The following is a 59215-nucleotide window of genomic DNA, read 5'->3' as shown; positions in this document are numbered from 1 at the left end:
TGTATTCAGGATATAAACAGTGACGTAGGGAATTATTGGGAACAAAAAATTCCCATCAATTCCTTAATATTTACACTACTTGTGAAGAATAATTGTTACATATAGTTCCTTACCATTCTTTTTATTTAAAGGAACTATAGAACAAAACATACTTTATGAAAGTCGGTAAAGAACAAAAGTATATTCTTTTCATTTTTTATTTTGTTTCTACTTATTATTTTCCTCTTCATTCATGTTATTGTTTTCATGGTTACCAGTTAGAGCATCAATATTTAATAAACTTTATGGAAATATAACATTTCTTGAAATTATAATCCAAAAATGATAAAAATATATATGTATTTTTCTTTGAAAATTTAATAATACTAGAAAATAATTGTAAAGCCGGCAAATCAATAAGATCTATTCAATAAAAAAAATTTAAGTAATTATATTAAAATAACAAGTTTTTTTATCCACACAAATTTAAAATATATTTTCAAATTGAGTGCTATAGGAAATATTTTAAACAATAATTTTTATTATGTTTAATTATTTTTAAAACGTTAATGATATCTTAGTTAAATACATAAAATATAATTTCGATACTTTTATAATTAATTATGTTTTTCACTAAAATAATTTTAGTTTATATAATCTACCCATAATCATCTAAAACTTCATTGAAAATTAAATCATTCAAATTATGCCAAATAGAATACACTCCAGAATAGAATATTGACTCTATAAATTAATTGAAAAAGGGCCTCAAGTTGGACCAATTAAAATATGATGTAATTCGATTAAAATAATAATATAAAATTATTATAAACATATATATTTAAAATTTTATAACTTTATAACTATTTAAATAATGAAATAACTTCATAATTACTATTAAATAAATATAATACATTTAAATTTAATTTAATTTTGACTTATATACACAATATAAAATTCATAGTATTATATATAGTAATATTAAATATTAAATTGAATTATAAATATATTTAAATAACTTCATCTCTAAAATAATTTGTAAATCATAAAAGTAAATTAAAATTTATATACATACAAATAACAAAAAAATCCAAAATATTACAATATACTTTCATTATAAAGATAAATATCAAATCATGGATAATGAATATAATTGATAAAATAAAATTTTATAATTTGATATGAAAAATTATATATATATATATATATATTTACTTGATAAAATAAAATATTTTAAATTAGCTAATATATGTAATCTATCTATCTATAATAATAAAGTTGGCTTTACTCTCTCCATAGTCCTCCAAATCAGCAGGAAGATAGGGGCTTTTGACGCCACGTGGCATCTTTAAAAACGAAGAAATCAGTTGCTTCGGTTTGCGCTGTTATTTACGTGTTGGGCTTTTACATTGTATTTCAATTTTGTTGCATTTTAGTTTCGTTTGAGCTTTATACATAAATCTTAAGCCCATACAAATCAGGTTTCCTCCTCTTCTAGCCTTCTACCTTCTTAGTTTAGCAGCCGTAAATTCTTTAAAAATTTATCACCTTTCAGATCACTGTAACGTCTCTATCTTCCATTAATATGTACTTTACTCCAATCTTTAACGTAATTAACCCACTCTTCCCACTCTGAAGCTTTCAGTCCAACTCTTTGCATTCCAAAGTAACAGTTAAGCAACAACTATAAATATCTTATTCACTCTGCGATGAACAGCACAACTTCATTGACATCGAGAAAGAAAGTTTGTTCAGCTTATCGATTACGACAATGGCGAATTCTTTCACCCTCCTTGCCGATCTGAAAGCTCTGCTCCAACAATGAAGAGGTTCGTTTGCTGAGGTATTGGGAGATATGCAACATTTATAGAGTTTAATCCTGGATCATTTTCTTGACCGGCTATTCAACACGTGAGCTGGACCATCACTGAGTTTTCCTTCTCGGTGTGCGAAATATGCAAGAAAAGTATCAGGTTAGAGTTTAAGCTTGGATCCTTTTGATTAGTTCTCTCTGAATGATTGTTGCATGATCTGCAATGCTCGTGCAAGTATATGTATTCCTCTACACGCTTATCTTTGACCGGTTTTTGTTTTGGCTTTGTCTTTATGCAGGTAATGGAGTTTCAGCAAAGGAAATGTTGCGTTATATTAGAGCTTTCAAGCAATCTCCCAAGGGTCTTACAGTTTTGCACTTCTGCAATACCACAAGCATTTCTTGATGGGACGGACACAATTCCTTCCAGGCTCACTGAGGTGATTCTTTTCATCTTGAAGCACATGACCTCAGCAGTAGATGAACAAACTATCCTTTGTTGAAACTGTTTGTCCTTTTTCTTAATATGAATTTGCTGAATTTTCTGCTACTTACAATATATAATCTGTGTGTTCGTTACCTTATTAATAGGAAGGTACAAATGTCCCTGAAGTAGCGCTGCCTGAAGTTGTAGTACCAGGAAGAGATAAAAAAGATGGTAACACTTGCAATGTTGGATAGAAGCCATCTACTTTTAATGCTTCCAGTGCCGGACGTTCTGCAATGACCAGAGAACAACTTGCTATTGCTTTATTATCTTTTCCGTTTTCGTTTAAATCTATTTCCTTTTTGTTTCAAAAATTAATGTTGTAGTTGTTGTTTCAATTATTAACAATGGCAAAAACTGCCTTATTCCTCTGAGATAGAACTTGACTTATCATTTCGGTTTTCTGTTTGTGTTTGACGACCTTAATGTACCTAATGGAATTGATTATTTGACCGCTCATGTTGAACCAGGTACTAAGTTGGAATTTTTCATGAGTTTTGCTTCCACTTTGTCTCACGAGACGGATAACTCTCTCATGTGACTTTCTCTTTTTGGGAAAACCTTTGAAAGCTTGATGTTCACATTGTTTGCTTTCTCTTTTTTTTTTTCTTTGTTTGCTTTCTTTAGGATTCTAGATTATAGTACAACTCTATTATAACAACAATTTTTGTTTCACTTAGACTCATATAAATCATTTCCTGTTAGTTTTCCTTCTCTGTAGTTTGACAACATAAAAGTGTGCACTTGCAAGAACAATTACGGACTTATGACTCTAATTACTCACACTTCTTAAAAACACTAATGGTTGTGACTTTTATTACATACAGTCTATTTGTTTGTAGATAGCCTGCACTTTACGTATCAGCGAGTGTTGCTATAAACCGCAGACCTTTGTAGATTGAGACTCTAAGCTTCTCAAGGATTAGTCTGTTCAGTAAGATATATGAATCTTACATTTATTCAAGTTAACTTGCATTAGTACTTTTTACATTTTTACCTAAACGCCATCAATTTGCGTTATTAAAACCATAAAGAAAATCAGCAAGATTACCTGGCCGACATTTAAAGAGAAAAATATTATAACAAAATCGTCGTAAATACTTGGTCTAAACTATGGTTTTCTGAGTATTAATCAATTTTATTTGACATTGTCAAAGTCCAAAGAAATATTAAAATGTGTTCTACTTATTATCAAAATTAAAACAGAACAAATATTAACAATAAGATGAAATACTTATATTTTCACACATTTTAGTGGTTAAACAAGTATATGATTTAAAAAACAATTAAAGAAATAATAAAATGAAAATCATCAGTGAAAATAAAATATTTTTAAAGAAAAAATAAATTGAATATATATAATTATATATATTATTTTGATTATTTGTAAAGTTTTTTTATTTTCTATTTCAAAATACCAAATAAATGCAATCCCTAAATAAACACTTTCTATTTACTATTTTTGTTTTTAGAAAATAAAATAGAATCAGACCACGCAAAAATCACAACAAGTACAATTGTCTTACAAACAAATAGGAGTTAGCAAAGTTTCAAAAAAAAAAAACAAATAGGAGTTCAAATAATTATAATTCACCCCAAATGAACTCACGTAAGTAAAAACTAACCAATAAATACTTTTTTTTGGTAAATGTTAAATAAATACTTCTAAAGTAAATACCAAAACTAACCAGTAAATACTTCTAAAGTAAACATCAAAACTAACCACCATTTCATCCCCATAAAATCTGAATACTTACTTCTAATTAGGATATCAACAAATATCAACAGTATCAACATATATCAAACATTTGGTTACAAAATTAACATACACCCCGCCATAATGGATTAAGAATTCACTTGCTGGATTTGGGATCCACAAAGTATTTAACCAATACAGCCACAATGAAGCTCCTAACAAATTGCCACATCTTTGAAATGGACAAAATATGCAAGAATTGTTACTATTTTAAGAGGATTAAACAATTTATTATCTTTTTCAAATAAGATAATCACAAAAACAAAAACATGCATTTACATTATTCTTTTTCAAACATCAACTTCACATTAAGTTTAAATTTCAACTAAATTTATTTTGTCACGACTATCATCTATTTATTCAACTTTAACTGAATCAATCAGTTACAACCACTTACGCTCTTCCTATTTGACCTAACCAACTTCAAAAGATAATAACACTATGGTAGCTAATCACTATCAAATGGATGGAAAAGTATATCATTATCTTTCAAAATATTTTCATTTTCATATTTTTTTGAAAATATTTTCATTACTAAAACCATAAAATAAATTGTAAATTTATTACAGAATAAAATATATGAACCCGGCGCGTAGCGCCGGAATACCACTAGTTTGTAATATTTCATAGCATAGTGGAACGGCTAACAGTTGGTATTTTACAATTAAGGATTTAAAAACCAATATTACATCATTCATATTAAAAAAATTATAAAAAGTTGGCAAGACATACCGGAAGATGTATTAATATGTTTCAGTTTTAATGTGTTTAAAATAATTTTAAACACACCTAATACATAAATTATTATATTTTAAATTTTTGCTTGTTATATAATAATATTTATATAAGATATTAATTTTACAATATAATATTAAAACACACAAGTTATTACTATGTCAAATTAACATTTTTACTTTATTCGACAATTTAAGATGAAATAAAAATTATACACATATAATAAATTTATCATAAATTGTTTTATTTAATTTTTAAATATGAAACGAAAAAATCTAGAGAAATTTCCTAGGATAGTTTTTTTTAAGTTTTCGTCACAAAAATAACATTCAATTAAGAAAATGACCAAAATAAGTTTTATGAAACGGTAAAAATGTATTTTTACTTCAGGGTTAACTAATATAGACTTATGGTTTAAAGTTAAGAGGTGAGGTTTTGGGGTTAGGATTTCAAATTTTAAAACTAAAAAAATAAAAAAATTTCAAATTTCAAAATAAAAAGAGACTATTTTGTTAAGTACCATTTTTGTGCCGAAAATCTATATATAATAGTGATTATATTTTTCTTAAAATCCAGAACTTAACTTTAAAATATTAGTTAAATAAATATATATGGAACTATGTAAAACCTAAAACACATAAATTATAAATGTAATTGTGTTTTGTATAAAGTAAAAAATTTGAACAAAAATAATTATATGAATTTAAATCGCGGCTGAAAATCTATTATTTTCTTATGGACAAAAAAAAAATCTACAATTTTCTTATAACGCAACAAAATTTTATATGGCCCAAATAATTAAACTATCGTAAAGGAGAGTTTGAGTCAGCCACAAATCAAAGAATTATTTTCTCTCTCCTGTGACGGGTTGCTTTCTTCATCTCTCCCATCACGCGCTCTGAAGAAATTTCACAGATTCCGTCATGTCTTCCGGCGGAAACTCTACTCTCTCCACCGCCGCGGCGGTTGACAAGCTGTTCTTCTGTTACCAGTGCAATCGCACAGTCACCATCTCAATCTCCTCCGCCGACGATCCTTTCTGCCCCCGTTGCTCGGGTGGGTTTCTAGAAGAATACGAAGAACCAAACCCTAATCCATCCCCAAATCTCAACCCTATCGGTTTCCTCCCGATGGCTGATCCTTTCTCCTCCTTGCTCCCGCTCTTATTCGGCTCCTCCTCCGCTCCTCCTTCCTCGAACCCGAGCCTCTTCGGTCCACGCTCTACCGAGAATCAGCATCAGCCTCAAGGTGGAGGAGCGTTTGATCCGGTGTCGTTTCTCCAGAACCATCTCCAGCATCTGCAATCCAGCGGCACTCACGTCCAGTTCGTGATCGAGGATCATCCCTCGGATCCGTTTAACCGGATACCTGGAAACATGGGGGACTACTTCTTTGGCCCTGGCCTTGAGCAGCTGATTCAGCAGCTCGCGGAGAATGACCCTAACCGACACGGAACTCCTCCTGCTTCGAAATCCGCGATCGACGCGCTTCTGACTGTTAAGGTGACGTTGGATATGTTGAACTCTGAGATGAACCAGTGCGCCGTTTGTATGGATGAGTTCGAGGATGGCCGCGATGTGAAGCAGATGCCTTGCAAGCATGTGTTTCATCAGGATTGCTTGATGCCGTGGCTTGAGTTGCATAACTCTTGTCCGGTTTGTCGGTATGAGTTGCCTACTGATGATCCTGATTATGAGAGCAGGGGGCAAACGCAAGGTCAAGGAGGTCAGATGATGAGTGGGGGTGGGCAGGGATCGGTTGAGGGTCAGCAGACCGCAAGGAGGTTTAGTATACAGCTGCCTTTGCGGTTCAGGAGTCAGGATGGCTCTGGTTCTGGAAGTGGTGCTGGTGGTGGAAGTGGGTCTAATCTTGAGACCAGACAGGAAGATTTGGATTGAGGTTTGTACCGTCTTCTCTGTCTTGCTCCTTACTAAGGACCCTTTTGTTTGATTTTTGTGCGACTAGTCTACTTACTGTTTATTATTTGAGAACCTCAGAGGTAATAATAGGTTGTGTGGCATTGTGGCTGCAAGAACATTGTCAATGTGTGGCTTTCTACGGTGAAGTCATACTAGGCCCATTGCGTCAATGCCATAATTTTTTTACTTGAAATTGAATTGTGGGTTAGGCATCTGCTTTGCAGTAGTGATAGATAAGGAGCTCAAATGTGGCTGCTTGATTAAAAAGCACCATAGGCTTAAACTAGTTCCTCGCGGGTCCTCTCTGTTAGCAGTATATTATCCTTGCTTATTAGATATCTTCGGCTCCGAGTAATGCGCTAACCTTGGATATTTATGTAATAATAATATAAATAAACGTTTCTGAGTCCTTCCTGATTTTGTGAGTCTGGCATGTGATATTTAAGCAAGTTGGTGATTAGCACGCTCTGTGCGTATGGAAAAATGGTGCTTTATAATTGTAAAGTTAAATTTTCCATGTGGATAGAGGAGAGTTTTTAGGGGTATCTTCCGATATTCCTCAGACTCTCACTGTGACTTCTTTAACATGATGATGGGAAACTAGTTCTCTGGTTAATGTAGTAAGTTGTCTTTCTTTCGATGGTTAGATGTTGGAGAGTAAGCAATTGTAGCTCGTGGTGGTTACAAGGAATGCAAATGAGTATCATGAACTGCATATCTAGTTAGACAAGAGTCCAAGGTTAGCATAAATAATAGACTCAAGAGTCATTCAGACATTAGTTGGAAAAATTTGTCTCAAGGCTTGTGCGGATGATTCTTTGGAAAAATAACAAATTGGTGTAGCCGATTATGCGAGAGGTTATAATCGATAGAGTTGTTATTTGAGTTTGGGATTCCGACTGATCCATCAGTGTAATTGCTAATACTTATCGTATTTCAAGATTGGACCCTTATGGTCGAAGGTCGAGTTTTGAAACCACTTTTTCGGTGGCATGTTGGATAATGAAACCATTTGTCCTAAAACTTACTGCTTTCATGTTTGGTTGCAGTAAGGACAAGAGTCATTGCTTGGAAACTGAATTGGAAGAAGGATGTGCACAAGTTCTCACACAAAAAAGGCAGTTTCATTAGGGAAAAGAAAGTGACATTGAGGGTTTACCATATCTTGTACATTTAACCACGAAAAAATATTTTATTGTCTTATTATTTTGGGATTATACAACGGATGTGAGTCCTTCAAAAAAATCGCAGTATTTCATCAAAAGTGGTATTTGTTTATTTTCTGGTAGAAATAGTTCCATGGATATTGGGTCTCTGAACTGAAACTTGACCTCTATACACAACTTTGGTTCAGATACGCATTCTAAAGAAAAGACATAAAATTGCACAAAAAAAGGCATGTAAAATAGGGATACAAAGACTTTAAAATATAAAGTGGCAGACAAAGCTGAATGATAAAGTATCTAAATGGTATCAAATCAAATTGTTAAACAAGCAGCCGTTGTTATGGAGTTATGGAGTTATTGTCCAGTTTCTGTCTGAGGCCATGTACTCTTGTTTTTAGAAGTAGAATTTAGGTGGTGTAAAGGGCGGTTGACCTTGTGTCAATTCATCTCATGTGGTTGCAAGAGTACAATGGAGTTTGATTAGGTAACGTAGGATCCATAGACATGTTTTTAGGTGATACTAGATCATTCCATTGTCTTGCGGTTGAATCTCGAGTGAGGTTTAATCTTATTGTAAAACTCTTTGGTTAATGATAATATGATGTTGAGCAAAAAGAAAAACAGCCGTTGTGGTGTATATATATGTTCAAGGAATGTTGTTGAGATGCAGTTAAAAGTTAAAAGACAGTTTTTATATTCCGATAAGAATCCCCGTTAAGAACCCTTCATTCAACGGTTGCTCTTGCTTTATTCGTAATTTTAAGAATTATAAGAGGGACCTGTTGACGAAAATAAATTATAAAAGGGATCACAATCGCATTTTTTACCAAGCGACGCGTTTTAACTTTTTAATCAAATAAAACCAAAACGCGAAAGTGCGATTTGCGTTTGAAGCGGTGGGAGATCGATCTTTCCCTATTTCATCTCCTCCTCTTAACCAACCCTAACGAAGTCGGAGAGTCACCGGTAGATCTATCCTGAAATCGCCACTAAAATCGACGGAGAAAGAGGAATACATAGATAGAGAGAGAGAGAGAGAGAGAGAGAAGAAGGGAGTAATGGATTTGGATCAATGGATTTCGAAGGTTAAAGACGGTCAGCATCTCTCCGAGGAAGAGCTTCAGCTTCTCTGCGAATACGTACGCCATCTTCTTCTTCCTTACTTACCTAATTCGATTAATCTGTATATTGGTTGGAGGTGGCTTCGAACTCTGGTCTCCTCCCTCTGTATTGCGTCTTTTTGGTTCCTTTGATTTAGGGTTTTTCTCTCAATAAGTTGTTATTAGTATACAAAGATTTAATACTTTGGATTCAGAATATAATTTATGTTATCATTCCTCAGCCGTTTGGTTATAGAGTAGCCTTGTTTGCTGATATGGTTTATGTTTGTTACAGGTGAAAGAAATTTTGATCGAGGAGTCAAACGTGCAGCCTGTCAACAGTCCGGTCACCGTATGTGGTGATATCCATGGCCAGTTTCATGATCTCATGAAGCTTTTTCAGACCGGGGGTCATGTTCCCGACACCAATTACATATTTATGGTACGGACTTTTATTTTGTTTCCGGGTGTCTCTGGTAAACGGTAATTGACACATTTGATATGAATGCAATCATGATCTGCTCTGGGGAATATTCGCAGGGGGACTTTGTGGATAGAGGTTACAACAGCCTTGAAGTCTTCACTATTCTTTTGCTTCTTAAAGCTAGGTAAAAGTGTTTCTTAAATGTTCACCAGATATCCCTTTATCTTGCCTTTAAAATGCTCTTGTTCGTGCTTTTCATTGTGCTTAAGACTAAGTCCTTGTTTATAATAAGCCATTGATCTTGTAAATTATTAGTCTTTCTTTGGAAGAGTCTGGCCCAATAAAACTGCAATTAGAATTGGTTCAAATGAGAAGTGATTGTTTCTCAAGCATCTCATGTTCTTCTGTTGTTGGATTATACATAGAGACCAAGTGATTAGTTTACGTGAGACATCCATTGTTACATTTTGAAGTATTTATTTTCCATTTGGGGGCATTAAATTGTTATTTTTTCTTTTGTATTGTAATGTGTAGACATCCAGCCAATATTACACTTCTGCGTGGAAATCATGAAAGTAGACAGCTAACGCAGGTATGCATTATTCTCTTCTACAATATCTATTATTGTTTTCTTCACGCACTTTTTTAGAATGTGTGGTCTCCTTCGCGCTCTTAATGTATCTTCTTTCTTACATTGTTGTATCTCTTAGTTGATGCATGCGCGCTGTTTAGGAATTAAGTTTTAGTGATATTTTTTTTTTGTTTCAGTGCACTCCTTGCAAACCTTTATTAAGTTGTCTTTTGTGCCGCTGGGAGGCACGTTTAGTATAGTATTAAGATTATCATCACAATGTATGTTTTTCAGGTATATGGTTTCTATGATGAGTGCCAAAGGAAGTATGGCAACGCTAATGCTTGGCGATATTGCACAGATGTTTTTGACTATCTTACCCTATCAGCTATTATAGATGGCACAGTAAGTAATTTCTTGAGCAACCTGGGATTGTCGATGACAACGCATATATACTTGCTGTATGGCCTGTATCCCATACGAAAATTTCATTTCCTTTGTCTAGGTTCTATGTGTTCATGGTGGCCTTTCCCCGGATGTCCGGACAATTGATCAGGTTAAACTCTGCTTCTTTTTTTTTTGCTTTTGGGTTTCACCCGTCAAGTATGTCTGTGGTTCAGCATGTTATTAAAGTCATCCACTCACTTTAGATCTTATGTGGTCGTTAGATAAGACTGGTAGATCGAAATTGTGAAATTCCCCATGAAGGGCCCTTTTGTGATCTTATGTGGAGCGATCCTGAAGATATTGAAACATGGGCTGTTAGTCCACGCGGAGCTGGCTGGCTTTTCGGATCGAGGGTTACTACTGAGGTATGATTTCTTTCTTCAATAGTCGCATCAATACTGTGACTGATGCACCGATTTCACGAGTCTGATATTTGGGTTTCGGCTTCGTGTGCAGTTCAATCACATCAACAAACTTAATCTAGTGTGCCGTGCTCACCAGTTGGTACAAGAAGGTCTTAAGTACATGTTCCAAGATAAAGGCCTTGTAACTGTGAGTGTCCTGCTTCTTATGATGTGACCCTTTTTAATGCTGGATAATGGGGAATTTTACTATTCTTAAATAATGTGTTTTTTCTTCTTCTTCTTTGGTGTGAAGGTATGGTCTGCACCTAATTACTGCTACCGCTGTGGCAATGTCGCTTCTATATTGAGTTTCGATGAAAACATGGTGAGCCATCTCTTCAAGTCTTTCTTACTGAATATAGTCTCTAGCCTTCTCTCGCATGCATAGTTTCAATGCCACCTTTTCTCTCAACAAGAGTGATATAATCACTCACGTTCTTTTTGATATTCTGCTCTCTATCAGATTAAGTACACACTTCTTGATTTGTATCTGCTTTTTGAAGTGAAAGCTTTAAGGAGAATGTAGATTATGTAGGCCGTGTGTGTTAGAATTTCTGACTAACAGCATATCCGTCATAGTTGTCCATATGGTTTAGTGATGAAATCCTTGGGGATGCTTGTTATTACCAGGAAAGGGATGTGAAGTACTTCAACGAGACAGAAGAGAACAATCAAATGAGAGGGCCAAGGACTGGAGTTCCGTATTTCCTGTGATGAAAACGACGATTTTAGCTGGACGTGATGATGATGATGAAGCCATTGCTACCATTGGCAATAGGGTCAGGTCTCAAAAGGGTATTATGTAGATATAATATTTATCTACTGTTGGGTTTCACATACTGTATTTCCATTATTTTGTCCCTCTAGGTAACATTTTCCTTGTGAAATTCAACAAGTCAAGACTTGATAGTTTTAAGTCTACTCGTGATTCTCTTGTTTTTGTTTTCCCCGATTGTTTCTTCTGTATTGTTTACTTACACAGTTACACTGTTTCCTCCTTTGCTTATTTGCTGTTGTTATTGTTGTGAGGATGACATCAATTCTAAAAATAATTAAGAATCGTTACAAACTCGCAATATCTGAAATTCAAATATCTATTTTAGTCATTCGGATTTGTGTAAACTTAGTGTTTCATGATTTCATCTAAATTTGGTAGCTAGGGGTAGGTCCGGAACTTTTATCCAAGATCCGGATTCAATCAGGAATCCGATCCGAAAATCTGGAGGGACTGAATCCAGATCCGAATAGTAAAATGTTGGATCCGTCAAATCTGGATTCGGATATCTTGATTTTTTTAGTCTGGATATCCAGATCCGTAAGTTTTATTAATAACTATTTCAAAAATAGTAATATCTATATATAAAAATTAATTTTATTTAATATATTTTTATTTTTATAATAGTATATATATATTTCATGTAAATTTTGTAATATTATACATAGAAATAATTAAAAACATTATATATTTTTTTATTTTTAAATTATTGTTAATATTATTTTATATTTATTTTAAGGATCCAAATTCGTATCCGGATATCCGCCGGATATATATTACAATTTTTAGAAGGATATCCGACACCCGTATATCCGAGAACCCCGGATCCGAATAAGGATAGTAAAATTATGGATCCTCCGGATAAGGATCTGGATCCAGATACCTTAAAATTGCTCGGATATCTGATCCGTCTCAGGCCTAGCTAGGGATGGGTACACCGGAAATTCAGGATTTTTAAAATACTTGTTCCACAAACTGATTTATATTCGAAAAATGTTTCCAGTTAAATCCTCTTCCCAAAAACAAAAAATTTCAATTTAAACTCGTTGGCTTTGTGTATGTTCTTGTGTAGCCTAATGTGAAATATAATATTTTGTGCCAAGAAAAGTTAACAAATCCAATCAAATTCCACAGTAACTAGTACTAGGAGTTTTGCCCGCACACGGGCATAGTTATTTAATAAATATTTATTAATAAATATATTATTAGTTTAAAGAACAAAAAAAATAAATAAAACATTAAATTTATACTATTTTATGAATCTTTCAATTTCTTAATTTCTTAATTTTTATTGATTTAAAAAAAATTATTTTTGGATAACAATACTAATATCTTGTAAATATGTTGTTATCTTGAACAAATTTTTATTATATTAATTTATAAACAATGATATAATTAAATAAACAAATATATAATTGTTAATTTAAAATGATGTTATTAAACCAAATTCAAGGAATTAGCATAACCTACAAAATCTCAAAATAAATCAAAAGCACAAGAATTTTAAACCAAACTCAACTTTACATATTATATTAATCAAAGTAAATAAAAATATTGATATATGTATAATTATATTGTCAAATACTTCCTATATTAATTGAATAAACACTCAAGCAGACCAAATATGTTGACAAACAAAACATTAATATGTAATGTATATTTGAGGAAATTTTAATTTAAACAAAGTTATAATTCTTTAAAAATCTTGAAAAATTAAAAGTAAATAAAGTAAATTTTAAATTTTCATAAATATAAGGTACTTGTTGTAAAAAATATATTTTGAAATATTCTTTTTTTGAAAGTTATTCTTACAACTGGATGATAACAATAAATATTTAGTAAAAATAAAAACAAAGAAATATTAAATTTTTAACTTAAATAACAAATACAAGTTATTCTTGCAACTGAATGATAAGAATGAAAATGAATATCACGAAAATCACGTTAACAAAAAAATATAAATCAAATTTATTATTATTGTTTATATACTTGTTTTTAGTATTTTAATACTAAAAGAAATTTAATAATTTTTAAAAATATGCCATGACATATTATGTTTACAAAAAATATAAATCAATTTTTGTTATTTTGTATAAAACTATTTATAACATTTTAGTATAATGATAAATCTAATTATGATATGTGTATATATAATACTAATTATAAAAATAAATAAATAAATAAGAAATACAGATGTAGATAAACACAAAATAAATACATGGAATTAGCTTCTTTTTTGCAAAAACGTTTTCCATTTATTTTTGGAGATATTTTATAATATTAGTTTGTAATCAGTTAAATAATGAATTATATAATTTATTTATTAGATATTAAAACTTTAATTAGTCAAATTAAAATTAAAATTGTTTAATGACTAAATCTAAAATCATGAAGAACATGACAAATATGTAAATTCACTTCTCAAATAATAGTATAGATAACAGCTTCCGCATTTGTAATGAAAATATGATAATAAATATCAAACTGTGTTGTGAAACTTAGGGGAATAGTTTATGTATTCTTATTAATCATAAACTTAAGGTGCCCTTTATATATAGGGAATTACAAGATAGATAAACCGTCATAGAATAATGGAAAGACTACAAATAGGAAAGTGTACAAATCATAAGTATAAAGGGAAAATGAAACTCGGCCAAGAGAAAAAGAAACCAGCCGGCCGACTCTCTCTCTCTCTCTACGCCGAATCTCTCTCTCTCTAATGGATGTGCCGGTTATGGACGGGCCGGTTATGGACATCCACAATATGGTTTATAACACTCCCCCTTGGATGACATAACCATAGAGAGATTGTAATACGCTTTGGATGTTGCCTCATTAAAGCCTTACCAGGAAAACCCAATGAGACAAAACCATGGTGAAGGAAAAAGAGTACAACACGTATTACTCCCCCTGTTCTGTACCTCACTGAAGGTCTTTCAGTCTACGCATCCCAATCTCATGCGTGTGCTTCCTGAACGTTGAAGTTGGAAGCGACTTGGTGAATAGATCAGTTGAGTTGTCACTTGAACGCACTTATACCACTTGGACCTCACCGGCTTTCTGCAACTCGTGCGTGAAAAAGAACTTAGGCAGGATGTGTTTCGTCCTGTCTCCTTTGATGTAATCGTCCTTAAGCTGAGCTATGCATGCGGCATTGTCCTCGTACATGATGGTCGGTGCGTCTTTCCCTTCGGACATCCCACAATCAACTCGAATGTGTTGGGTCATGGACCGCAACCAGACACACTCGCGGCTGGCCTCATGAAGGCCAATATCTCCGAATGGTTGGATGATGTGGCCGCGATAGTTTGCTTCATGGAACGCCATGATATGGTTGTACCACCGTGTGTAAAGACATAGTCTGTCTGTGATCGAGCATTGTGTGGATCCGAGAGATAATCTGCATCAGCAAAGCCAACTAATCCTTCTTTGTGTTGGTTAGTATAAAATAAACCCAAGTCTTTCGTTCCTTGTAGGTAACGAAGAATATGTTTAATCCCGTTCCAGTGCCTTTGGGTCGGACATGAGCTAAACCTAGACAGTAGGTTCACGGAAAAACATATGTCTGGCCTAGTGTGGCTGGCCAGATGCATTAAAGCTCCTATGGCACTGAGATATGGCACTTCGGGACCAAGGACTTCTTCATCGTCCTTCTTAGGGCCGAATGGATCTGTGTCCAGACCAAGAGACCTCACGACCATGGGGCTAGACAATGGGTGAGACTCGGCCATATTAAAACTTTTGAGTACTTTTTCTGTATATGCCATTTGATGCACAAGGATTCCATATCTAATGTACTCAATCTGTAATCCCAAACAAAACTTTGTTTTTCCTAAATCTTTCATCTCGAATTCTCTCTTAAGATATTCAACTGTTTGGGAGATTTCTCCAGAGGTTCCTAGGATATTCAGGTCATCAACATACACTGCTATGATCACAAAGCCCTGACCGAATTTCTTTATGAATATACATGGGCTGATCGGATCATTCTTATAGTCCTCTTCCACAAGGTACTCTCTCAGTCTATTGTACCACATTCGACCTGATTGTTTCAATCCATAAAGTGATTTGTTCAACTTTATACAATGTTGTTCTCGAGAATTCAATTTGTTTTTCAATTCAATACCCTCTCATACTTTCATATATATCTCATTATCCAGTGGACCATATAAGTATGCAGTTACTACATCCATTAACCAAAAATCTAATTTCTCTCTTATAGCCAGACTTATTAGGAATCTAATAGTAGTAGCATCCACCACAGGGGAGTATGTCTCCTCATAGTCTATTCCTGGTCTCTGTGAGAATCCTTGTGCAACAAGCCGTGCTTTATATCTCACGATTTCACCATGTTCGTTTCTTTTCCTCACAAAGACCCATTTGTATCCAACTGGTTTGATATCATAGGGTGTCCGGATTATTGGACCAAAGACATCACTTTTCTTACAAGAATTTAACTCCACGTTTATAGCTTCTTTCCATTTAATTCAGTCTGATCGTTGAGTGCACTCTTCATGATCCTCGTTTATATCCATAATTTCAAGTGCTACATTGCATGCAAATATATCATCAATGTTGACATTCTTTCTGTTCCACTGTATTCCAGACAAGACATAATTGATTGAGATCTTATTATTATCATGACTTTCAGTACCTTGAAGCTCGGCATCCCAAGCATCATTATTAGGCACCTTAGGTTCGGCCATGTCTGGGGCCTTAGGTTCGGCCGCGGCCATGTCTAGGGTTTCTTTAGCCTCAGATTCATTCTCAGCACCTTTCTTTGTTTTCCGAGGGTTCTTATCTTTGGAACCTATTTGTCTGCCACGTTTCAAACGTGTTCTAGGCTCTGTAGCAACTTGATTGTGTCCTTCTTGGACATCAATACGAATTGGTGCATTCGCAACTGGTATATATGACTTTGTTACTCTCTTCGGGTCAGCAAAAGAGTCTGGCAATTGATTAGCTAGCTTTTGTAAATGTATTATCTTTTGGACTTCTAAATCACATTCTTGAGTCCGAGGATCTTGCCAGGATAAAGATGTTTGATTCCATGTAATTTCTTTTACCAGCTTATTGTTATCTCCCCCTAATGTTGGATGGTCGGATTCATCAAAATGACAATCCGCGTACCTGGCCTTAAACAAGTCACTGATAGTTGGCTCAAGGTACTTAATTATTGTGGGGGAGTCATATCCAACATATATCCCCATCCTTCTTTGAGGATCCATCTTAGTTCTCTGTGGTGGTGCAATTGGTACATAAACGGCACATCCAAATGTCTTAAGATGGGATACGTGTGGCTCGTGACCCGTAAGAAATTGTGATGGAGAATATCTATGTTCACTAAATGGCCTGATGCGAATCAGTTCGGCCGCATGTAGAACGGCATGTCCTCAAGCCGAGACCGTGAGTTTTGATCTCATAAGTAATGGTCTAGCAATTAGTTGTATGCGTTTGATAAAGGATTCAACCAAACTGTTTTGTGTATGTACATGTGCCACAGAATGTTCTACACTTACCCCCATGGACATACAATAATCATTAAACGCTTGAGACGTGAATTCAACAGCATTATCAAGACGTATTGTCTTTAAAGGAAAATCTGGAAAGTGAGCTCTTAAACGAATTATCTGAGCAAGTAACCTCGCAAACGCCAAGTTGCGGGTTGATAATAGACATACATGCGACCATCTCGTGGACGCATCAATGAGAACCATAAAATATCTAAACGTCCCACAAGGTGGGTGTATTGGTCCACATATGTCTCCTTGTATTCTTTCCTGAAAGTTTATTGTTTCCTTAGTCACTTTAACTGGCCTAACAATCAGTTTCCCTTGTGAACATGCTACACACGTGGGATTCTTAGGGATAACTTTTCTTTCTTTCAATGTGTGCCCATTTGTATTCAATATCAATTTTCGCATCATGTTCGAACCGGGATGGCCAAGCCGGTCGTGCCAAAGAGTGAAATTTTTGGTGAACACTTTGTTTACCGTGGCATTAGCCTCTATCATACTGACCTTGACATAGTAAAGACCAGTAGAGAGTGCAGGTATAGTCTCTAAGACTTTCTTATGGCCTTGGGCGATTTCAATGATCTGAAGGAACTCTTTGTTTCCTTCCCCCTTAGTCTCAATATGAAAACCATTCATTCGGATATCTTTAAAACTCAATAGGCTTCTCTTTGAGCTGGGTGAATATAATGCATCAGATATCTCTAGATGCGTACCCTTAGGCAACAATATATTAGTCTGGCCGTAGCCTTCTATTAGACTGGCCATACCTGCTATGGTACTTATGTTGGCGTTCTTAAGTGTTAGATTAGTGAAGTATCTTTTGTCTCTTAAGATCGTGTGGCTTGACCCACTGTCCACCACGAATATATCCATGTTATCTTTCATTCTTCAAAACAAGGATCATAGGATGGTATTTTAGAGATTTCATATCAAAAATCATTCATTCATTAAGTTTTAATAAAAACAAGTTCAAAGAAATAACAAAACAAAGAAACATAAAAGCAAAAGGAACACAAAAGTTTGATGCCGAAATCAACTTGATTCTTTTAGACAATCTGAAGTTTCATAATCCATAAGATCATCTCGTTCATGATTAAAATCATCTTCACCATCTTGATATGTCATGTGGGCTTCAGGATTCTTCCCTTTCAAACTCTCTTGGTAGAGGTCAATGAGATGTTTGGGAGTCCTACATGTCTTAGCCCAATGGTTACTCATTCCACACCAATGGCACACTGATTTGGTTGAGTTTTGTGGTTTAAAAGAGGTATCACGGCCTCGGCCATGACCATGGTCAAATGAGTTGTAGTGGCCACGACCACGACCAAAAGAATTTCGGCCACGACCATGTCCTTGCCATTTTCCACGGCCACGGCCGTGTTGGGTATTGTTCTGGACGTGGTTAGATTCTTTCTTTGCCTCTGTGGCCGCATGTGCTTCAGGTAGTGAGGTTGATCCACAAGGTCTTAATTCACTGTTTCTCATCAACAATTCATTGTTCTGCTCAGCGAACAATAGACATGAGATCAGATTAGCATATGTCGTGAAGCCCTTTTCACGGTATTGTTGTTGTAAAAACACATTACTTGTGTGGAAGGTGGGAAAGGTCTTTTCTAGCATATCCTTATCCGTTATATCCTCACCACACAGTTTCAATTTAGAAACTATCTTAAATAGGGCTGAGTTATACTCATCCACAGACTTGTAATCCTGGATTCTGAGATTCCTCCAATCATAGCCTTTGGTAATATCACCGTTCTTTGGTGATCATATCTTTCTTTCAATTCTGTCCAAAGGTCTAAGGGATTCTCAATTGTCAAATACTGATCTTTGAGACTCTCAGTTAGATGATGGCAAATAATCAAGATAGCTCTGTATCTATCTTTTTCACTAGCATTATTGTCCTCGGTGATACATTCACCGAGTCCCTTAGATTTCAGGATGATCTTAGCATCAAGTGCCCATTGTAAGTAATTATCTCCCGAGAGATTTAGGGCAACAAAATCCAAGTTGTTGATTTTCGACATCTGAAATCATATATTTTATACTTTAGATCTTTAAATGTGTAATGTGTTCATGCGGATATGATGCAATCAATTCATACGGTAATGATGCAAACAATTCACACGACCAAACAAGCTATGTTCAAGCAATTATTATATGTTTATTCGGTTATATGGTTATGATGCAAGCCAAGCATACGAATTCTAAGTGTTCATACGAATTCTAAGTGTTCATAAGAATGAAATCATGTAATCAAACAATCAAGCAAGCATCATGGGGTTCATACTAACAACCTATCGGATCATACAAAGGTTATATTTTATCCAAGTGATTTAATTAGGGTTTTAACATAAACATGCCGGTCGGATTTTGATCAAGTCGAGAACGTATGAAAATAATTAATCTAGCATGCGATTTCAATTTCAAAATATTCAATCGGGTTTATCAATTAATCTATTTCAATTTCAAGTACACGATTTCAATCAAACAATCAAGCTAGCATACGATTTCAATATTCAAAACATTTAATCAGGTTTATCAATTTAATCAATCAATCAATTTCGAATCTTTAGTTAGGGTTTGAATAAAATCGGACATGTCTTAGCGTTAGGTTTTTTCTTGATTTCATGCATAATATGCAATATGCATATATGCGGCTAGGGTTTAAGGTATTAGGGTTTCGATTTTAACATTAGATCATTAGGGTTTCACTTATATCATTAGGGTTTTGATTAGATTGTTAGGGTTTCGATTCAGATCATTAAGGTTTCGATTTAGTTACCTTAACCTCCGATTGGGTTGAATGGACCACGAACAAGAGGAGGTCGCGAACTGAACTTGCTGAGATCGGGTCGCGAACGAGCTGAGATCGGGTCGCGAACGGGCTGAGATCGTCTGTTGAATAGAGCTGAGATCGTCAACACCTTAAGAACGGGATGAAGGTTCACGATCAGGATTAAGGTTTACAATCGGGATGATGGTTCACGTCGGGATGGGTTATCGCCGAGAGCTAGGGTTTGAGTCGGGACTTTTTAGCTTAGGGTTTTAGAGAATCATGCTGATAACGTATTGTGAAACTTAGGGAAATAGTTTCCGTATTCTTATTAATCATAAACGTAAGGTGCCCTTTATATATAGGGAATTACAAGATAGATAAACCGTCCTAGAATAATGGAAAGACTACAAATAGGAAAGAGTACAAATAATAAGTATAAAGGGAAAAAGAAATTCGGCCAAGAGAAAAGGAAACCAGCCGGCCGACTCTCTATTTCTCTTTGCCGACTCTCTCTCTCTCTCTAATGGATGTGCCTGTTATGGACGGGCCGGTTATGGACTTCCACATGGTTTATAACAAACTCGTCATTTTTAATAAGTCAAGGCTTCCTGTTCGGTCATTCTTTTTTGGTAATAAAATCGGTTGATCACTTGATCAGCCATCCTATCCCTCTTCCATAACACACAACACGAGAGAAAAAAAAATGGGCTCATCACCGTCTCCTTCACCAAACCTCTCCACCGTTCTCGAACTAGCCCGTCCTTTCCTCCGAGGAGAGCTAGAGAACATCGACCCCAACGTCCCCTCCCTAATCGCCGTCCTCAAAAGCGTCGGCGCAGGCGAGTGCTGGCACAAACACGGAAGCTTCCTAGACCACTTGATCGACATCTACAAGATCCTCAAGCTCTGGAAAGCCCCCGAACCCGTCTGCCTCTGCGGCCTCTTCCACTCCGCTTACTCCAACTCCTACGTCAACCTAGCCATCTTCCACCCCTCCACCGGCCGTGACGTCGTCCGCGGACACGTCGGCGAGGACGCCGAGGCCCTGATCCATCTCTTCTGCGTCGTCCCGAGACAAACTCTGATCCACGACGACCTCCTGTTCAAGTACTCGGACCAAGAGCTCGTGGAGCATCTCGATCGCTCCGAGGCTTCGTTGAGGAAGGCCAAGGAGGAAGGAGGGTTCGATGGAGAGGAGGAGTGGAGGAAGAAGGTGAACGAGCTGGTGCCTGAGGACGGCGTCGTTGTGAAGCATATCAAGACAGGGGAAGAGATTGTTGTTTCGAGGAGGGTGGTTGGTGTTTTCTTGTTGATGACGATGGCGGATTTTAGTGATCAGCTTTTCGGGTTTCAGGATGAGTTGTTTTGTAATGATGATGGGAGGTTGGAGTTTAGAGGGAATAATGTGGCGGCGTTGTGGCCTGGGAGTGGGAAGCCTGGGCTGTGGATGAACTCTAACTCGAGGATGGGTGCGGTTTATAGTTTGATTGTGAGGGAAGAAGAGATTCTGATGGAGCAGAGGAAGAGGGATTGTGGTGGTTCTGGGTTTGTGGTGAGGAAGGAGAGAGATGAAGATATTGAGCTCGTGGTGCCACCCGTTTTCAGCTTCTGCACCAAGGTATTGTGTTTCATCACTTCGTGTCACCAAGTTCTAGGGATCGTATACTTCTTTAGATTTGTAGATTTCATGAAATTGATGCTTGATAAAGAACTTGATCATCTAAGAAAGGTAGACTCAGGAGTTATCAGTTGCTATCAAGAATTAAACCGAGCTTAATAGTTTCTTCATAGCCACACACGATACCTGTATCTTGTTAGCTAATTGGTATCATTTCTAGATCGTCATTGTGTTGAACTTCTTTATATATATAGTTAGCTAAATTTGGTTCTGTTTCATGTCATAGTTATCGTGTTGCTATGTTTTGGATTATATCTTCTTTAATTTAGTAGCTTTTATGGAAGCTGATACTTCATAGAGAAACTGATCATCAAAGAAAGAAAGATGAATAGGACATGCTATCAAGAATTGAACAGAGTTTTTAAAAGTTTCTTGTAAACATATATATATATATACAAATTATACATTTATATAGTTAGCTACCTAGTTTCATGTGTAGATCATTTATGTTTTAGGAGTATTTGGGTTACATACTTATATCATCAAGAAAAGATAAGAGTCGAGAGTTTTTCAGTTGTTAGCAAGGACTTAGTTGAGCTTTAGAGTTTATTGGTAAGCTACACTATGTAATGAAACAGGTACTGGATGCAAAGGAGCAGATAGAAGCAAGGGACATGTACTGGGAAGCTGTGAGCAGCGACGCGAGCAAAGAAGGGTACTTGGAGAGAGCAGAGGAGAGGTTGTTGGGGTGTATTGAGAAGAACCCATTTGTGGGAGAGCCACATGTGTTGTTGAGCCAAGTGTATCTGGGAAAGAAGAGATTCGCAGAGGCAGAGAGAGAAGCAGAGAGAGGGCTGCTTCTGCTGTTGCAGTGGGGAAGTCCATGGGACAAGAGGATGTCATGGGAAGGTTGGATTGCTTGGGTCAGAGTTCTTCTCATGAAGTCACAGGATCAATCTTGGCCAGATGCTTCTTGGGGAATCTTGAACTTGGGTCTTGTGCGCTAAAGATTATTGCTTATATTACCAAAATAAAGGTTTGATAAATGAATCGATGCATGTAGATCATCATCAAAGTCTTGTTGGCTTATGATATATGTAATTCAGAATTACAACACCCAAACAGATAATGGTGTCATTGTACCATAAGAATAATATTATTTATAACATTATTTACTGTGTCAAACCCCTTACAGTAGGAAGATTGACGTAAAAATATGAGTATTCACGCAGTTATGCTTGATACGTAGTCCCTATCAAGGCGGTTATGTGAGAAAATTTCTTCGCCATTCCTACTAGCATCCTCTGCAACTTGTCTTGGACATCCCTCAGACTTGTCTCCAGCGACTCCAGGCGTTCTTTATTGCTTGCAAGTAGGTATTAAAATGGGCTCAATGGAACAACTCTATACCAAAATCTGTAGCCCTAATTCTGATTTTTGAAACATGACTAAAATGGCTATCAAAGATGGTTACAACTTGAGGTTATAGGGAGAAAACTCGTTTTTCTCAAATTTTAGCGGAAAAACTCTCTGCATTGTTTCTGTGTGGAATGATGAAGAAAAATGAAGTGTTAGAAGAGAAGTTTTGTTTGCTTTTCTTTCTCAAAAGATTTATGATTGTTTTTTAGTGTTTCTATGTGTACAGTAACGTCCATATAAAACTAAAATGTTTTGAGAAAGAAAAGCGAGCACTAAAAAGCAAGCACTGTACGTCAGTAAAACTAAAATGTTTCTAAAACTAGTAAGCTTAAAAGTGCACATCAGTAAAATGCTGTCACTTTTCTCTGATACATACAGTAACTTTCATACAGATATTTTCACATTCTAAAACTAGAAAGTTTGAGAATGTACAGCGGTAAAATAAAATGCAATCACTTTTCTCTGATATATATACATACTAGGGGTATACCGGCGATACGCACCGGGTTCGGATCTTTTGTTCTTTGTATATTTTGTTTTCTAATAAGTTAAAATTGGTCCGTTTAATCCATTTGATAGTGGTTATTGTCAGTATTGTGTTACTTTATTTTTTATCTGATTAGGCGAAAGAAGAATACCGTAAGTGATTTTATAGATTAGTATAATAAGAATATAATATATAGTTGATAGCTTGACAAAAGTAAACATAGTACGATGTAAAATGTACAGCAATGAATGCCTAATTAAATGGTTCTTACCCGAATAAGGTAAGAAACCGGAGAAAGAACGGTCCGAAACCGGTTTAAGAATAAAGACCGAAACGAGTAAAGAATCAAACAGTGACAATTTACAAAACCCGCCCCCAAATAGAAGACCCTTCGCGGCCGTAAACGATTTTGAAAAGGCGGTAGCGGCGACGGCGATGGCGGATCTCGTCCCACCTCTCGTGACGGCACAAATCGACGGCAAGCAGCCTAAAGCGGATGAGAAAGTTGATTACTCGAATCTCCCGTGCCCTGTTCCTTATGACGAACTCCACCGTGAAGCTTACAGTTCAGTATCTCTTATCCACTTTTCTCCTAGTGCATTCTATTGTCCTTCTTAGAGATTTAACTTGTGTTTTGTTTCCATTGAAATTGGTCAATTGATTCGAATTAGACACTGTTCATTGGCTACTCAGTGTATGTCTTTTGTCAAAATCTATGATAACAACTGCTTGTAATCTTTCGAATTGTAGATTCTGAGATCAGAACTTGTTCATGATGCTTTCTTTGATTGAATCTTTGTAGTCACATTAGTGTCCCTCCTTATGTTTTCTTTACTGTTTTGGTGAATCATTTTGATTTATGTTTCTAACTGGTTTTGATTATTCTTTGCAGTGTCTTTAAAGTCTGAAACTTTTGAGGGTTTACGTTTTGACTTTTCCAAAGGGTTGAATCAAAGGTTTTCTCTCAGCCACAGGTTAGTTACATTATGTTTCCAGGTTTATTGCTAAACACTTGCGTTTATTTGCGTCTATGATTAAGTCTGTTATCCTTTTTTTTTTATTGAAATAGTGTAATGATGGGGCCAACCGAAGTTCCTTCTCAGTCACCTGACACAACGATCAAAATTCCAACAGCCCATTATGAGTTTGGTGCCAATTACTTTGACCCAAAGGTAGCTTTTCTGGTGATTTATATATGGCCAACAAGAAGATATGAGAATGGCAAATATTAATATGCAGTTGATGCTTGTTGGAAGGGTTATGACTGATGGTAGACTCAATGCAAGAGTGAAAGCTGATTTAAGTGATAAGTTGATCTTAAAGGCCAATGCTCAAGTAAGTGCTTCAACTGGAGAATGTGTTTGTTCTATGCTGTATCTGGAATATTGTATTTATCATCCTTTTTTTCCCTTTCTCCAGCTGACAGGTGAGCCACATATGTCACATGCGGTGTTCAACTTTGACTACATGGTGAGGAACTTCTTTCTGTTTGAAATTTTCTTATCCGTTTGGTTCGTCTTGAGTTTCTTCATCTCATGTTTGTGTAGGGAAAAGACTACAGAGCCCAACTTCAACTTGGGAACAGTGCTCTAGTTGGAGCAACCTATATTCAGGTAAAGTTGACTATTGTCCCCCTTGCAATTTTGCAAATTTTTCCTCATGAAGTCAAATAGTAGATAGGAAAAGGGTTAGACATCTTTGCACTTATGCTCTCTTGCAGTAACGTAGTGATGAGAGAAGAACCATAACTCGTTCTAATCATCTTTGTTTTGTCATGCCTAGTTTTATGGTTATAAGAAAAGTTGTCTTTTTGTTTATTTATTCATTGTTCTCATTGTTTATTAATAAATTTTTGAACAGAGTGTGACACCCCGTCTATCATTGGGTGGGGAAGTTTTCTGGGCTGGTGTGCCAAGGAAGTCTGGTATAGGTTACGCTGCAAGATACGAAACTGATCAGATGGTAATTCGTCTTCTCAGTTAATTCATTACTACTCGTTTTCAAGCTGTGTTTGAACAACACTCTAAACAGTTTGTGTAGTACCTATCATACTAAGAACTATTCTTTACCAACAGGTCGCCTCTGCGCAAGTTGCTAGCACTGGTAATGTAGTTATGAACTATGTTCAGAAGATTTCCGAGAAGGTACAAACTACCTTTTATCATTGAGCTCATCTTATAACCGTTTTTACAAGAGTATAGAGATAAAACAAGACAACCTTCATTTTTAACCTTAATGATCAGGTTTCACTCGCCACTGATTTTGTGTACAACTACTTTTCAAGAGATGTTGTAGCTAGTGTTGGGTATGACTACATTCTCAGACAGGTAAATTTCTGGATTGTAATGGAACTGAAAAACAAGCAATAACATGCGTATTGATTCTTATAATCTGTGTGGTGTTGTTTCAGTCTCGTGTTAGGGGGAAGATTGATTCCAACGGAGTTACATCAGCTCTCCTGGAAGAAAGGTTGAGTATGGGACTTAATTTTCTTCTGTCTGCAGAGGTAACATAATGTTGTGCCTTGTTCGTTCATGTACTGAGACTTGAACCGAAGATTCTTGTTTGAAAACTCCTTTATTGGGTTTTTTTTCTTTTCTCACAGGTTGACCATAAGAAGAAAGACTACAAGTTTGGATTTGGTTTAACAGTCGGCTAAGAAAAGAAGCAGCAGCACGCAATAAAGCACTGGCTCTATACACGCAGCGCAGATTGCAGCGGTCAGCCGAGGGACTCGGTTTAAATTTATTATTATTTGTATTTCCCTCTCAAAATTTCAGTTTAGGCTTTTATTCATAAGGAAGAATGTTTGTGTTGTTTATTTTCTCGGTTTAGGATTCCTCTCAAAGGCATCCATTAAGAAAAAAGAAGTTTTGTTTTTACTTTTTTTCTTTTCTTTTAATACCAGTATCTTTAACTCATTACTATTTTTTATTTGTTTTTACTGCAAAAAAATCTATTCAAATAATCTCAATTTTTTATTTTAAAACAGAATTGGCAGTGTGAATGAAAAAAATTATTTTATAGAAAAAAGATTAACATATATTTTATATATTTATTTTGTAAATTTTCTAATAGAAATCAGTAAAAATGTTGGGACAACAGCAAAAAGATCTATTCAAATAATCTCTTTCTTATTTTATTTTAAAACAGAATTGGCAGTGTGAATAAATAAATGTTATTTTATAGAAAAATATTAAAATATATTTTATATATTTATTTTGTAAATTTTCTAATATAAATCAGTAAAAATGTTGGGACAATAGCCAAATACATCTAAAATCTAAAAATATTCTTAATGTATTTTATTTAAGGATGATTTTAATTTTACCAAATTTTGCTACTATTTTTTTAAATTTACTTTTAAAAATTAATTATTTTCATAAATATCTTAAATCGTTTATAAAACCAATCTCATCCATTAAATACTAATACATTAACAATAATCAATAAACCTTAAATCTAAATGTTAAACTATTTTTGATTAAAAGTATTTTGAAAAGTTTTAGCCGACTTATAGTATTTGAATCAAATTTCTCTTTATTTATTTTAAACAGTCTTTGTAGAAAGTATAGTTTTCTCTAATGTATGTGACGGTATGTCTTTAAAAGTGAGTTGGAATTTGGAAATAGTTAGATGGGCCAAGAGACGTAATCGTGGGCCGAGCAAAGGTAAACTTTTACCTTTTTTTATGTAACACTGTGTTACCTTTGTTTCCATATTTTTGATGGAAATGTAATTTACCAAAGCGTAAAAGAAAAACATTTCCTGTCTTCTGCTACGTCGTGTCATGAAAGATTATTGGGTTCACTGAGAAAGGAAGAAACCCTATGAACAGTGGCTTAATCTTTCTTCTTCTCCAGCTCGCTGATTCCTCCATGGTACTTCTCGTTTTGTTTTCGTTACTCTTCTTGATTTGGTGTCCTTGGCTGTTGAAATTGTTTCCTAATTACAGTGAAAAGGATTATGTATCATGCGATTAGCTTCATCTGTTGAATAATGCCAGCAATGTCTTGCGTCGCAGGCTAATTCAATTTCTGAAGCTCGAGTCAAGTTTAAGGAGACCCCATGATGGATCCTGATATTCAAATTAGTTCAGGTAGTAGTAGTAGCAGCAGCAGCAGCAACTGCAGTGGTAGTGGTAGTGATGACGAGCTCATTGGGAAAGAAACTAGTGGTATACTCTCTGCTATTATCTTTTTGTCCATTCTTGGTGAGGTTAGGTTTATGGAGTAATTCAACCCCCGGTCCTGTCTTTTTTTTTGTGTTTTTTTTTTTTTAACTCAGGGAGCAGTAGTTTTACTTCCTCTGCGGGTAATACTCAAGATAGTGGTGGATGTACGAATCATGCTTCTCCTAGTGGGAATGGGGTTAGGATACTCCCTCCTCCTTCTATGACGCATGGAACATCTGCTTCTCCTTTACATGATCCAAGCGATCCAGTGGACATGACTGGAAATGGAATTGGGGATGACAAGAATTCTGAGAGGCTGATCTATCAGGATGCACTACGGGTATTCAATTATTCATCATCAACTCAAATCTTCTCTTAAGAATGATACTTGAACACTTGGCTCTTCTTTTTTTGTGCTTGCATGTCTTGTTTGTGTCCCTTGTACCAGCTTTACAATTTTTTTGCTCTCTCTTGGTATGATTTCAATACTGATATAAACAAAAATTTTAACCCTGCAGAATTTGAATCAACCCAGGACAGAAGTTGATCTACCTCCTGGTACTCTTTCAGGTAATATCATATGCTTTATTGTTACCATTTATTGGCTTTTTGAAATTGGTTTGTATACTAAATATTATTTCTTTTTAGAAAATTGCATTGGCATGGATGTTACAAAAGGAAACAAGTTGTTTACACTGTTCAGGAGGGATATTAGCAGATGATCAGGTCACATATAAATTAAACTTTTTTTCTTAGTTAATATCTGTGGTTTTCCCCTCAAAATATGTAAGGTCTTATTTTTTTTTTTTTTTTCTAGGGACTTGGTAAGACAGTCTCGATGATTGCTCTTATCCTGAAGCAAAAGTATGAGTCGCAATTAAAGCCTGAGATCACTAGCAAGCAAGAATCTGAAATACTGGACCTGGATGCTGATGATGATGAGTCAGAAAATGCAAAGCATGATGAAAGTGAATGTCATGCATGACCACCAGAGCTCGAGGTTTCAAGCAATAGTGACACCATGGTTCTTCTGAGTGATGATGAGAATGGTAGTTCAGATATGGAGAATGCAAAAGATGAAGAAGCACGGGAACTTAATAGCAAGAAGAGACCAGCTGCTGGTACATTAGTTGTTTGTCCAGAGAGTGTTGTAACGCAGTGGGCAAGAGAACTTGATGAGAAGGTCTCTGATGAATCCAAACTCTCTGTTTTAGTCTACCACGGTGGTAATAGGACCAAAGATCCTAGTGTATTAGCAAAATATGATGTGGTTATCACAACTTACGCCATTGTTACCAATGAAGTTCCCAAACAGTTCTTGTTGGATGAGGATGAGAACGATGAAAGTCACAGCTTCTCCAACAGTAAAAAACGTAAAGTTTCTGTGAGTGCTAGTAAGAATAGAGGTTCTTTTGGCGGTACACTATCAAGAGTTGGGTGGCTCAGAGTAGTGCTTGATAAAGCTCAGACCATTAAGAATCATAGAACACAAGTGGCAAGAGCATGTTGCATTCTTCGAGCCAAAAGGAGGTGGTGTTTGTCTGGAGCGCCGATACAAAACACAGTAGATGATTTATATAGCTATTTCAGGTTCCTTAGATATAATCCGTACGATGTGTACAAGTAAGTCATTTTACCTTGGAATCAAGGCTCCAATTAGCAGAAATGAAAAACATGGTTACAAGAAGCTTCAAGCTGTTCTAAAGGCTGTAATGCTGCGTCATACCAAAGGTTCTCTTACCATCATCTCTCTATCACAATCTGATTAACATTATTCTGTGTTATCTTCACACTTATTAATATCTTATGTTCTGATATGAAGGAACACTGCTTGATGGACAACCCTTAATCAATCTACCTCCAAAGAAAGTTAATTTGAACAAGGTGGACTTTTCAGTGGAGGAGTTGTCTTTCTACAAGAAGCTTGAAGCGGAATCAAGGTTCTTTTTTCAGTTCATACTTGGTTTGAAATCGATGTTAGACTTTGTACCTGATAAGATGAAATTTTATATTTTCTGCAAGGCCTATGCTGCTGCAGGAACGTTGAACCAAAACTATACCAATATTCTATTGATGCTTTTGCGTCTACGCCAAGCTTGTGACCACCCACAACTTGTTCACCGATCTACCTCAGATCCTTATGGAAAAGAATCTGTAGAAGCAGTTCAAAGACTTCCTAAGGAGGCTCGAATCAACCTGCTCAATCGCTTAGAGTCATCATCTGCCATCTGCAATATCTGTAATGTAAGTGCAGAGTAATTGAGGGCTAGGATTAGCATGTTCTCTTAATATTCTGTTACATGTCTATCTGCAGGATCCACCAGAACACCTGTTGTTACGCTGTGTGGCCATGTATTTTGCTATCAGTGCATTTCAGAACATATCTCTGGTGATGAGAACATCTGCCCTGTGCGGTCATGCAGAGAATACTTAGGGCGTGATGTTGTTTTCTCTGAGTCTGCTCTTAGAAACTGCGTTGCCAATGATTTCGGCTATAGTTCTTCTTCGCAGGTTAAATCATTTTTTTCAAAAAAGCGAGTTTACTTCATCGAAAATCAAAGCTGTCCTAGACATCCTTTCCAGGTCACTGGTCACATGAAGGTGACAATTTAACCATTGTAGAGCCACCTAGCCAGGAACCAATAAAGACGCTAGTGTTCTCTCAGTGGAATGGTATGCTTGACTTGGTTGAGCTGTGTTTTGAGGAGAATGGCATAGAGTTCAGAAGATTAGATGGTACAATGAGTCTAGCAGCAAGAGACAGGGCTGTAAAAGAATTCAGCAATGATCCTGATGTAAGTTTTATAATATTTTTTTTACTTTTACTAAATCATTTCTTTGAGACATGGAATGTTTTATAAACAGATAGAGGTGATGCTGATGTCGCTAAAAGCTGGAAACCTTGGTCTGAATATGGTAGCTGCAAGTCATGTTATTCTTTTGGATCTTTGGTGGAACCCATCAGCTGAAGATCAAGCTATTGATCGTGCACATCGTATTGGACAAACTCGGCCAGTTAGTGTAACTCGTGTCACTATAAAAGACACCGTTGAGGATAGAATGTTGTTTCTTCAGGTATGTTCTTGCTTTGTATTTGATGTCCCTTTTTCATTTTGCATTTTTCTAAATTATCTTTTCAGGAGGAGAAAAGGAGGATGGTTGCATCTGCTTATGGTGAAGATCATGGTGGAAGCTCTGCGACTCGACTGACTGTTGATGATCTCAAGTATCTTTTTATGGTGTAGACCACTGAATTGTATGCTCTACCCGTCGTAGCCTTCTGCTTTAGTTATGTTGCATAGTACTACATATTATAAGTAATGGAGATTGTGGCTAACGTTTCTTGATCAAGAAGAAACCTCTTTTGTAATTGAACTTCGATACTGTGGCTCTCCTAGGACTTCGTGTTTGTTTTTGTGAGGCTTGAAGCCAGTCTAGGTCTTTTGTGTTGCGAAGAAGCATGAAATATGTAAATCTAAGAATCTATTGCTGGATAATTGATACCTTTGGCAGCTGATCATTTTTTTATCTTATTATGAATGTTTCTTACGTATTATTGGCTCTGTTATATAGTGCTATACCAAGCAAATATTAACAGCTTGCAGGTTTCACGTCTGTTTTGGAAACATCTATGTATTGTGAGAGATCCTTTATGTGTATATAGCTTGTTCAGATGAGGATGGTTTCCACTAATCAGGTCCGAGTAAATGACTCGACCAGCCTAGGTATACCGTACCTGCTGCTGTTTTTTCGGTTTGATGTCCATGCGTATCTTTGGTTGTGAGCTGAAATAAACCTTGCAGTTTAGAGAAAGGTATACATATCTGATGAGAAAATGTAGAAAAGTACACTCGGAGAATGTTGTAGACCAAATAAATGCAAATCTCTCGTGTTTTTATTGGCCGGGAGATCAGAAAAGGAACCAGTGTTATAATTAGGCGTGTGCATTTTATCCGAACCTAAATCCGACCCCTAAAACTTTAAAATCCGAACGATAATAATACCAAAATATATGATCTGGGTTTTATATTAAACAAGTTTGGATGCCAGAACCCAATCGGATATATCCGAAACCCAAAGCACTTCCCAAAATCATCCGAACATATGTATACCTTAACTTAAACCTTGCACCTCTCATCCTTTTTCATTGTAGCCGAACTTGTGCAGTCGGTTAAGATTCCCGATATTCCCGATTTTAAAGCCAAACCAAAAGATATTACTCAAACTAATCAAACTGGAAACTACAAAAATCTTACTCTTTTCGGCTTCTTCTCCACTCACGACAAAAAAAATATCCATTGATGACGAAAAAGAAGAAATCGCAGGTGATTCATCTTCTAACTTTTTTGTTTTGTTTGTGTTTAGGTTAGGCCATTCAGGATCAGTGATACATGAATTTTTTTTGGATTTGTTTCATGATTTAAGATTATAAGATGAATTTTTGGTTTGATCATTTTTGTTTGCTTGAACTATGTAATTTTGTGAAAAATACAAAAAAATTGAAGCTGACTCGAATTACTCGAATCCAAACTACAAATACCCGAACCCGATACAATTTGTAAAAATATCCAAACATGTTCTAAACTCCTATACCAAATAACAAAAACTTGAAATAACCGACCCGAACCCGAAGTCCACGCCCCTGGTTGTAATATGTAAATGACTGATTAGTGAAAGACACTATGACCCCAATTATATTTGTTTTGGGTGCACCGGACACCAATTATAAATAAATAAACAAATGACTGAAAACTGAAAGATTGATGCTGAGTAACAAACAGCCTTTATGTTTGAAGATGATGAAACATTAGTGTGAATCTTTAAGGTATCAAACTCATACAACTTCAATCCTACTCTATTTTTTACTCCAAAGTTAAACAAAATAGAATACCGAGTAAAAAATGCTCTAATCCTATTATATTTCTTACTCGATAATGATGTAAAAGATGAGTTTATTTCATAAATGAAGTAATTTATTTTTTGTTTGTTCATTATTCTATTATAGAATGATAAATGAAATAAGATTGGAATATTTTTACTACATATTCTATTTTACATTGGATATGCTCTTAACTTGAATATTCTTCGGCAAACATCAATATTTGGAAAGAGTAACGGAGCCTTCAATGACTTGGTCTTGGTCTACGTCTATTGAGTCATAGAAATATACAATCATCTGTCCAGGAAAAGGGATTCAACACCAAGTGGGCTACTTTTTCAATAACATAGGTGGAGACACAAAACACACTCATTTTGAAATATATTTTCAGACAAATTCTGCAGACATTGAATAGTTTTCTTTTTGAACAAGAGAGCAAAACTGAATTGGAAAACCCCAGTTTGGTTCAAGAACAAGATGTATTAGTTAATCCAATGCTCCAAAAGACAAGAGCTAAACTTCCCCCAAACCAAAGATAGTTCAATTTCAAGGTCTCACACCAGACTAATGATAAACGAAAAGGAGAAAGAAGCAATTGAAACTTGAAAGTACCTTGATCATCTCTTCGTGAGTGTGAGTCCCACGTGAGCATATGAATGAAAGTAGGAGCAAGGGTTCCGGAGTCTCCAGTGATTTCTGCTCTTGGTCGGAACCCCTAACCCCATTGGCGAGACCGCCTCTAGGCCAAAAGAGCTGCGACCATGGGCTTTCCTGCCTTCTAATTCAAACAGCTTCCAATTCAGTTCTTGTAGTAATTTAGTATATAATATAATCTTACTTAAGTTGTGCATGTTACGGTAAACAAAGAAAGCAGCTCTAGCTAGGAACCCAAAAAAGATTGCTGCTCCTCAACTAGTAAGAATTTCTTTGATTCTTTTTCTTTTCTTTCTAATTGTTTTTCAAGGCATTGTCTAAAATTTTCTAACAGTCCCTGTGTAATTTTATGAATAGTCATGTGTTTTGCTTGTGGAAACTGAACTCAAAGGTTGGCAAAAGACATTACATAAAATATTTGTGGGCATTGAAGGTAAAGAAGGCTTTTGAGTCTTATCCATCTTCTTCTTGTTAATTATTGATTACTCAAGAGGAAGTAGATCAGTCTTTAACTATAACTGCAATGTCGTTAATTCTAGGTTTAGCGTTCTCCATTGATGCACCCGACTGGTGGACACATGGCGAAGGAGCTAATCCTATGATGTTCACTAAGAAGTTGATGTTTTTACGTGGCCAAGTTGATCCTCTGGTCTTCATTAAAAAGTTATTTAGAGCCAAAATTTACGCTGTGCTCTACCGGATTGATTATGGACATGAAGAGAATCCACAAGGCATCCGGAAACCTAATAGTCATTTTCTGGTGATACATATATATTGATCTCATAACTTCACTGCTTCCAACACTATTCAATTGTTTTAGTTTTTAGAACTGTTTTTTTTTTGCTGCAGAGATTTAGATTCAAGATTGACATGTCAGAAGGAAGTTGGTACAAGAAAATCATCGGAGCTTTAAAGACAATCCAAGGTTTGCAAGTTTTCTCTATATAAGGTTTTGTTTGGTGGTTTTTTATTTATTTCTTAGTTCGATGTCAGGTGTACCATTTACCATAGATGCACCACGTCAGAAGGTATATATGTGTGGGAACATTGAAGAAGGTTTGCTCATGAAGATGTTAACGAAGAGTGGACTATGGTAATTTGAAGCCACCTCCCAAGAAAGTTGAGGCTAAAATATCAGATGGAACCGAGACACAACCCAAGAAAGACACAGCGCCTCCTCCTCCTGAGATTAGTACATCAACGAAACACCAAGCCAAAAACAAGAAACCTCGTGGTTTTAAAAAAAATTTGTTGTCCATGAGTCATGTCGTCATGAGAACATAGTATCTTTGTTTTAAAGAACCAAGGAAATAATTTTTTTTATAAAAAAAAACTCACTTTTATTCCAAAGTTAAAAAACATTGACTTGGTCGAACTGTGTTTTATCGAAAATGGCATAGAATTCAGAAGATTAGATGGCAGCAAGAGACAGGGCTGCCAAAAAATTAAGCAATGATCCAGATGTAAGTGATATGAAAATCTAAGATATATTTTCATAATCTTGAAGCTCTCTTAACAGTGAAAAGTCTGTTAACAGGTAGAAATGAAGTCGATATATTCACAAATTTGAATATACCGACCCCAATGTATTGGGGTACCCAATACCAATAAAAGACGAATGATAAATAAATGCCCTCATAGAGAAGTGTGATATGCTGAGTACTTAGTGAGAAGCTATAAATGGCCTCAAGAACAATGTCCTATAAACTAAAACAATGATCATCGATACAGTAAATGAAGAACTTGGGTCTAACAGGGAAGATTCAGAAGCTAAACATGTATAACATCAAATGCACATAGCATTTAATCAGATCAAGTGTTGGATAAGATTTATTGCTTCATCATTATCACCACCGCCTATATCAATTCACGATTAATCTGATTTAAAATCAAAGAATAAAAATAAAACTTCGCAAATTCATTTATGGGTGGGGGTAAGAAGATGACTCAGTGGTGGCTAGTAATATTAGGTTCGATTCTGCCAGCAAATTACTTCAGCTGAACTCAGAAGAGGGAGCGTTATATCCTCATCGTCATCTCCCCCACCACCAAAGCAATTTCAAAATTCAATCGAATTTTCAAAGGCAAAAAATGAACTGGTTTGGTTCAGAGGCAAAGCTGAACTCAGAGGATTTTTTATTGGATTTGGTTCTGTTATATTGGTTTGATTTGGTTCAGTTAAACTGGTATTTTCGTTTTTTATTTTATTACTAAAACCTAATCTATAATCCAGTTGTCGAAATTGCAAACTTTGGAACTTTGTTTAGAGATTGCACGTAACAAAGGAAATACCACTTCTGGCCATGTTAGCACGTTCTCGCCTGATATGGATTCCACGCTAGGTTCTTCAAATGCACACTGTTCAGCTAATCGCAGACACTGCAGACAACATCAGACATCATTACTCAAACCTTACTGGGAGATGCTTCTTTATCACTTTATAAAAGTTGACTGTTTATCTTGAAACACCCGCCCCTTCCCCATTTCCAACCGGGGTTCCTGGGCGCGGGGTTTAGGACACACAAGTCTACTTTCCCGATATCTCCGTGTGTCCCGTTTCTGGTTCCATGAGTTTCAGGTGCGTTTCATTTTTTACCATTGACATTTCCACTTATAGTTCTGCAAAAAGGAAGAGGGAAAAAGAGGGGTGAGTATGAATACTCAGTGAAGCGATTCTAGACCAGTCTCCCCCATGAGCTTTTATACTGCTCAATGCGAAACGAGAACCGACTAGTCACTACACCCATTTCTTAACTAGCTATTAAGGTTTCATTTCACGAAAAACAAGCAATGCAATGCAATGAACTCAGTCATCACTCAATTCACCCAATTCGGTTTATTATTTAAGACTCCAGTCATCCTAGAACTCTAGGACCTACACAGCTCAAGCGGACCATTCCTCCCCTTTTCTTGCTGCGTTCCTGTGGAGCCGCCTGCCCTGGTACACTCGGCATCCGGTTCTTTGGATGTAGTCTATACCTTTTGCAGTGTATTACGGCCCCTTCCCGCCAAGACTCGGCGTGACTCAATCTTACCGGCGCCTCTATTCTTAACCTGCCGTTTTTGAACGCTACGGCCGCCACGTTTTCCCATACTCCCCACCAGTCCCTCGGTGGTTCGTATTCCATTTCTATTCATTTCCCATACTCCCCACCAGTTCCTCGGTGGTTCGTATTTCAATCATTTAACTTTTCCTTTTTCTTTTATTTCTTTTTTCCTTAAACCCTTAGACTCTTTCTTACTTTCCTTTTTAGACGCCACCCGTTCTCGGTGTCACACTCAATCCATTTAACAATCATTCATAGATATCCTATCATTCATCTAACTAGACCGGTTAACATTTCTCTTATGATCCTACGTTCATTTCTTTCTAACCATCCTAGCTCTCAATCACAAACCACAGATCTTCAACCAATCAAACAATCAGTCAATCATCAATCATCATTAAACCCGTTCGTGTAAAGTTCTTAATCAGTATGAGAGTCCTGATGCAATATGATCTATCATCCTAACAACAAACAGGATCTAATCAATCCTAGCAACCCATTCAACAATATAAAAGAGCATGAAAGAGATCTGGGTAGAACACCTCACCTTAGCCTAGATCTGGATCTGGATCTGAAAATAGGGGGTAAGAGAAACGGGATCTGAGATCTACGACACCACACGGCCACCACCACCACTCGTGGCTGCTAACGGCAAGGAGAGAGAGAGTCGGTCGGGAGAGAGATCATGAGGAGAGAGAGAGGAGAGAGACGCGACGAGGAGGGAGAAAAGAAAGAGAGGCAGCGCAGGGAGAGAGAAAGATCTTCGACGGCTAGGGCTTCTGGTCTCCGGGATTTCTCTGCAGAGCTTCGCTTCAAAGTTTCTGATGGGAGACTAAGGGGTGGAGGCTTTGTATTTATAGGAGAAGACAAGGAAACCCTAGGGTTTTAATCTTAATGGGCTGCAGAGCGGGCCTTTCCTTTTAAACCACGAAAATTTTTTGGGTTTGAGTTTTGGGGTGTTACATATCTGATTCTCGACTACAAGTTATCCAACGTGAAGGTGAGGAGAAGAACACGTTTCACTTTCAGTTAACTCTTACGATCACCTTAAGCCAAGACCAGGAGGAGGTCCAGGACTATCAAAGCAATAAATGCTATCACAACAACCTAATTTTGGCATATGATGTCTAGGAAATATGACCAAACGATCCGCCTATCAGACCATCATTATCGCTGATCCTTAATAGGGGTTTTTAGTTAAATGAGTGATTCAAAAATAAATATAATTATAGTTACCGATCTTTAGTAAAGGATTTTGGCAACCTATCCTTAGATGGACGGAGATCGCCGGATCTGGCTCGTTCCGGCGGGAGTTTGTTACGGCTCTCGAGTTCTACACGATGGTGCTGGAGTCCCGGAGATTCGGTGAAGAAGGTCGTTGAATCGTTTGTCTGCGACCGAAGATCGCCGCAGCGGTGGAAACGACGGCGATCACCTTCCTCCGCTCTGATTTCTCCGCCGCAGCTCCCGCCAATCGATTACCTGCCCCGGCCCTACAATGGTCCTGCGATCACCTTCCTCCGCTCTGATTACTGTGTCAGACTAACATCTTTTGCTTTCTCAGATTACTAAAATTAAGCCTTTTGAAGTAAGAGTAAACTTTGGCCAAATTTTCCGAGGAAGAATCCACATAACGGAGGTGATTTTTCTTACATTACATCATTTTAGATATTAATGTTAAGACGAAAATTTGCTTATACGACTCAACTCTTGGTTGGATAGGTGAATGATGTTGGTACAAATGAAAAACCTTTTGCCAAATTCAGAGTTGGGCAATCGGGTGTCTGCAAGGGTTGTTGCAAAGCCCTGTCATACGGATAATAAAAAGAGTTAACTCTGGGACTCTGGGAGCTTTCTGTAAAGCCTGCAATACTTAGAGGTAATCCAAGAGAATTGAGTTTTTTTTTCATCAACCTATGGCCTATTGACTCACATTTGGAATATATATATCACAGAACAGTCACATGCTTATAGGTTTTAAACTTTAAAGAGTTCCCCCCCCCCCCCCCCCCCCCCCCCCCCCCCCCCCCCCCCCCCCCCCCCTAGTCTAATCTAAATCTTCCAGGAAATTGTGAGAAAGTGTAATTTGTGTAAATGTTTAGATCCATCTATTAAAAATGTTCTTTGATGCTGTCATCTAGCTGTTATGTTTGCAAAATTATTTTCAATTAGTTCAATAATTATAGACTAAGATCAAAAGTGATGAAATCCGTATGCTTTTGTGTGTATGTGTCAGACGTATCCTTGTGTGTATCTTACATGGTCTCCATATCTTTTTATGTTGCAATATCAATTAGAATTTGGTGAGCTGACTGAAGTAAGGGAACAACTTGAGTTTGTTTCTGGAGAGCTTGTCTGCGGTTATGTCTACAAAGTGGATAAAGAATGGGTTTGGTTGGCAATATCTCGCAATGTGACAGCACGCATGTATATCCTCTCCCCTCTCTTCTGTAAGTTTCAGTTTCTGTTTGTTTAAGTTGTGTGTTTGTTGTTCTGGTTATGTAATGTTTCTCTTCAGAAGTATGTCGAGTTTGGATTTGTTGTTCTGTTTCTGTTAAACTTGTTTGAGTGTATTATGTTTCTCTTTCTGTTTTTGTTTAAGAAGCATTGGGAGGGAGAAGATCAAGTTTCTGTTTCTGTTTAAGAAGCAGATGAAAGCAAAGCAAACCAGGTGAGTAGTTATTTAAAATTTTGAAAAAAAATTCTCAAGAACCTTTAACTTAAGAAACTAGCATTGGAGGTCCAAAATTAGATGTTTCTTAACATTAACTCTTAACTTAATTTTAATACTAAAATATTGACTAAGAACCCACTTAGGGGTTATTGCAATAAACATGATATGGGACATGGCAAGCTTATTAGAAACATCATATCCACAGTAAAATAATTACTCAGTTTTAACTAGTATTGCAATCAAATTTAACGTAATGATTGTCCCAAAGTTTAAGTTGATACTATTTACTATCAATTCCATAAACGTTGCGCCAAAAACCATGATGTGACTGTATCTGCCAGGGTGTGAAATAGGTGCCATGTACAACTGTCATCAGAGTCAATCAAATGTTGCCTTGTTTTCAAATGTCATTAGATGATAAATATAATGAAGGGATCATAATCATACTGTTGCATGTGATGGGAGAATTAAACCTCCAGGCTTCAACCAGCGATCTCTAGCTGTAATAACACTTTCCAGCATACATCACATCAGAAAACATAATACGAGGACGAGAGACCAGGGAGAGTTAAGGAAAAAAACATCCGCACATCAACATAAAATATTGTGTATATAAAATAAGGATATAACCTCATATAGGAGCATGTAACCCATCCACTCCGAAACTATAACATCAGCCTCCTCCTCGATTTCAACATCCTGAAGAAGAACGTTACAACAAAATAAGAATTACTAATTTGCTACGGAATGAGGGTTTGCCTACACACTTGTATGTTTCACTCAACCAATCTATCTCACTTGTATGCTAGAATAACCCAAATTTTTAAATACATTCATCTATTTTCGCATCTTTTTGTATAACGACACGAACTCTTTTCAAAACTCATATAGACATCAACCTTTTTTTTAATATATATAGACATAAAACTTAAGCATGTTTGACATAGCATGCAGGACCAACTCAGCATTTATCATAGAAAAGATATTATCTCCACTCTCCCATGCAAAACAATGACCTTGTCAGATAAACCGTTGGCTTTCAGAACTTCCTCTGCCTAGTGGTACCAGGATCGAGAATAACCAAAAAAAAAAAATAGAAGCCATTAGTATGAAACGCAAATGCTTTTCAACGCTAATAGGAAAAAAATTAAAATCACGTGCAGAACTAAAACACCAGACTCGTACTAAAACCTTAGATCAACTTAAGATTTCTTTCTTTAATCTGATTGATGTCAGAGGTGATACAATTACAAACCATGAAGCAATGAATAGATGTAGCTTTTCATTAAATTACAAACAAAGTTTGGGTCATGGTCAACTTAACTGTGAAAATATTAAAACAATAAGACATACTATCATCACACCCTGAACATGCGCCTACTAAAGGCCGCAATATGCACCAATTATATCAAAGAAATCTTTTTTCTATTCCAAGTTCAAGTTCAAAAAAACATGTTTTGGTGAAATTATGATCATCACTTTCACAAAAAAATGGAGAAAATAGAAAAGGACGAGATGGCCGAGAGAAATTGTTTACTGGAATAAGAACAATCTAAAATAAATACGTGGACTGCAATATCACTTGCATCAACAGCGTATACCTGTAAGAAAGAAAATAACCTTTTGTAAGAAACACATTAAGAGTGTTTGGTTTACCCTGTGGCATAGGGAATATAAACAACACACAAGAGACGCATAGACACAAACTTAACATTCATCTATAAACACTTCATTCTTCAATGACAAAACTGTGTCCACACGTAACTCATACCCGTTTAGCACCGGCTTGAGCACAGAAGATTGAAAGGATGCCTGTTCCACAGCCAACATCCACCACAACCTGCTATAAGCAATCAATGCAGTAATAGGTGTTCAAACAAAACACTAAACTACTACCGCATAGTAAAAACAGTTTACCAAAACCGAATCGAATCGTAACACAGGATAAGCAAAAACAATAAAAAAAAACTAAACTAAGTTAGAATCTTTTTTTTATTTCAATATCATTTGCAAAGATTAAAAAGCTACAGTAACTCTAGAGTATCATTACCTTGTCTTGATGAAGCTGTGCTTGTCATATCCTGAGTATCAAACAAACAAGTGATAATTCAATTTTCATTTCCAATGTAATGTCAATCTCTCACACCAGACTAATGGATAAACGAAGACGAAGATACCTTTGATCATCTCTTCATGAAACCTTACGTGAGCATAGGAATGAAAGTAGGCAGCGTCGAAGTCGGTGCACGGCAGAGGAGATTTCGGAGTCTCCGGTGACTTCTGCTCGCCGAGTTGTTCGGAAATACTAAGCCCATTGGCCAAAGGAGATGAGACCGGGGACTTGTCTTAGACTGAAAATCTTTATAAAGATGGAGAAACTGTTGGAAGAGAAGAAAGCTTTTATAATTTAGAAGGGGATTTTTATTACTTAGATGATTTTTATAAATTTGGATACTTTTTTTGATGATTCAAAATGAAAAAGGAGTGGAGGTATTTATAGCCTCCAAATTACGAAATATCTCAAATATTTTATAGAGGTGAAAGACTTTTCTAGAATTTGGGTTGGGCTAAACATGATTAGTGAGTTGTTAGCCCAATAATATGATCCAAATCAAGTTTACTTTTCAACACCTCTTCTTAAACTTGATTTGGTTACTCCGAGTAAGTTCCTCATCTTGATAAAGTCTTTCCGCTTGAGTGGCTTGGTGAAGATATCAGCTACTTGATCATTTGTCTTCACATACTCCAATTGCACATTCATCTTAGTAACACATTCTCGAATGTAGTGATAATGAGTGTCGATGTGCTTACTTCGATCACGGAAAACTGGATTTTTTGCCAATGCTATTGCCGACTTGTTATCCACAAAGATCTTTGTTGGCTCCTCTTGTGGTAAGTTCAACTCCTTTAGCAAGTTTCGTAGCCAAATAACATGGAAAACACATGAAGTAACTGCTACATACTCCGCTTCACAAGTAGAAATGGTGACTATTGGTTGTTTCTTTGACATCCATGTGAAAGCGGTTTCTCCAATGAAAAACACAAAGCCACTTGTGCGTTTCCGGTCATCTACGTCTTCATCCCAATCGCTATCGCTATATCCAACAAGCTTGTAATCGTCAGAAATATAGTAATACAAGCCAAAGTTGATTGTACCTTTGATATAGCGAGAATCCTCTTAGCTGCCTTGAAGTGAGTTGTTGTTGGATGCTCCATGTATCGACTCACAACTCCAATTGCGTGTAGGATGTCCGGCCTTGTGCAAGTTAGGTAACATAGACTTCTAACTAAACTCTTAAAGAGTGTTGGATCCACACTCTCTCCTTCTTCTTCTTTTGACAATTTGACTCCACATTCCATTGGCGTGCAAACTGGATTTGAGTAATCCATCTTGAACTTCTTAAGAACCTCTTTAGCATAACCTTCTTGAGTAATGAAGATTCCACTTTCTTCTTGCTTTACTTCAATGCCAAGTTAGTATGACATTAATCCAATGTTGGTCATCTCAAACTCCTTTGTCATCTCCATTTTGAAATCTTCAAACATAATCGGATTGTTGCCGGTGAATATCAAGTCATCCACATACAAGCATGCAATCAATATATCATTGTTTTGAGTTTTGATATAAAGTGCATGCTCATATGGACACTTTATGAAGCCTTTTTCCTTGAAGTACTTATCAATCTGAGTGTTCCATGCTCTTGGTGCTTGCTTTAATCTATAAAGCGCCTTCTTCAGCCTTAAGACTTTGTCTTCTTCTCCTTCGACTATATATGTAGCCTTGTGGTTGCTCAATGTAGGTTTCTTCCTCAAAGTCTCCATTTAAGAAGGCTGATTTTACATCCATTTGATGTGTCCTCCAACTCTTTTGGGCTGCCAATGAAATGATTAGTCTAACCGTTTTTAAGCGAGCAACTAGAGCAAATACCTCATCATAGTCGATCTAGGCTCTTTGACTATAGTCTTTTGCCACCAATCTTGCCTTGTATCTTTCAACTTCTCCTTTAGATTTTTTCTTAGCCTTGTACACCCATTTTACACCGATTGTTTTATGCCCATTTGGAAGTGAAGTTAACTCCCATGTATCATTCTTTTTTTATTGATTTGATTTCTTCATCCATTGCACTTCTCCATGACTTCTTTTCTTGAGCTTCTTCAAAGTTCATAGGCTCGCAATCCGCAAATAGGCAAAATAGCGTAAGATTGTCTTGGTTTTCAGTTACCTCGTAGATATCTTGTAGACTTCTAAAACGTGGAGTCCTTTCACTTGAGCTTTCATCTCCTTGAAAACTTTGTGTTGGTGAAGTTGGTGGTGTAGCTGGCACTTCTCTTGGTTGCTTCAAATTCTCTTCTTCAAAAGACGGAAAGAAGGTGTAGTCTTCATTATTTGGTCTCCAATCCCATTTTCCTTCTTCATCAAAGATGGCATTCCTACTAATGATTGTCTTCTTTGTTTCAGGACTGTAGAGGTTGTAGCCTTTGTAGTTAGCAGCATACCCAATGAAGATATACTTCTCACTTTTATCTTCTAGTTTGCTCTGTTTCTCGTCTGGAACATTAGCATAAGCAATGCTTCCAAAGAATTTTAGGTATGAGACTCCGGGCTTCCTTCCGCTCCAAGCTTCCTGTGGTGTCTTTTCTAAAATACTTTTGGTGGGAGATCGGTTTGATATATAAACCGCACAAGCAACTGCTTCCGCCCAAAACTCCTTTGGTAGCTTCTTACTCTTGAGCATGCTTCTTGCCATCTCAAGTATTGTCATATTCTTTCTTTCCGCTACTCCATTTTGTTGACGGGTTCTTGGCACTGTCAACTGTATTCGGATGCCATTATCTTCACAATATTTCAAAAACTCCTTGGACATAAATTCTCCTCCTCGATCTGATCTCATGGACTTGATCTTAAGACCACTTTCCTTCTCAACATTGGCTTTGAACTTTTTGAATTTTTCAAACACTTCTAATTTTTGTTTCAAAAAATAAACCCATTTTTTTCTTGAAAATTCATCGATAAAGAGAAGGAAGTAGTTACTCTTACCAAGTGAACTTGGTTTGATCGGACTACAAACATTTGTATGTATGAGTTCTAGTGGCTTTCTTGCTCTTGTCTCTGACTCCTTTGGAAAACTCATCTGGAATTGCTTTCCAAGTAAGCAACCTTCACACACTTGATTTGGATGATTGATGCAAGGTAATCATTTCACCATTTCTTTCTTGGAAAGTAGCTCTAAGCCTCCAAAGTTGAGATGCCCAAATCGAAGATGCCAAAGCCAAGATTCCTCCTTGTAGCACATCTTTAGACATCGTGCAATGTTATTTTGAATGTTTAGGACAAACATTCTATTGCTTGACATTGGCACCTTTGTGATGAGATTATTGCCTTATCTCTTAAAGAAAAGTTATTATCCTTTAGTCGAATGTCATAACCTTTCTCTAAGAGTTTTCCTAGGCTCAAGATGTTTGTCTCCATGCTTGGAATGTAGTAAACGTTGGAAATGAATTGATGATCTCCATTCTTCAAGCGGATGAGAATATTTCCTTTACCTTTCACCTCCATCTTCGATTTATCTCCCAAAGCCACATTAGTTTTCACCGATTCATCGAGCTCCACAAACATGCTTTTATTTCCACACATGTGGTTGCTTGCACCACTATCAAGATACCACTTGTGAACCTCATTTGCTTCATCCTTCTTGTAAGCCATCAATAGCATATCTTCTTCTTTTTTTTATTTCTTCAACTCTATTGTTGTTTGGAGTTTTGCAATCAGAAGCATAATGTCCAAACTTCCCACAACTATAGCATTTGATGCTTGATTTATCGTACCTTGATTTTGGATTTTCTCTTCCACGACCTCTTGATGAGTTCTCTCCTCTTTGGTTGAAGTTTTCTTCATATGGTCTCCAACCTCATCCATTTACACCACGGCCTCGTCCTCGGAAATGACCGCCACCACGTCTTGGATTGCTTCGGCCACTTTATTCCTTGTGATCAATTCTCATCTTGAGAACTTGCTCCATAATATCTTCTTTCTTCTTATTCTTTTCTTCATAAGCTTGTAGTGATCTAAGAAGTAGCTCCATCGTCATGGTCTCCAAGTATTTTGTCTCTTCAATCATGGTGACGATATGCTCGAATTTTGAATCCAATGATCTAAGAACTTTCTCCATGATTCTCACCTTATCTAGTTTCTCACCATTTATTTTTAGGTTATTAGTAACTGTCAAGACTCTTGAGAAGTAATCTGAGATGAGTTATCCTTCCTTCATTTGTAATGCTTCAAATTCTCCTCTTAGAGTTTGAAGTCGTACCTTCTTAACTTGTTTCGCTCCCTTGTAAGATGTCTGAAGCTTCTCCCATGCTTCTTTGGACGTTCTTGCACCAGCAACCTTATCAAATGTATCTTCATCTAATCCTTGATAGATTAGACAAAGAGCCTTCTTGTCTCTTTTCCTTGAATCTCTCAAACCATCCTTTTGAGTTTGAGATAGACCACCATCATTCTCCGGTTCATTGAAGCCTTTCTCAACTAGCTCCCACACATTATGTGCTCCTAAGATAGCCATCATCCTAAGACTCCAATTGTCATAGTTGCTCTTTGTGAGCCATAGAACTTGGAAGAAAACACCATTATTTGCCATCTTCAAAAGGAATTTGTAGCCCTGCTACCACTTTGTTAGACTGAAAAACTTTATAAAGATGGAGAAAGTGTTTAAGTGTTTGAAGAGAAAGAAGTTTTGTGAAGAAGAAAACTTTTATAACTTAGAAGAGAATTCTTATTACTTAGATGATTCTTACAAACTTGGATATTTTTTTTGATGATTCAAAATGAAAGTAGAGTTGAGGTATTTATAGCCTCCAAAGTACAAAATATTTCAAATATTATAATACTAATTCTAGATAATCCAATTTAAATATCTAGATAATTTTATCCTAATTATCTAAATAATTTTACTAAAATATCTAGATTTTTTATTTTACGGAGGTAGAAGACATTTTTTAAATTTGGGTTGGGCTAAACATGATTAGTGAGTTGTTAACCCAATAATATGATCCAAATCAAGTTTACTTTTCAAGAATTTGCTTCTCTTATAACTCAATCTCGCGGTGATGTTCGCCGTGGAAACCGTTGCTGTAATCGCCTGGAGATTGCATATTTTGAGTTAAAGACGGACAAAAGACCTCTCTCTCTCTCTCTCTCTGGCGCTTGACGACTACTACTCTTGTGACAATGTTTGAGTCAAAGGAAGCTCCTTTTTTTTTCTAATTAAACGGGGTTTTCAATAATTATTTTAAAATAGTTTTTTGCATTTTAACCCCTTCTTGTGTCCTCTCCTTTGCTTTCAAATTAAGGGTCTAAATATAATGTAACTTAAAAAACAAATCTGTACCAGGCGAAAAACGAACTTATCTTTCATGATTTTGGGAAACGACAGTGGCCTGCAGTGTTGGTGGCTTCATCCCATAGTGTTCCAACTTCGAACCATATAAAATAGATTTGCAGATTGACAATGTTATAGTCAATTGTTTCAGACTTATATAGCTACGGATAAGTTTTGTAGGATGTTTTAGTTCTTGGTTTCTTCTGCCCATATGACTATGTAAATTAACCAAAAAAAGAAACGATAAAAACTTGACTCAAGGGGCGAAGGCAGAACAACGAAGTGATCTCTTGTTCAGTAAACGCTACAAGCAAAACCAGAAACTGCTGTTCAAGTTTGCTACAGCTCAAAAAGAAGCTAAAAGAGCTGGTGGGTGTTGAAAATGCAGACAAAACACACACTAAAGACAAGACATACAAAGAAATGCTTGATGTTTGGTTACTCATCGCCTTGCCCATCTTCTTTCACCAGTTTGATCATGTCGTCGATTCTCAGAATCGTTATGGCTGCCTCTGTTGCAAACTGGCACAAAAAAACAAAGCCCCTTTAAAATTCAAGACATCTTAATAAAATCTTATTTCATGTGAGGAACTAAGGTTAAATGATTCACCTGGATAATTTTAACTTTGCTCATCGCTGGTTCGATCACTCCAGCTTCCAAATTGTTACGGATGGTTCCGTTTACAAGGTCAAGTCCCATGCTGCATTTGCATTTTTATCCCAGTATTAAAGCCAATTAGAAAAAGAACATTTTCAAAGTGGTAAAGATACAAACAACAGTTACTGCTTATTACCTTGAATAGTGCTTCTTATCAGCCTTGGTTTGTGCGGTGTGGTGGTAAGCTCTTAGTTTAGCTACCAACTCGGTTGCGTCCTTAGCAGCGTTTACTGCAAGCACCTGTTTCAAAGGGATAATAAGACCAGAAAAAGACAGGTTTCTATGTATTTGATGAAAAAGGATTGTAGGTCGCACCTTTGGTATAATCAACAGCGCATCTGCAAATTCAGCAATTGCCAATTGTTCGCGCGATCCCAAGGTTGTAGCAAGGTGTTCCAGATACACAGACAACGCTGATTCAACTGCACCTCCACCCGCAACCACCTGTTTGACAAGAAGAAAGAGTGTTGCGTAAAACAAGAAAATGTGACAAATCATTACAGGGAGCGTTTCTAACAGGCAGCAAAAGGATATTACCGTGTTGGACTCGAGGGTCCTCTTGACAATACATAAAGCATCGTGTAGTGCTCTCTCCATCTCATCAAGCATGTAGTCATTTGCACCTCTCAAGATCAAGGAGACCTAACAGACAAAAAGCTTATGACGTCATGACAAAGCTCTAAACTCCGACGCAATAAATAACTTTTGGGAATAAGTTGAAATAAAATATATAATTGATCTAAACAGAGAGTAAATAACATACCGCACTGCTCGTTTTGGTTCCCTTTATCAATACAACATCATCATCTGCGATTCTCTCCTCCACAACTTCTTCTGCAGATCCCAGATGTGCTGGATCAAATGTTTCTTCGCCCTCCATGTCAGCAAAAGTGGTGACCTGAAAACAAAGAACAAGGATATTAGTTAAACTTTTTAAGTTGGTTATAATGCTTTCAATAATTGAAATAGCATAGCTGAGGACGTACGAGGGTTGCTCCTGTTGCCTTAGCAACATGTCGCATGTCTTCTTTGCGGACACGCCTAACAGCAATAGCTCCTGCCTCTACAAAGTACTGAAATAAAAGCAAGCGAAATTAGAATCCAAGTTCAAAACTGAGTAGAGAGAAACTTATTGTTCTTCGATCTTACTTTAAGTGCCATGTCATCAATTCCCTTCGTGGTTAGAATAACATTGGCCCCAGCTTTAAGAAGTTTCTCTATCCGCTCTTTTGTCATGTCAGCTTCTCTGTGACACAAATATTCAGTAACAAATTAGAAAGGAACATAAGCAGTACAAGCGTACAAGAGAGCCAATAGGCTTAGGCTTTCTCTATCCCGTAAAACCCGTAAGGATCAAGAGAGCAAACCGATTGCATTTGTTGAACAAAAAGGTAAGTACTCTGAATGTAAATAGATTCAGTGAAAATTACCTTTGACGGATTTTTTCCAATTCTCGTGGATCGTTAACAACAACTTGGACACCAAGCTGCATCTTTGTCTTCTGGAGATTGAAGTCGAGGCAAGCAATCTTCGCTGGAGACACTCGTAATGGCATCCCCTGGGCAGCACGTCCAGTGTTGAGTGCATACCCATTCAACAAGTAGCTGTCTCTGGCACTTTGTCCATGAGCTTTCAGAATATTAATCCCCTGCAATGTAATAAAAAGCAGAAGTGTGTAAATATATCATCCAGATGCTATATTTACAACTTCGACAGAGGAGAATATACAGACCTTGATAGGGTATTTAATCTCCCCCCGCTGATTTGTCATTTTTACTGACAGAACGGCATCCACAACCTTAAAATGTGATTATTAGAGGTCAGACATATGAATGGTCAGAGTATTATTGCAATATCAATGGGATCCCAGACCTTATTATGAAAAGCTAGAAAAGGGGTTAAGTAGATATAGGAATTACAGTAATAACAAAAATTTATAGCATTCATGGTTTATTTAACAAAAGCAAGCACTTTAGTTCCATGTAATTGCCAAGTAAGGAGATCTAGAAGCAATACCAAATTGGCAAAGAAGTCGCTGTCACCAGATATAAGTTTGGAGGACATGCTGGTTTTAGCGCAGTTTATCAATGGAACTTTCCCAAGCTTTTCAACCTATACAACACAATATAAGTAGTTAATTGAAGGGGCAAGAGACAGGAGCTACAGAGAAATTATCCAATTATTCTGACACAACAACTCGTATAAAGAGAGGACCAACATAAATTAAAGTTTCTTCATTTATTCAGAGAGAAGACGAAAATATAGACCACCACAAACAGGACTAACCTTGGTAACCAACTTCTCTTCAATGTATTTGCAAGCCTCTCTCATAGCTAGCTGTCAACAGAAACACAGTTTATGAACACATTGAAAACACTTAACTGTAATGCAGGTCACTACGTTAAAAAAAAAATAAAAAGTCTTAGCCTACCCGGTATCCACTGATAATAGACGTGGGATGTATTTTGTTCCTCACCAAATCATTAGCCCTCTGCAAATAACATTAATCATCAAGCAGATAGACATGTGACAAAATATTCACAACTCTTAAAAAATAAAAACAATCAAAATCACCTTAAGCAACTCAGCAGCAACAATAACAACAGATGTAGTCCCATCACCAACTTCTCTATCCTGGAGTTCAGCTAACTCGACCAGAACCTGTCAAGAGAAACCAAGACGAAGGTAACTAATAATTCACTGTAACACGCATAAAAACATACATTGATGATGATAAGTAATCAAATAATCACCTTAGCAGCAGGGTGTTCGACCTCCAACATCCTGAGAATAGTAGCACCGTCATTTGTAATGGTCACATCACCAATATCATCCACCAACATCTAAAGGAAAAAAAAAAACAAGATTTATTACAAAACCTAGAAACCAATAAATCAAATCGAATAAGAGTAACACACCTTGTCGAGTCCGACGGGACCAAGAGAGGTTTTAACAATATTTGAAACAGCTTGACAAGCCATCACTGCAAAACACAGAGTCAGCCAATACGAACGAGTTGCTTACAAGAAAAACGTCAAATTAAAAAGACTCTAGAGATCGAGCATTAAGTATGAGCCGAAATGGGAAGATGAAGATAAAGAAAGCGAAGAGTACCGTTCTGAGTACGAACATCTTGGCCGGATTGCCTTTCCCCGGAAATATCCGGATTTTGAGCCGAGATTGACATACCCGGAGGTTTATCGAGGGGAAAACTATAAATCAGAGATCTGAGCTTGCGAGAGAGGTGCAGTGAGAGTTTGTTCGCCTTCTTAAACAAACACTTACTGACGGGAAATGAACGGTGGTGATGAGACAGACACCGGCGGGTTTTTATTAAGTACTTTCAAGGTTATGTACGAGCGGGTATCCGGCGTCGTTTTATGATTTGGGCTGCGAGTCGTCATACCCTGAGGCCCATTTTCTTTCACAGCTAACGGGCTTTGCAGATTTGATATTTTTACAAGTCCAATCCCATGTCCTACGTTTGAACAAAGAGTTATGATCTGCTTTACATGGAAGATATAGGTTTCGATTGGAGCGAGATTGCAACTGTAAACAAGGGTTTTTGATTGCTAATACTGGCTCGAATTGAGATTACAAAGTAGAAGAAACATGATCAATTGAATGCAGTGTGTCTCTTTCTTCTGAAGAAAATCATGGGTTCAAAGGTTTGTAGAGCTTCTCAACCATCTTCCTATACTCTGTACAGCAGCAAGACAGACCCTTTATTTTACTGAATTCAAGAAAAAAACATTGTGTAATCTGATAACTATTATTGCAAATTTACCTTCTTGATTGCTCCAAAGCTGAGCTGCTTGATTGTTCAATGGTGAGCTGATATTCGGTTCTGATCAACCAAAACCAATAAACAAGACCCACAGAATATCAGATATTGGATATTCAAATATACACAAGAAAACTCATAGGAGGTGTTACCTCCGAGAAGGCTTTGAATCGAGAGTAATGTCGTCCTCACATCGTAAGCCGATGACCATTTATCCTACAAAAGAATGTGAAAACAGATACTACTGCTTCTCTGACAAATTGTAGCATTGAAACTCCATGGGATTGTCTTGTATGTACCTGAAGAATGTCCAAGCAAATATTGCCATAGAGATCCACATTGGGATGGAAGCAGCAAGTCTCGAACTTAACTTTGGGAGGTTTGAAAGGATAATCGTTGGAGAAAGCCAGTGAGAGCCTGTACTCTATTCCTTCAAAAACAGTATCATTGCTCCCTGTGATTGTTCCTTTCCAGCAGAATATGTTGTCTTCCTCTGGGAAAGCAGATATCCCCGGATCACCTCCCATCTGATGTAAACATCAAACCAAAAGATCCATTGTATCATCAATAGGCTCAGTTTTAAACCTCAAGGGAACGAGAGATAGCGTACCATTAAGCCCATAAGTTCAGATTGCAGCCTGCGTATTAAAGAGGGAACAATGGAAATAATCATGAACAAAGAAAAGAAGAAGAAAAACATGAAACGAAGCTTCGGCCTTTGAGCAACAGTTCAATGCATCGTTTGTCTCAGAGGAATTCTAACAAACAGTTGGTAGACTAGACACAGAGAGAGAGAAAACAATAAGATTCACAAGGGAATCCACAATCAGTTTCTGGGTCCATCGTCTCTTTAAACACAATCTAGAAGCATATGGAAGTGGATCCAAATGCTAATCTAATCTAGCTATAGAAAAATCAAACCGAAGCCATGATATTCAAATCGAGGAGGCTAAAGAAGACTAAAAGAACTTCCTTTTGTTATTCCCAGGTCGGAGAAAAGGGTAAAAGAGAAAGAACCTTTTGAGAACGGATTGGCTATCGACGGTTTTAGCCGGAGGAGCAGGTTGTTTCGATCCGGTGGCTGCCGGCGTTGTCTCCGCCGGAGTATTTCCTTGGTATCCATTTACGGCCGCCATCCCTCGAGAATCGGAGATTTATGAAGTTTAAATGCTTTCGATCGAGGAGAATTGATCAAAGGAGAAAAGAGACAAGGAGCGTGCTTCTTCCGGAAAGAGACGTGGTCTGGGTTATAAAACGTGTGCCACAGATGAAACGACGTCGCTGCGAACCCAATGTGGAAAAAACTCAAACGACGTCGTTTAGAAGAAAGCGGTTCTTTGCATTTGAAATGAATTTTAACCTTCTTATGCAACGGCTTACTTTTCTCCAATGATCACATTTGTTTACAAAAGACATGAAAGAAGAAACCTTTTTTTTTTCTTTTTCAATGTATACGTAACGTCCCGGTTTTGGTTCTTGGTATATGGTAGTGTATGTTTAAATGTTTAAAAGAATTCATTTAATTATTTATGTTACCAAAGGTTCGGGCGCACAATAAGTAACAATTTTAAAGTTAAACATGTTTAAAATGTAATAGTGTAAGGTAGGTAACTTATTGATTTGCCTAAAATACGGGGAATGTCACGTAGTGAATACATGATCAGTAAATAAGTAATTTCGAACTTCCAAAAAAAAATAATGCTCTCACTGTCAGAGGGATGATGAGACGCATAGACTGAGTGAGCGGGTGTAGAGCCCGCAGCCGGGAGATTCGGCACGTTACAGTATCATTAAGAAGTTATTTGTATCATTAAAAAGTGATTTGTATTATGTGGTTACTTGTTAAAAAAGAATTGTGATGTGAACCTTTTTAATTGATAATCCTTGATGATGCCTATATATATACTGGATATTCAAATGTTGAATCAGAGAAATGACAGAGTGCATAATAGATCAAAGACTAATGGAGCAACAAGAGGAGAGAAAGTGTCGAGATCAAAGGTAATGTCAAGATTTTGATACATTTAAAAGGGCACACAATAAGATATTTATGCCTAATGTCAAAGCTTAAGATTGACACACATTTATACAGATACTGAGATACATGATAACTTCCTAACATTTTGACCTACTGTCAAGTTAAGCAGCCATCAGAGATGACGGGACGGAGATGTAGATTCCGATCACTAGAGCTTAATGACTTGATGATTCTTTCAAAGAAGACATGACTGCACGTACATGTGCTAAACTTTATAACTATAAGTATTATGGCTGAATGAATACCTTTATTAGAGATCACGACAGTATTTATACAAATGTGTACAAGTAGGGTAAATGTAGAATACAATAATTACAAGGAGGTCCTCTATCTATAGTATATTTCTTTAACACGTCCCCTCAAGATGGTGGTACTTGAGTGACACCAATCTTGGACCTTGATGCTTGAAACATTGTTCTTGACAGTGGTTTGGTCAAGCCATCTGCTAACTGATCCTTAGTCGAAACGTGTGAAACACGAAGAGCTCCTGATTGTATCTGCCCCCTGACAAAGTGATAATCAATGGCGATATGTTTCATTCTTGTGTGAAACACATGATTAGCACAAAGATACGTAGCCCCAATGTTATCACAGTATATAATCGGCATAGTCGGAATTGTAACTCCCATCTCTGTCAGTAAGGAACATACCCATCTCAGTTCCGAAGCAGTGTTTGCTACAGAGCGATATTCAGCTTCCGTGGACGAACGCGCAACTCCTTTTTGCTTCTTTGATGTCCATGAAATCGACTGAGAACCAAGATATATTATATAGGCATTGGTGGAGACATAGTCATCCGAGTCGCCGGCCCAGTCAGCATCAGAATATGCATGAAGTGAAGAGGTATGTTGTTTGCGCAAGAAGATACCGTGAGATAAGGTTCCAGAGAGGTAGCGCAAAACCCTCTTGACGGCTTGCCAATGCTCAGATGTAGGTCTATGCATAAACTGGGATAACCTGTTAACAACATAAGAAATATCAGGCCGAGTTAGAGCCAAATACTGGGGACTCCCAACAAGCCATCGATATTCTCCTGGGTCTGCAAGTGGTTCGCCAGAGTTGAGCAGTAGTTTCAGTGAAGTAGGAAGAGGAGTAGCCACTGGTTTCGTATGAAGCATGTTTGCTTTGGTGAGAAGATCTGTAACATACTTTCTTTGCATCAAGTGCATGCCTGCTGGAGTTCGTATCGTCTCAATACCAAGAAAGTAACTCAGATTTCCCATGTCCTTGATGGAGAAACGGTTAGCCAGATTATCAATGACTCGCTTTATGAGAGTATTATTGCTGCCAGTAACCATAATATCGTCAACATAAACCAACACGTAGACTAGATCTCGTCCTGATTTGTAGATGAAAAGCGAAGTATCAGACAAAGAGTTACTGAAGCCAGCTGAAAGGAGATAGGATCGCAGTTCAGAATACCAAGCCCGGGGAGCTTGTTTGAGACCATAGATCGCCTTTCGAAATTTGCAGACATGAGTAGGACGATCAGAATCTGTAAAACCTGGTGGCTGTGACATGAAAACCTCTTCTTTGAGATGACCTTGAAGGAAAGCAATGTTAACATCAATTTGCCTCACTGGCCAGTCTTTGTTAACCGCTAGGCCAAGAACAATTCTGATGGTTGTTGATTTAATTACAGGACTGAAAGTGTCCGTGTGTAATCGATGCCTTCCTGTTGATGAAATCCTTTTGCAACAATACGAGCCTTGTACTTGGTAATGTTTCCATCAGGGTTATACTTAATAGTAAAGACCCAACGACAACCGACGACATTCATACGTTTTGAGTAAGACACGAGATCCCACGTATGATTGTTGTTGGTGGAGTTGAATTCTGAACTCATAGCTTCGCGCCAATGTGCATGTTGCATCGCCTGTTGCCAAGTCGATGGTATCCAGTGTTGATCAGTTTGCAAGCTCCGTGTGAGGTTGTATCGTGTCACAAGTTTGCTGATATTATTTCTGGATCTCGTTGTCATCGAATGCTTGGGAGGATCAGGTTGTGGCAATGTTCCAGCGACAACAGTAGAAGATTTTGTGATCGGCTGAACAGAGGATGGAACCGGTGTAACAGAACTAGGAGCATGTGTTCTGTCTGAGGCACTGGAGGTGGAGCCTGAGTTGCGTAACCGGGGTCGGTGTCAGTTCCAAGACGGTGGTCTGGTCGTTTATTGCAGGCGTTGGCGAATGTACGAGTGGTGGAGAGGACACGGGTATAACGGTATAGGGAAGGTTTGATGATGGTGATGGTGATGGTTCTGGGGGTGAAGATGAAGAAGAGTTCATAAGCCTTTGAAAAGGATATTCTTTCTCGTTGAATCGAACATGACGAGATGTATAGATTCAACCAGAGATAGGTTCTAAGCACATATAGGCACTTTGAGTGAGAGAATAGCCAACAAAGAGACATGGGACAGACCTATTTTCAAGCTTGTTGGGAGAGTAGGGTCTTAACCAAGGAAAACAAAGACACCCGAAAGTTCTGATTTTATGGTAGTTAGGTGGGGTTTGGAATAGCTTTTGGTATGGCGATGTATGGGAAAGGATTGGGGTCGGCATACGGTTAATAAGAAAGACAACTGTGGCAAAAACTAGTGGCCAGTATGGAAGAGGAATGTTTTCCGACGAAAGAAGCGACAACCCAGTTTCAACTATATGGCGATGTTTCCTTTCAGCTAAACCATTGTGTTCAGGGGTATGAGGAGGAGTTGTGAGATGAGAAATCCCTTAAGAAGAAAGAAATTGACGTAGATCAAGAAACTCCCTACCACTATATGAAAATAGGGTTCTTATTTTGGTCTGAAAACAGTTCTCTACAGGGGATTTAAAGGCTATAAAGATTTGTTTCACTTCGGATTTGGCTGAGAGTGGGAACATCCACGTATAACACGTGAAGTGATCAACAATCAAGAGATAGTATTTATAATTTTGAGTAGAGAGAATGGGAGATTGCCAAACATCAGTGAAGAGATGTTCAAGAGGTTGAGATGAAACAATGGTACTTTGATGAAAAGGAAGCTTTTGTGTTTTATTGAGGAGACAATCATTGCAAGGAAAAGAGCTCAAAGAGTTATTAGAACGTGGTAGTAAAAACTGAGAAACAACAGCTTTAAGAATAGATGATGAAGGGTAGCCAAGCCTTTGATGCCACTGAGAAAGAGTAGTTTTAGTGTCTGGATAAGAGGCATAGGAAACTGATGGGTTGGGTAAGGACATTGGCCACTCGTACAAATCAGCCCTCGCTCTGCCTTGAAGTAACCAGACTCCCGTGCTCAGATCCTTCATCTGAAAAGAAGCCGGGAAGAATTCCACAGAAACTTGATTAGCATTACATAGGCGATAAACAGAAATCAAGTTTTTGTTGACACTCGGAACACATAAGATATCTTTCAGTTGTAGTGTCTTAGAGAGTGTAGGAATAGAAGCAGGACCAGTATGTGTGATCTGCAGTCCAGTACCATCAGCGATTGCTACTTCCTCTCCTCCATGATAGGGTTGATGAAGCGCAAGATTATTCAGATCAGACGTGAGATGATGCGTGGCTCCACTACCGAGCAGCCAAGAGTTCGCATTATAGAGTGTTGCTTGAGCAGCATTTGCACGAGGCTGCCAAGGCTGAGCCGACGCGCTTTGAGTCTGATGTCCAGAGTAGGCCTGCAATTGGGAGCAACGACGAGCACTGTGCCCATAGACAGAGAAGCGACCCTGATAGCCACGTCATGTACCTTGCTGTTGTGGTGAAACAAGCTGTTGCTTCTGCCATGTTTGGTGGTTCCCTTGATAACCACGTCCAGATCCTCCACGGCGAGTGTTGTTCTGGCGATTGTGGTGATTATTTGAAGAACCACAGTAGTTGCTGAAGTTGGCAGTGACTGGAACAGAGGAAACCAGTGTGGAGACAAGTTGCAGCTTTGCCTCATGGTTAAGTAGTTTCTCATGTATCTCAGTAAGGGAAGGAGGAGCTTCACGCCCTTCAATTTGATCAGCGACGGTCTTGTAGTCCTTTGGTAGTCCGTCAAGTATGTGTTCGATCTGGTCCTCTTGATCAAGAGGTTTGCCAATTAAGGCTAACTGATTGAATCGAGTAGTGAAGCCCTGAAAATACTCATTAATGGACTTACTGCCCTTGGTCCAGTTCTTGAGATGTTGGCGAAGCTGCTTGATGTGAGCTCTGCTCGGTTTGGCATACGTCATGTTGAGCGTTGTCCAGATCTCTGCTGCAGTATTGGCAGTTGACGTAAGTGGTTGTAGAGATGTTGTGATTGCTCCTAACAAAGCGTTGTAGATCAGACGATCTTGACGCTTCCACAACGCATAGGCGGGATTGGGTACAGATCCATTATCGGTGTCAATCAGGGGAGGTGGAGTTGCAGTCGATCCATCAATGTGTCCGGCCAGATCGTATCCGTCCAGAAGAGCATGAACCTGTCAATTCCACATGAGATAGTTGGATGAGGTGAGCTTCATGACATTAGTCATGTTGATGTGGAGAAGGTTCGTTGTGTTAGAGACAGCGATGGTCTCATGAGTTGAAGCTTGTGAGTTGGTGCTTGTAGACATGATGAAGCACAAAACAAATTGGAAAATAGAGATGGCGGCTTAGATTTTAGGTATAAAAGCGTGCTCTGATACCATATAAGTATTATGGCTGAATGAATACCTTTATTAGAGATCACGACAATATTTATACAGATGTTTACAAGTAGGGTAAATGTAGAATACAGTAATTACAAGGAGGTCCTCTATCTATAGTATATTTCCTTAACAATAACATCTCTCATCCATTTGGGCGCCACTCTTTCGAGTGTTCCCAATGAAACAACCTCTCACATATAGCTTATGTGAGTCAAATCTTGAATCTGTCTATTTAGCACAGAAAAAAGTGTCTGTTGTTTCCTTTCTCTAACATTTTCATCCTGTGAGATCTACGAATTCCAGGTCAGATAAGAAAGGAAGAAAGTTTCATCTATGGGGTTTTTGTCTCTAATATTTCAGGTTTATGGTTTATGCAGAAGATTCCCGTTGATGAAGGAAAAACAATGATTTTTTGTTTTATGTTCTCTGGAGTGTAGAATGGTTTGTGACTCATGTGCCAATCAGTTTTTCTTTTACAGATTCTGAAATCTTTTTTTCCGTTTTTTCTCATGGCTTTTGGGAGTTCGTATAGTCAGAAACCTAACCTGGTTCAAGATCTTAGAGATCAAAGAGGTTTGTACAAAGAGAGAAGACTAGAAATCTTGTGCAATTAGAGAGAAGATAATATGTGTACCCCTAACTTCAAATCTGCATATGTTATGTACTCGCAAACATCTATTATTATTCTTATTATTATTATATATTAAAAGAAAAACATCATAACATTTTAGCTATGACACGTGTCATCACTAATCAGAAACCTAACCTGGTTTTTAAAAGTTGCTAGAGAAATATGTTGGTTTACTAAACATATATTATATAGTTTTCATTAAACTAACAATAAAATTAATTAACAATCACAATTTGTTTTTTTTTCTTAAATAAAAGCTACGGATTTACCAAAAGTGTTTTAATAATAAATATTTGATAACAATTTACATATCCTCCATTATTTTTGTTTAATGTTATATTATTAAAATAATTTAAACAATCATATTAACCATTTAATAAAAATTCAGATTTTTTCGTATATGTTTTATTTTAAACTTTTAAAAATGACTATAAATTATGAAAACTATTAAAAGTCTCATATTGAAAATTTTGTGATCAATCGTTTTAGTTTTTTATTATAATGAGATACAAACGATCATAAAACCATATGAGTAAAAATAACATTTAATAGATATTCAGATTAATATATATTAACTATATAACATATAAAAATACATAAACAATTTAATTTAAAAATTTTCATTGAATAAGTATTAAGAAATTAATATGTTAGTTTTCAAGAAAGATTATAAATTATAAAAAATATTAAAAGTCTTACACTAAAAGTTTTGTTATTAATGGTTTAAAAGTTTTGTTAAATACAAATAAACATAAAATCATATGATTATGAAGTTTCATTTAATAGATAGTCATATTAAAAATATACTATATATCTATGTTAATATTATTTAAATTTAGTTATATACAATACAAAATAGAGAAAATAATTGTTTAAATTTGTTTACCACAAAATAATTGTAAATAAACAAAGTGATTTCTTTAACTTATGTATTTGTGTAAATTTAAATATATATATGTAGCATTAGTAGTTTTTCAATTATTCAATATATATTTATTAATTTGTTTTATAATATGTAAAAAGTTAAGCAAATAATAATACGTAGAAATAATTTGTAGATAAATTTTTTATCATGCGGATGGCGCGGATCTTAAACTAGTTATAATAGTAATATAGAAGCTCCCTCATTACTATTATTTTTCTTATGTTTCCTGGTTATTGGTTTAGTTTGATTTGTACTTGAGTATTTCTGACTTCATGCATGGAAATATAAACTTAGCCTGTTTAAAATATGCAGATGAGCTTGTTTTGGTTTATAAATT

At 36.8% G+C, this 59215-nt stretch overlaps 7 protein-coding genes, 1 long non-coding RNA gene, 2 other non-coding genes and 1 pseudogene across 10 annotated transcripts; 7 read left to right on the top strand and 4 right to left on the bottom strand.

Moving 5' to 3' along the window:
• Positions 1-5566: 5566 nt before the first annotated feature.
• LOC106397041 (E3 ubiquitin-protein ligase RING1-like) lies at positions 5567-7967 on the top strand. Its single transcript, XM_013837581.3, has 2 exons — positions 5567-6669; positions 7739-7967. Exon 1 carries the CDS (start codon positions 5694-5696, stop codon positions 6666-6668), a length of 975 nt encoding a protein of 324 aa, XP_013693035.2. The 5' UTR covers positions 5567-5693; the 3' UTR covers position 6669; positions 7739-7967.
• A 725-nt stretch (positions 7968-8692) lies between these two features.
• LOC106402313 (phytochrome-associated serine/threonine-protein phosphatase 3) lies at positions 8693-11862 on the top strand. Its single transcript, XM_013843022.2, has 10 exons — positions 8693-8994; positions 9251-9397; positions 9496-9563; positions 9914-9971; positions 10245-10355; positions 10456-10506; positions 10619-10762; positions 10854-10949; positions 11055-11126; positions 11432-11862. The coding sequence occupies exons 1-10, from the start codon at positions 8914-8916 to the stop codon at positions 11513-11515; spliced, it is 912 nt and encodes a 303-aa protein (XP_013698476.1). The 5' UTR covers positions 8693-8913; the 3' UTR covers positions 11516-11862.
• An 8614-nt stretch (positions 11863-20476) lies between these two features.
• Positions 20477-22674, top strand: LOC106402082. Its single transcript, XM_013842730.3, has 2 exons — positions 20477-21489; positions 22128-22674. The coding sequence occupies exons 1-2, from the start codon at positions 20575-20577 to the stop codon at positions 22494-22496; spliced, it is 1284 nt and encodes a 427-aa protein (XP_013698184.2). The 5' UTR covers positions 20477-20574; the 3' UTR covers positions 22497-22674.
• Positions 22675-23757: 1083 nt separating this feature from the next.
• Positions 23758-26316, top strand: LOC106397790 (mitochondrial import receptor subunit TOM40-1-like). Its single transcript, XM_013838418.3, has 11 exons — positions 23758-23960; positions 24288-24369; positions 24465-24567; positions 24635-24730; positions 24815-24865; positions 24943-25008; positions 25256-25357; positions 25471-25539; positions 25639-25722; positions 25806-25901; positions 26001-26316. The coding sequence occupies exons 1-11, from the start codon at positions 23831-23833 to the stop codon at positions 26052-26054; spliced, it is 933 nt and encodes a 310-aa protein (XP_013693872.2). The 5' UTR covers positions 23758-23830; the 3' UTR covers positions 26055-26316.
• Positions 26317-26534: 218 nt separating this feature from the next.
• Positions 26535-31089, top strand: LOC106398987 (annotated as a pseudogene).
• A 2536-nt stretch (positions 31090-33625) lies between these two features.
• LOC106400303 lies at positions 33626-34260 on the top strand. Its single transcript, XM_022694276.2, has 3 exons — positions 33626-33862; positions 33952-34027; positions 34096-34260. The coding sequence occupies exons 1-3, from the start codon at positions 33626-33628 to the stop codon at positions 34197-34199; spliced, it is 417 nt and encodes a 138-aa protein (XP_022549997.2). The 3' UTR covers positions 34200-34260.
• A 599-nt stretch (positions 34261-34859) lies between these two features.
• Positions 34860-34953, bottom strand: LOC125581199. The gene has a single exon (XR_007318906.1). It is a non-coding gene; the product is annotated as a small nucleolar RNA snoR31 (small nucleolar RNA).
• Positions 34954-35045: 92 nt separating this feature from the next.
• Positions 35046-35143, bottom strand: LOC125581219. The gene has a single exon (XR_007318919.1). It is a non-coding gene; the product is annotated as a small nucleolar RNA R30/Z108 (small nucleolar RNA).
• Positions 35144-37310: 2167 nt separating this feature from the next.
• Positions 37311-38735, top strand: LOC106397724. The gene is made up of 3 exons (XR_002655253.2): positions 37311-37788; positions 37872-38028; positions 38447-38735. It is a non-coding gene; the product is annotated as an uncharacterized LOC106397724 (long non-coding RNA).
• A 7707-nt stretch (positions 38736-46442) lies between these two features.
• On the bottom strand, positions 46443-50204 carry LOC106346200 (T-complex protein 1 subunit alpha). Its single transcript, XM_048744502.1, has 17 exons — positions 49978-50204; positions 49782-49846; positions 49617-49706; positions 49438-49524; positions 49295-49354; positions 49150-49200; positions 48880-48975; positions 48596-48661; positions 48294-48511; positions 48013-48109; positions 47850-47936; positions 47627-47761; positions 47401-47505; positions 47179-47307; positions 47000-47103; positions 46816-46906; positions 46443-46727 (listed from the first exon to the last, which is right to left on the bottom strand). The coding sequence occupies exons 1-17, from the start codon at positions 50048-50050 to the stop codon at positions 46644-46646; spliced, it is 1638 nt and encodes a 545-aa protein (XP_048600459.1). The 5' UTR covers positions 50051-50204; the 3' UTR covers positions 46443-46643.
• A 113-nt stretch (positions 50205-50317) lies between these two features.
• Positions 50318-51896, bottom strand: LOC106346209 (ubiquitin-conjugating enzyme E2 19). Its single transcript, XM_013785477.2, has 6 exons — positions 51665-51896; positions 51258-51285; positions 50947-51174; positions 50800-50863; positions 50651-50710; positions 50318-50564 (listed from the first exon to the last, which is right to left on the bottom strand). The coding sequence occupies exons 1-6, from the start codon at positions 51781-51783 to the stop codon at positions 50518-50520; spliced, it is 546 nt and encodes a 181-aa protein (XP_013640931.2). The 5' UTR covers positions 51784-51896; the 3' UTR covers positions 50318-50517.
• Between the last annotated feature and the right edge of the window lie 7319 nt (positions 51897-59215).

The sequence above is a fragment of the Brassica napus genome, chromosome C1, assembly GCF_020379485.1.
Source record: "Brassica napus cultivar Da-Ae chromosome C1, Da-Ae, whole genome shotgun sequence".
NCBI classification, from domain to species: domain Eukaryota; kingdom Viridiplantae; phylum Streptophyta; class Magnoliopsida; order Brassicales; family Brassicaceae; genus Brassica; species Brassica napus.
The sequence above is the reverse complement of the archived record's forward strand: the minus strand, read 5'-3'. Positions and strand labels throughout refer to the sequence as shown.

Excerpts from the sequence above, each read along its gene's own strand:
- LOC106397041 (XM_013837581.3), top strand. The coding sequence starts at position 5,694 with ATGTCTTCCGGCGGAAACTCTACTCTCTCCACCGCCGCGGCGGTTGAC.
- LOC106402313 (XM_013843022.2), top strand. The coding sequence starts at position 8,914 with ATGGATTTGGATCAATGGATTTCGAAGGTTAAAGACGGTCAGCATCTC. Across the intron at positions 9,972-10,244 it reads AAAGTAGACAGCTAACGCAG|GTATATGGTTTCTATGATGA; the intron begins GTATGCATTATT and ends TATGTTTTTCAG. Across the intron at positions 10,950-11,054 it reads AAGATAAAGGCCTTGTAACT|GTATGGTCTGCACCTAATTA; the intron begins GTGAGTGTCCTG and ends TTTGGTGTGAAG.
- LOC106402082 (XM_013842730.3), top strand. The coding sequence starts at position 20,575 with ATGGGCTCATCACCGTCTCCTTCACCAAACCTCTCCACCGTTCTCGAA. Across the intron at positions 21,490-22,127 it reads TTTTCAGCTTCTGCACCAAG|GTACTGGATGCAAAGGAGCA; the intron begins GTATTGTGTTTC and ends GTAATGAAACAG.
- LOC106397790 (XM_013838418.3), top strand. The coding sequence starts at position 23,831 with ATGGCGGATCTCGTCCCACCTCTCGTGACGGCACAAATCGACGGCAAG. Across the intron at positions 24,370-24,464 it reads AGGTTTTCTCTCAGCCACAG|TGTAATGATGGGGCCAACCG; the intron begins GTTAGTTACATT and ends TTATTGAAATAG. Across the intron at positions 25,358-25,470 it reads GATACGAAACTGATCAGATG|GTCGCCTCTGCGCAAGTTGC; the intron begins GTAATTCGTCTT and ends CTTTACCAACAG.
- LOC106400303 (XM_022694276.2), top strand. The coding sequence starts at position 33,626 with ATGTCGTTAATTCTAGGTTTAGCGTTCTCCATTGATGCACCCGACTGG. Across the intron at positions 33,863-33,951 it reads AACCTAATAGTCATTTTCTG|AGATTTAGATTCAAGATTGA; the intron begins GTGATACATATA and ends TTTTTGCTGCAG. Across the intron at positions 34,028-34,095 it reads AGCTTTAAAGACAATCCAAG|GTGTACCATTTACCATAGAT; the intron begins GTTTGCAAGTTT and ends GTTCGATGTCAG.
- LOC106346200 (XM_048744502.1), bottom strand. The coding sequence starts at position 50,050 with ATGTCAATCTCGGCTCAAAATCCGGATATTTCCGGGGAAAGGCAATCC. Across the intron at positions 49,355-49,437 it reads TTGCTGCTGAGTTGCTTAAG|AGGGCTAATGATTTGGTGAG; the intron begins GTGATTTTGATT and ends TGTTATTTGCAG. Across the intron at positions 49,201-49,294 it reads CTATTATCAGTGGATACCGG|CTAGCTATGAGAGAGGCTTG; the intron begins GTAGGCTAAGAC and ends TTCTGTTGACAG.
- LOC106346209 (XM_013785477.2), bottom strand. The coding sequence starts at position 51,783 with ATGGCGGCCGTAAATGGATACCAAGGAAATACTCCGGCGGAGACAACG. Across the intron at positions 51,286-51,664 it reads AGCCAATCCGTTCTCAAAAG|GCTGCAATCTGAACTTATGG; the intron begins GTTCTTTCTCTT and ends TTTAATACGCAG. Across the intron at positions 50,711-50,799 it reads GATTCAAAGCCTTCTCGGAG|AACCGAATATCAGCTCACCA; the intron begins GTAACACCTCCT and ends TTGGTTGATCAG.